Raw genomic sequence first — 60,948 nt, forward strand, 5'->3', positions numbered from 1 at the left:
CTGTTCCCCCATTCCCTTTCCCTGTTCCCCCATTCCCTTTCCCTGTCCTCTATTCCCTTTCCCTGTTCCCCCATTCCCTTTCCCTGTCCCCTATTCCCCTTTCCCTGTCCCCTATTCCCCTTTCCCTGTTCCCCCATTCCCTTTCCCTGTCCCCCATTCCCTTTCCCTGTCCCCCATTCCCTTTCCCTGTTCCCCTATTCCCATTCCCCTATTCCCATTCCCCATTCCCTTTCCCTGTTCCCCCTTTCCCTGTTCCCCCATTCCCTTTCCCTGTCCCCCATTCCCTTTCCCTGTTCCCCTATTCCCACTCCCTGTCCCCTATTCCCTTTCCCTGTCCCCTATTCCCTTTCCCTGTTCCCCTATTCCCACTCCCTGTCCCCTATTCCCTTTCCCTGTCCCCCATTCCCTTTCCCTGTTCCCCTATTCCCACTCCCTGTCCCTATTCCCCTTTCCCTGTTCCCTGTCCTCGCTCTCCCCTTCCCATCCCTCCCCACTCCGATGAATTTAAGCAGCATTTCTATCCCGAAGCCCACGTTTACTGTTTCTAACGGAGTTCCAATTACGAGCTGGGAAAGCCGCTGGAATTGAGCCTGTCTCCAGAATTTATGGGCAGCGCAATCCCAACCCAACGGATCCCTCTCGGGAAGAACGGGAGCGTTTGTCTCCGGAGCTCCGGCAGCAATTCCTGCTGCTAATGGAGTCTGTGCTCCAAGGGAAATGATCCCGCCCAGGACAGCAGCGCCCCGGGGCATCCCGAGGGCTGGAGCAGAAGGCAACAGGCTGCGAAAAGCTCTGGGATACACCAGGACTGGAGGGGAGGAGGAGCAGGGACATCCCACCAGGAGAATGGGGAAATTCCCTGTCCCTCCCGTGCTGACAGAGCCCTCCTCCTCCCGTGTGTGCAGGGAACAGCTGAATTTAGGGATTACTTCATGCCCCTGTGCCATCCCGGTTTTCTCCAGGCGGTTTCTCCAGGAAGAACCAGCCCAGCAGGGACTCGGACACGGGGCCTTGTGGCTTTTAGGACACCCAAAATTCAGATCCCACCCGGCTGCCCCTTCCCGGCTGGATGAGCCCAGGTCTCGCAGCTCCTCCTGCAGAGTCCCAGGACAGGAATTCCAGAGCCAGCAGATCTCAGGCACATTTTGGGAGTAGAAACCCTGTCCTGGTGTGTCCCGGCACAAACCAATCCATGGAATTCCTCTGAGCATTCCCAGGTTGAAGGGAGTCCTGAATCATCCCAGAATTCTGGAATGGTTTGGAAAGGACCTCAAAGCCCACCCAGTGCCACCCCTGCCCTGGGCAGGGACACCTCCCACTGCCCCAGGCTGCTCCAAACTCTGCCCAACCCTGAACAATTCCAGGGATCCAGGGGCAGCCCCAGCTGCTCTGGGCACCCTGTGCCGCCCTCCCAGCCAGGAATTCCTTCCCCAAATCCCATCTCACCCCTCTGTGTCTCAATTTGAAGGGTGTAATTTGTATTAAAAATCCATTTTTGGCCCAGTAGGGCCCACGAGGAGCGAGATTCCCAAACAAACCCTCCCCACTCTCCTCCAGTCTCTCCCTGCAGGGCTGTGCCAGGCCGTGAGGAGCAGCAGTCCTGGGACATCATCTCCATCTCCATCTCCGTGACCTTGATTTTGCGTGACAAGCTGCACATTAATTAATTAATTACTTAAAGAACAGCCCCAGCGTTCCCTGGGAAAGGCCATTCCTTTAATCCTGACAGGCAATTACAGCAGCAGCGATGATAAATCTCCCCGAGAGCTGTTTGTCTTTAGGAGAGGCTTTTGTCCCAGAGGTTTTCAGGCTGGAGGGAGCTGGGGATGTGTCCGGGATGAAGGAAGGCTCAAGACCACCCGGAATGGGACTCCCTGATCCAGCCCCATCCCTACCTTTCTCCCAATCCGTGCGAGGAATGCTCTGCTGAAGGAAGCGGGAGGGATGGGAACAGGCAAATAAAATCCACCGGAGGAATTCCCAGCAGCAGGACAGACCTCTGGAAGTCATTGCCATCGTCTGACCCCTGGCAGGGTCTGAGGAGGGATCTCCCTTTTACGGGGATGATGGCAAAATCCGGATTTACAGGGAAGAGGGAAAAAGAAAACCGAGATATTCTGTGAGGAGTGGAAATCACAGCCTGGTTCCTCCTGCACTGCTCTGCTCAGCCCCTTCAAATATCCCACAGGAATTCCAGCTGCTCCCGGTGTCCTCCAGAGGGAGAGGAAACCTCCAGCTCGCTCCAGACTTGCTCCAGTCACCACCAAAGTCTTGGACAAGGCAGGAATTTGGGGCTCTCTTTATCCAGCCAAGAACTCCACAAAGCTGGAGGATGTCCACCAGCCCAGCAGGATCTCCACCAGCTGTGGATGGGCTCCAGGCCCTGCTGTCCTTGCCTCCCACATCCCACGGGATCCCAAAATCCCAGGTGATTTTTTAAGCTGCCATGGCCAAGTCCTTCCTTGCTTATCCCATCCCCTGCCCAGCGCTGAGAGGGGATTCACTCCGGGAGGTGACAAATCCAAGTCACCAAAGCCCAGCATCAGCCAGGAAAGGGCTTTGGCTCTGAGCTGGCCTGAGAAGAGCAGCTCCGATGGGTCCAGGTGGGCTCCTGGTGAGGAGCCAGAGCAGCCCCAACATGGGCTGGAAGGGTCCAGTTAAAGGCTCCCTGGCACCTTCTGAGGAATATTTACCTGCCCCATCCCTGGCAGGGCCCAGGGCCAGGCTGGTCAGGGCTTGGAGCGCCCTGGGACAGTGGGAGGTGTCCCTGGGGGTGGCTCTGGATGGGCTTTAAGTTCCCTTCCAACCCAAACCATTCCATGGCTCCAGAACTTGTTGAGCGCTGCCCCTTCCTGAAAAATATGAAATCCACGGAGATCCAATTCCCTCTCGTTTTCTCTTCCATTTTGCAATGATCACACAGCAGAAAATGGGATCATCCCTCCATGTGCTGCTCCAGGGAGCTTCCCTGTGCCAGGACTCGCCGGAATTCCAAGCCCACGGGAAGAGCCCACCACGTATCCAGCCAGGAGGTGCCGCAGGATGGAGCGGGAGCCGGTGGGATGCAGGAACAGCCCCTGGCAAACAGCAGCCCAGGAGACGACGCCATCCCGATGTTGCTCCCATTCCCGACCTTTCGGCTCCAAGCATTCCCTGCCTGGCAGTCGGGATGAGCCAGGGCAGCCGGGACATGCGGAGGAGTCATTAGCGGGGCAATTAGCGCTCATTAACAGCAATCAATCAATCAATCAGAGCTGAAGGACACCAAAGCCAGGCCTCCCGCGGCGGGAGGTGACAGCGGGGACACCCCGCCGTGGGGCCAGCCCTGGTTTTTCCAATTTAAAACTGGGATTAAACACCGGGATAGAGGAGCCGGCGATCAGCCCGTGCCAGAGCCCCGAGCGCTCCGGGCAGTGCTGGCGCAGGGATCAGCATCCAGCAGCTTCCCAGCTCCATCTGCGCTGGCGGGAGGGTTTATCTCATCCCTGGAAAAGCGGGATTCGGCTGCGGGAAAAGCCAGCTTTTGCAGGCTGACAGCGCATGGAATCGCAGAGTGTGGAATGGTTTGGTTGGAAGGGTCCCTAAGGATCACCCAGGTCCATGGGCGGGGAACTTCCAGGGATCCAGGGAGATCCAGGCTGGTGGAGGGGGCTCAGATCCTTCAGAGACCCTTCCCGGAGCTGTGCTCAGCCCCGCTGGGGATTCCTGCAGCTCCATTCCCGTGGAGTGCTTTTCCCTGGTTACAAATCCTGGATCCCGATTCCTGCTGGATCCCGATTCCTGCTGGATCCCGAGCTCCCCATCCATCCCCTCCACGTGCTCCGTGGCAGTGCAGGATCCCTCCCTTTTCTCGCCGTAATTTCCAGACACAGCACTGAGACGTCCCAGGAAAATCCCAAATTCCCTGCAAACCAGCGGGAGGGGTCCCACACGGTCCAGCTGAGCCCATCCCGACGCTCCCCTGGGGCCGCCGTGTCCTGCCCTCGGATATTGTCCCACCCCCGGCTGTGCCGAGGGAAGCATCCCTGGATACTTCCCTGAGCCAAAATCCCCCTGGAGCCACTTCAGCGCTCTGGGAACAGAAACAAAGGATAAATCCAAGTTCTGAACCCTCTCAGTCCCTCCCTGCCCCGAGCGCAGCGACGAGGGATGAGGTGCCACCATCCAGGGTGACATCCCTGCGAAACCCAACCGCAGCTGAGCCAGGCACGAGCCACCAGCCCTGGCCACCCCTGCCCTGGGCCTTGGTCCCCAGCCTGGGCGACCACACCAAGATTTGAGGCTTCTAGGGGTTTTTGGCAGCCGCTTCGCTCGGGGCTTCCATGCCGAGGGGGAGGGGACAGCAGCGCTCCCGTGCAGGGACATTCCAGGGGTGACAGCGCTGGAGCCTGGAGCTGGGGAGACAATGCCATGGAAACACGGGAACGGGAGCAGCGGAGCAGCCCCGGGGGAGAGGTGGAGGGAGCAGAGAGGGGCAGAAGAACGGGGGAGATGCTCCAACCTTGGCCAGGCGGGAGGAGGAGGGAGGAAAACCGGGAGGAGAGGAAGCAGAGGAGATGGGAGGCGGAGGGACACGGGGCCACCGGCAGCTCCTGCGTGACCTCATGGCCGGGAAAGCCACCAGGGGCCGTCCCTTAAGGAGGTGACGTCCCCACGCTCATCTCCTGCAGAGCACTTCCCACCAGCCGGCAGCGTGCCCGGGGAAGGATGGATTGAGGTCCAGGAGGATCAGCCTTGTCCCTGCTGCGAGGACAATCACACCAGGCAGGCACATCCCATGGATTTGAAGTCTCCTGGTCCCCACCTTTCTCCTCATCCCGGGGATGTTCAACCTCGAGACCTTCCCGGCACCACTCCTGTAAATCCTGTGGGAACGAAGCGGCTCCCAAAGCATCCGGGCTCCGCAGGAAATCCCAACTCTTCCTTCAGATGTGCTGAACCTCCCCCTGCTGGAATCACCTCATTCCTCCCCCCGTTCCCTCCCTCCTTGCTCCTTATTCCTCTGGATGTTCAGCTCTCCCAGGGATGCACCTACCGGAATAAAAACACTTCCCAGTCTTCTGTTCGAGGAGCTGAACAGCACAAACTCTTTCTTCCCCCATCAGATCCTTTCTCCTTTCCCCTCATCCCTAAAAAGAGAAAATAAAGGGATTTATTCTCCTTTCCAAACACTGATCCTTCCGAGGTGGTTTTTTCTCCTCACCTGCACCAAAATTGCTCCCACAGGTGTTTGACGGCTCGGAGAAGCAACAATTCCATCATTTAGGCATTGAAGGACTTCAAATCCCTCAATTATCCCCAATTCCGAGTGGATTGAAGGAGCCAGGGAGCAGCACCTCCATAACAATCAACACAAAAGCAGCTTCCAAGTGTCTCTTTCATGTGGTTTCATCCATGATCGTGGCAGGGACATAAATTCCCGAATTTATTTCCTCTAATCCAGGCAGGCAGCAATTGATGGGTTTTTAGGAGGGTGAAAACGGCCGTGGGATGTTCCAATGTTTATGGGCCACTAAATTTGATTTATAGGGAATTATCAGCGCTGCCACTGGGAAGGGTCCAGGGAGTTTAATATGATTTGCATTGATGGGATTAACATCAATTAACAGCTGCCAGGTTTGTGGAGCGCAGCCCAGGCCTGATTCCCACTGGATCCAACCCCTGATTCCCACTGGATCCAACCCCTGATTCCCACCTGCTCCAGCTGCTGATTCCCACTGGATCCAATCCCTGATTCCCACTGGATCCAACCCCTGATTCCCATCGGCTCCAGCCTCTGATTCCCATCGGCTCCAGCCTCTGATTCCCACTGGATCCAACCCCTGATTCCCATCGGCTCCAGCTCCTGATTCCCACTGGATCCCACCCCTGATTCCCACCGGCTCCAGCCCTGGCAGGTAAAGGGGATTTTGCTCTGCAGCTGTCTGACCTCAAACCCCACAAATCCTGAGGGGTTTCGTTGTTTTTTCCGGCCCCAGCCCCAGAAATCGCAGCTCTGCCCGTGCTCCCCGCACTGAAGGGGCCGTAATTCCAGGGAAGGGCCCGGGATGGGCGCGGATTCCATGGGGTGGGGCAGGAGCAGTCTCGGGATGTGCCCGCTCCGCTCCCAGCCCGGAGGAAGGGGCAGGAGGGACTCGGCGGCTCCCGATGCCCGCGGTGCTCAGTGCCCTCTGGTGCCCGAACTGACGGAGGGGCTGAGCCCGGGATGCGTCTCCTCGGTGGTTTTGGGAAGAGGGAGGAAGTTCTTCCATTGGGATCAACCCCCTCAGCGTGATCCTGAACCCCCCGAAGGGATAAAACCCCACAAAAGTTGGGTTTAATGCTCCAAACCCCGGGAGCGCTGGGCACGAGGGGTCCCGCGTGGCTTGGGGTGACTCCCGGTGACAGTCGGGGCGTGGGAGGAAGCAGCGGGGCTGGAATTGATACCAGGGATGCGCCAGGAGACGCAGCTTCCCTGGCAGGGTGGGTGCAGCTTCCCGGTACGGGGGATCCAGGATTTGGGGCAGGAGATTTCAGGTTCTGCTGCTGCTGCTTTTCCTTTCAAAACCTCCTGGCTCGGCTGGAAAATCCATCCCAGTTCTGCTCCAGGGCACCAAACGTCACCCGGCCTTTGTCCCCTGACCCAGGGGATGGAGGGGACAGGGAGGGGCTGTGCCCAGGGAACGCAGCCCATCCCGAGCCCAGCACACACGGATGGAGCTTGGGAGGCTCCCGGTGCCAAGGACAGCCCTGTGGGGAGAGGACGAACACAAAGGGGTTCAGGAGAGGAATTCCCAACGTCCCTTTGGCTCTTCCTGACAGGAAAACCTTCCCTGCCCAGGGGAATCATTTCAAACCGGAGCTCTCAGGGTGATAACGCAAAGTTTTATCACGTGCCTGATGCGAGAGCCATGTCCCAGCTTGGACCAGCTGCAGCTGGGATAGGCTGGGATAGACTGGGATAGACTGGGATAGGCAAAGGCTCGTGGCTGGATGGAGATTGTGCAGCAGCCAGGCTGGGGATGGATGAAAAGCAGGGAATTCCCTCGTTCTCCCAGATGAGGAGCACACCTGCCCAGGGGACGGCAGTGATGTGCTCTGAGTTTGGAATCTGCTCCACCCCACCGGGAGCATGGAATGGGTTGGGCTGGGAGAGCTTAAATCCCACCCAGTGCCAGCCCTGCCCTGGCAGGGACACTTCCCACTGCCCCAGGCTGCTCCCAGCCCCAATGTCCAGCCTGGCCTGGGCACTGCCAGGGATCCAGGGGCAGCCCCAGCTGCTCTGGGCACCCTGTGCCAGGGCCTGCCCACCCTCCCAGGGAACAATTCCTTCCCAGTATCCCATCCAGCCCCGCCCTCTGGCACTGGGATCCATTCCCTGTGTCCTGTCCCTCCATCCCCTGTCCCCAGTCCCTCTCCAGGTTTCAGCTCAAGCTGTGGAGCCCTGAAATGTCAATGGGCACCACAAAGCCACTTGTCCCACTGGGAGGGGACATCATCCCTGGAGGTGTCACCCCTCCCGAAGGAAAATCCAGGGCTTTGTCCGTGGATTCACGGAACTGTCCTGGAAGCACCGGGGTGATGGGTGGCCAAGATCTCAGTGTGGAATGTCTCTCCCACCCAAACTTCTCCACTGCTCAAGGACCCAGAGCCATCCCCAGCCCATTATCCCCCAAAACCTACTTCTAGTGCTTTCCTGGGAGCCATGGGATCCTGGGAAGGGGCTTAACTCATGGAGCGGCATCCAAGGCGTGCATCCATCCCGCTGCTCCAAGAAATAAAACCTGACATGGAATCTGCAAGGCCCAGGCTGTGCTGGTGGCTCCGTGTGGCTCCCTCAATCCTCCCTGTGGAGCACAGCTTGGTCTGGAATCTCTGCAGCTGCCCGGGCTCCGGGCCTTTCCTCGGCAGGATCAAACAATCCTGATCCTGCTGCTTTCCTCCTCCACCACCTGGGAGAGTTTTCCAGCCCTAGGAGGGTTTTTGTGGAATATCCCCAAGTGGCCACGGGCATGGATTTGGAATGACCTCAAAAAGGGAGATTTAAATGAAAATGATGCCCAGGATGCTCCCGGTTTCCCATCCAGAGGGGAAGATTGCCTGGTCCCTGCAGACAGCCAGGAACAAGCACCGACAGGGAAGCACTGAGCCTCACCTGTGCTGATTAACAGGGTCTGGTTAATTGATTTCAATCACAGAGCAGGCAGCAGAGTAAGCGCCACAGAAAGGATCCTTTAATCAGCAGCCTCGGGGTTTGCCCTGAGCTGGCACCTGCTGGGACGCTGGAAACGTTCCCCATCTCCAGAGGAATTCCAGCAAAGCCGTTCATTGCTGGCGTCTGCACATCCTGGGAAACGCCCCGGGAGGAGGAGAGTGGCACCAGCACCCGAGGAAGGGGAGAGGATGGAGCCGGGAGCTGCAGGGAGGGAAAACGGGAAGGAGGCTTTTCCCAAAGTGCCTGATGCCCCCTGGAAGGGCAGTGGGGCACGGAGGTGCCGCGGGCCACACAGCAGCTGCAAATCCTGCTGAGGACCTGGGAGACTCCCAGAGGGGTTTTCCTGCCGGGAAAATGGAGCTGTGGCTCTTCGGGAATTTTTGCCCCAGGCACGGGAATCTCCTGTTGCAGCAGCACTTTGGGATGGAGCTTCTCCCAGTCCAGCAGGGAGGGGGAAAACTCAGGAGAGGGGGAAAGAAGCAACGTCCTGAAGGTCGCTCAGCAGAGAGGGATGGGAGGAGGCCCCGGGGTGTCCCCAAGCCCTGGGACTCTCCATGGGCTCAGGGAAAACAGCAATGACAACAGCGCTGGAAAGGCAACAAAACCCTAATCCGAATCACAATCACTGCCTGGTTTTCCTGGAATCCCATCCCTTCTGCATCCCAGGATGGCTGGGACCTGCCTGGAAAGAAATCAGGCTCAGCTCCAGCCTTGTCCAGTTTATTTTGCTTTGGAAGCGCTGCTTCCATTTCAGGAAAAGCAAAAATTCTACAAGGAGAGGCTTCCCTGGTTCAGGGCTTTTTCCTACCTAGGAGTGGGAAAAGGAGCTCTGGATCCTGGAGAATGGTTTTCCTGTGGGGAAGGAAAGCAGCACCCAGCACAGCCCTCTCTGAAGGAAGCAGGAAAATCATCTCAGTGAGCGAAGAGCAGAGCCCTGTGTGTCCCCCAGGGAACAAACTCTTGTCCCCACGGAGCCACCAGGAATGAGACTGGGACAAACCCCACTGAGGACGTGAGCCCCGTGAGGGAAAGGAGCCTTTTCCAAGCTTGAATCCGCAGGAATTCTGCTCAGGGGAAGGTCCTCGGTGACACCCACGGTGTGAGGAGGCTCAGCTGCCACCGCAGCTGGGCTTTGCCTGGGGTGCTGTGGTGAAGCCACCGGAGGGGAACGTCATCGTCCCTTTTCCTGCCCATCCCGATGCCTTCATTGGACAGACAGGGACTATACAGGACACAGACTGCCCCAAAATCCTGGAAACCTCCCCAGAACCATGGGAAAATCTGCTGGGATGAGAGACAGCAGCTACACCTGCAGTGAGGGTGTGATGCCAGCCCGGGGATGGACTCAGCAGCTGAGGAATTCCCGGATACGGAGTGGGCCCTGAGCATCTCTGAGTGTCCAGAAATTCCAGTCTTTCCCTGGATTTCACTGAGGGTTACCAGCGGCTCAAATCGCCTCGGGACGGGTTTTTGCTGCCTTTATTGAGGTGTCAGCGCTTCCGAAGGGTTTCAGTGATGGTTCCAGCCCGCTGTGGGAGCGCCCAGGTGCGGCTGCAGAGCCGGAGGGTTTGCAAACACACCCCTAAACCCTCATTCCATGCGGGCCCGGAGCGTTCCCCGCCAGGACTGAGGAATTTAAGGGGAATTTGGGGGATTTCGGGGCTTTCGCGCCATCCCGAGCGCGGAGCGCGGCCCTGCAGCGCCCCCTGGCGGCCGCGCCGCGGGACAGCCGCGACCCCCGGGGCTAACGGGACAGCCGGGGCTACCAGGGCTAATGGGACAGCCGGGGCTAACGGGACAGCTGGGGCTAACGGGGCTAACGGCGCTAACGGGGCCAACGGGACAGCCGGGGCTAACGGGACAGCCGGGGCTAGCGGGGCTAACGGGACAGCCGGGGCTAACGGGACAGCCGGGGCTAGCGGGGCTAACGGGACAGCCGGGGCTAACGGGGCTAACGGGACAGCCGGGGCTAACGGGACAGCCGGGGCTAACGGGACAGCTGGGGCTAACGGCGCTAACGGGGCCAACGGGACAGCCGGGGCTAACGGGACAGCCGGGGCTAGCGGGGCTAACGGGACAGCCGGGCCTAACGGGACAGCCGGGCCTAACGGGGCTAACGGGACAGTCGGGGCTAACGGGGCCAACGGGACAGCCGGGGCTAACGGGGCCAACGGGGCTACCAGGGCTAACAGGACAGCCGGGGCTAACGGGGCTACCAGGGCTAACGGGACAGCCGGGGCTAACGGGGCCAACGGGACCCCCGAGAGCCTCGGGACCCCTGAGAGCCCCGCGATCACCGAGACTCCAGGGTCCCCCGGATCCTCGCCACCCCCAGGACCACTGAGACCTCTGGGAATCCCGGGATTCCCAGGACTACCGGGACCCCCGAGACTCCCGCAGCCGCCCCCACCCGTGTCTGTGACCCACACCCGAGGGTGCCCATCCCCCCGTGCCCCACACCCGCACACGCGTGTGTGCAAACACTTGAGGTGTGAACACACGAGCCCTCACCCCAGCAGGTGTGCAAACACCCCCGCACACCCGAGGCACTCGCACGTGTCAGTGCACACGCACACGCCTCCGCACAGGGGCACACCTGCACACACACAGCCACAGAGCCCTATGAACACACACCGTGCACACACGCACACACACCCCGCACACACACACCCCGCACACACGCACACCCCGCACACACACCCCGCACACACACACCCGCACACACCCGCACACACACACACCCGCACACGCACACACACCCGCACACACACACACACCCCGCACACACACACCCCGCACACACACACACACACCCGCACACACACACCCCGCACACACGCACACACACCCGCACACACACACACACCCCGCACACACACACACCCCGCACACACGCACACACACCCGCACACACACACACCCGCACACACACACACACCCGCACACACACACACACCCCCCGCACACACACACACCCGCACACACGCACACACACCCGCACACACACACACACCCCGCACACACACACACCCCGCACACACGCACACACACCCGCACACACACACACCCGCACACACACACACACCCGCACACACACACACACCCCCCGCACACACACACACCCGCACACACACACACCCGCACACCCGCACACACACACACCCACACACACACACACACCCACACACACACACACACCCGCACACCCGCACACACCGTGCAAACACACACCGTGCACACAGCCACGCACGCACGCACACACCCCCGTGCACACGCACACCCGCACAGGTGTCCACACACCCGCGTTCACGTGCACGCCCTTGCACACGCACCTGCACGTTACCGACGTCACCTACATCACACGTTGACGTCACCCACGCTACGTCACACGCGCGCGCGGGGGGCGGAGCCTCTGCCGGGCTGGGCGGAGCTCCCGGGTGTGCGGGGGGCGGGGCCTGAGGAAGGGCGGACCGGGAGGGCGGGGCTGTACCGGGGCGGGGCTGTACCGGGGCGGGGCTGTACCGGGGCGGGGCCCTTCGGGGGCGGGGCTGTACCGGAACGGGGCCCTTCGGGGGGCGGGGCTGTACCGGGGGCGGGGCTGTACCGGGGGCGGGGCTGTACCGGGGGCGGGGCTGTGCCCGGGGCGGGGCCCTTCGGGGGGCGGGGCTGTACCGGGGGCGGGGCTGTACCCGGGGCGGGGCCCTTCGGGGGGCGGGGCTGTACCGGGGGCGGGGCTGTGTCCCGGGGCGGGGCTGTGTCCCGGGGCGGGGCTGTGTCCCGGGGCGGGGCTGTGTCCCGGGGCGGGGCTGTGTCCCGGGGCGGGGCTGTGTCCCGGGGCGGGGCTGTGTCCCGGGGCGGGGCTGTGTCCCGGGGCGGGGCTGTGTCCCGGGGCGGGGCTGTGTCCCGGGGCGGGGCCTGAGGCGGCGCGCGCGGAGCCGTTCCCGTTCCTGTTCCCGGCGCCGCCGCCGCCGCTCGGAGCCGCTGCCGGGGCCTCTCCGCCCCGTCCCGTCCGCTGCGGCCCTGCCATGGCCGGGCGCGGCGCCTTCCCGCTCAGCCCGCTGCCCCCCGCCGCCGCCCCGCCGGCCCCGGGGCCCGGCACCGCCCTGCTGCGCGGCCCCAGCCCCGCGCCCGCCGCCGCCCCGGGCTACCGCGCCATGGGCCCGGCCGCCGCGCAGTACCAGGTGAGGCGCCCCGGGGCGGCGGGAGGGGCCCGGAGAGCACCCAGGGTCCCGGGCCGGGGTTGGGGGACCGGCGGGGCCTTCCCGGGGCAGCGCGGCCGGGCCTGGCCGGCATCGCCCGGAGCGGGCCCGGGACCCCCGGCCGGCCCCCCGATGGGGCCGTTCTGCTGCCCTTTTTACTCGGGACACCTGCCTCTTCCCCTGCTCTCACTTTGCACCCTCAAAGCCCGGTAAAAGTTCGGCCGGGCCCGTCCCCTCCCGCAGCGGCTGAGCCGAGCCCGGGCCTGGGCCGGGGCCGCTCCGGTGGGGCCGAGAGCCCGATCCGCCTCCGCAGCCACCCCGTCCTTCCCATCCCATCCTATCCCGTCCTTCCCATCCCCCGGCACAGACCCGCCTGGAACACGTTTGCGTCCTTGGCAAAGGCGGAGGTAACGCGTGGTGTGCAGGTGTGGGCTCGGTGTATCCTCGGAGTATTCTCGGTGTATCCTCCGCAAGAACAAGGGCTTGCTTAGTGGTGGGAGAGGGGAGCAGGCACTCGGTAATGTTGGGGAAAGTAAATCAAAACAACGAGCAGCCCTCAAAAAGCACAAGAAATCGCTCGTTTTTCAGCCTGGTGTCTTTTACAAGTAAATTCAGGAAGTAAGAGCTGTGTTTACAAGGGCCTGGAGGGGCAGGACACAGGGAATGGATCCCAGTGCCAGAGGGCAGGGATGAATGGGATACGGGGAAGGAATTGTTCCCTGGGAGGGTGGGCAGGCCCTGGCACAGGGTGCCCAGAGCAGCTGGGGCTGCCCCTGGATCCCTGGCAGTGTCCCAGGCCAGGCTGGACATTGGGGCTGGGAGCAGCCTGGGACAGTGGGAGGTGTCCCTGCCAGGGCAGGGGTGGCACTGGAGGGGCTTTGAGGTCCCTCCCAACCCAACCCATTCCAGGATTCTGTGAGATTCCAGCAGTGAGAAGTACATCCTGACACGTGTTCCTGCTCCCGCTTGCACACCCGGCTTCTCAGTTCGCTCCCAAGCTCGTGCTGATTATTTTGGGAATGAGTTTTCGGGTGTAAAGCTCAGTTTTCCAGGCAGGCTGGAAATGGAGGAGCCCAGTTGTGCAACACCTTCTCCTGGGCCGCCTCCTCCGGAGCTGTGCCTGATTTGCATGATTTAAAACTCAGGAAATAAACCAAGCTCAGGGAGGTTCTGGCTCCTTAACACAGGAGAAGGAAACAACTTCCTCCTGCAGCCTTAAAAACGGCAGAAAATGCTGTTGGAAGCTGAGCTGGCCGAGCGTGAGGCGCCGGTAACTCGAGGCGGGGGCACTGCCTGACCTTGCATGTGCAGGGTGCAAAATCCAGCTGGGAAGCTGGAGCCAGCCGGGTAAACAGGCTGGCAGATGCTGCTTGCCCGCTGCTGGGGTGGCAGCAGGTGTCGGGAGCAGGGGGTGATGTCCCCGCCGTGATGTCCCCGCCGTGATGTCCCCCCGGGATCCAGCGGGATCCAGCCCCGGGGCTGGCGCTGAGCAGCCTCTCCCTGAGCCTGGGAAAGGAGAGCATCCAGAGGGTCTGCCCTTTGTTTTGCAATTCCCAGGCTGGGGAAAACAGCCCCTCCCATCGCTGCCATCCCCCCGGGGCTTGCTTCTGTCCCAGTTTAAGGAAGAGCTGCGTTGTTTGGGCACCAGGAGACACAAGGGGCCCTGGCCAGGCTAACGAGGGCTTAGGGGCTCTAATCTCGGGATTATTAAACATATGCTCGTCCTTTGGACATCCTCGTGTGCCTGCTGGGGATCTCCTGGCAGCCCCGGCAGGGAATCCGAGGGCATCACTCCCTCTGGGGGCAGCTGATGTTTCCAGAGCAGCCAGGGGCCGGTGCCGTGCCTGGAGCAGGAAGGAGAGGCCTTTTCCCAGGAGCAGGAGGATCAGGCTGTGTGTGGGGGGTGTGGGCACATCCCCCACCCTGATCCCTGTCCCTGGAGCAGCAGGGATTACAGGCTGAGCCCCAGCATCCAGGTTGTGCTGTTCCATGGAAGGTCAGCCAGAAGGAGCCTTCCTGTTTTTTCAGGTGGTTGTTCCAGGTTTAGGAGAGTTTTTCCCGAGTTTTGGGGTTGGCACTGTGGCCTGGAGCAGCGTGGATCCGTGTAGGATGAGGCCTTGGAATGCAGCACTCAGGCCCTGCAGTTACCCCCAGCCGATGCTTCCCTGGTGCAGAATTAGGTCCCCATTAAAGGGGTTTTACTGGCACATGTTGGGAAGACAGAGCCTGGATTCCCTGGGACAGGAGGCTGCTGCAGTCCCAGAACTGCCAAGCCTGGAAGCAGCTCGGTGATCCCGTCCCTGGGCAGATGGCAGTGGGAAGGAAAGTCGTGCTTCATGGAGAAATCCACGGGGGCAGCGGGACGGAGGAACCGAGGAAGTGTGGAATGTTGTGCCAGGTGAAACTGGGGAGGCCTGGACATGTTGGAGAGGGTGCAGTGCAGGGGAAATCCACCCCTTTGGGGGCAGGGAGAGCAGGGCTGCTGCTCATGGAGCGCTTAGGATGGGCTTGGAGGGGGCCAGGGGACAACAGCCAGGGCTGGAGCTGCTCCAGAAAGCTGCTTGTGCTGGATAACCCCACCCTTCCCGAGGGAGAGGCTTTCCAGGGCAGGTTTCATCAGAGCCCGAGCCTGGAGCTGCTTCCAGCGCTGATCCAAAGCAGATGGACACTGTCCCTTGGAGCAGGGGGAGGAGGGCAGCGGCAGAGCCCAGGCACGCTCTGCTCTGCTGCTCCTGGGGACGTGACAGTGGAGGGGGAGCAGCAGCACCTCCAGGGCTTTGCTCCCTCTGCTTCCACAGGGCCTTCCCGGGAGCCCCCGGGGCCGTTCCCGGAGAGTTTGGCGCTGCAGGAACACCACGGGCAGGGTTTGTGCCAGGCCCAGCTCTGCTCCTCCCCAGAGCCTCCTGCAGCTCCCAGGAGGAGCCAACCCTTTGTTCCTTGTTCCTGCTGCTGCCCCTGTGGGATCTGAATCCCTGAGACCTCTCCTTTCCCTGCCCTGGGAGGTGCAGGGCTTGGGCTGTGGGGCTGTGGACAGGCAGGTTTGTCCAGCCCACACAGCTCTGCTGCTGCTGGAGGCATTCCAGGACGTGTCCTGGCTCTGCTGGGGGCTGTGCCTGCGCTGTGCCCTTCTCCCGTTGATTTACCACTTCCTCCTGTCCGGTTTTCAGCTGAGATCTGCCTCCTGGAGCTCCTCGTGTCTCACACACTGAGGTTTTCCGAGCGTGGGGGATTTGGGAGCTTGCAGGGAGCTGCAGCAGAGTTTGCAGCAGCATCTCGATCCCAGCAGCACCTCCCAGCTCGAGGTCTGTGCCAGCAGCAGCCCAGGCTCTCCCTGGCACCCTCCCAAGAGGGATTTGCTCACAGATAAGGAGGAACAAAGGGGAAAAATCACCCATTTGGGGTGTGCTGGGGGTTCAGTTGATCCCAGTCCATGCAAAGCCCTGGGCATCCGAGCTCTCCTTGAGCCCAGCCCAGTGTGGAGCTTGAACAGGGGTGGTTTCCATATCCCCATGGGAAGTGCTGCTGCCCGGGCACGAGGGGAGGATCTCGCAGAAGAGCTCCTGGTGCTGGGCCAGGCTCTGCTCCCAGAGCCCCGGGCGAGGATGGATGTGGGCTCTGGCTCCCTGGTTCCCTGTCGGTGTGCACGGAGCTGGATCCTGGGGTGACTGTGGGGAGGAGCCTTCCCCCTGGCTGGGGAGGTGCAGGGAAGAGCCAGGATCCTGGAAGAGGCTCTGGAGCTGTTTGCACAATTCCTGCTTTGCCTCAAGTTCTCTCTCCAGCCCAGCTTCTTCCTGCAGATCCATCCTGAGATTTATTGCTTCTCCTTTCTGTGACCAGCCCCCGACTTCTGGGCTGCGCTTCCTCAAGAAGGGGCCTTTGGCAGGCTCGGAGGCTCCTGCCATGCCAGCAAACATCCCTCGGGAATCCTTCCAGCCTGCCGCTGGATTCAGCCGGGGCCGGTTCCGAGCAGAGCTGCCCCGGGGCCCGTGGCCTGCACGGTGACCTGGGATGAACCCCCAGCGCAGCCCCATCCCTCGGCCGGCCCTGGCAGGGACAGACACGAGCTGTTTGCTGTCCTGCTTCCAGAGGCTCCGCAGGGAAGGCTGGCCGGGATCCAGGCTGTTCCTCGCGCTGAGCTTGCAGGGTTTGCCCTTTGTCCGCCCCTCTGAGGGGAGGGGACGGGGCGGCCCCGGGGGTGGCATGGGGACAGGGGGTGCTGGGCAGGAACGAGCTCCTGCTTGGAGCTGGTTTAATCAAATTTCCTGAGTTTAAGCCCTCTGCATCCTGGGAATTGCCAGGCTTTCCGAAAGGGGCTGGGGACAGCCTTCACCCCGCGCTCTGGTGCTGCTGCCTGGCTTGGCTGCAGGTTTTAAGCTGGGCTTGTGTCAGAAGGGTCTGAGAGCCTTTGGGGGCAAGTCTGGTTGAGCCAAGAGGTTTCTCTGTTGCAAATGTGAAAATCCTGAGGGTAAAGTGAGGGGAAAAATCCATGTGGAGCGTTCTGCTGTCCCCTTACTGCTCATCCGGGCGATCCAGCGCGGGTCCCTGTGGGCTGGAAGTCGCTGCCCGGGCAGCTGAGCTGTGCCTGATGGTTCTCAGATGCTTTGGGAGGTGATGGGGACGTTAAGATGAGACAAATCCGTGTGTCCTTGTGCTGAACCTCTCCCTGCCCATGGAATTGTCCCAGTGGAGCCCTGGAAGGAGCAGCTGCACACGCCAGAGACCTGCCCCAAGGACGTGGAGCTGTCAAAGACTCCCGGAAGCCTCCAAACCTCTCATTTCAGGGGTAGATCCAAAACGTGCTCCACGGAGTGGCAGAAGGAGGGAGGAGAGGCCTCAGGTCTGCCCTGGCTGAAGGACAGGAGCTGGACACGGCTGGGTCAGCTCCAGGCAAGCTCCTGACAGCATTCCCAGGACAGGGAATGTCTCTGTAGCCGTGGGACCTCCCTGGCCCTCCAGGCACTGAAAACTACACGGGGCAGGGTTTCCCGGTGGCTCCAGGGAATGCAGGCTCTGCTTCCAGCCTGGCCTCTGCACTGAGCTGCTCCTGAGGCCCAGGAATTCCAAATCAAAAGTTTCCCAGCTCCTTCTGGGGATTTCTGTGCTCTCCAGAAGCCCTGGCAGGTGTCAGCACAGGTTTGGGTCACACAGGGGTTACCCAGCTGTGCCGGAGCTGATCCTTCTCCTCTGGGATCTCCCCCTGGCACGGGCACCAGGGGCAGCTCAGACCCTTGGCTCCGTGTTTAGCAGCTTCTCACAGAGGTGAGGGTGGTTTTAGGGTTTTTGAGGCTGCAGCACCATCAAACCAACCCCTGCTGCAGCTCTGGGCTGTGGAAGAACAGTATTTACTGTGTTTGTCCTGTTACACAGGGTGTGGGTCCTCCCGGCCCTGCCACAACGGATTTCTCGATAAACCCACAGAAACTGGGTCCTGGCCTTGTGGTTTTGGCACAGAAAGGTGCTGCTGGCCCTGCTCGCCCTCACTGCTGCTGCCAGAGTCACGAGGCCTTGCGCAAAGGGGGCTGAGCGGAAGGAGAGGAACATCTGGGAGCTGGGAGGAGGAAAAAGGAGCCTCCTGCCCTGGGGCAAGGGCAGCTCAGAGCCCGGGCTCTGGGGCTGCTGCTGCAGAGGCTCTGGAGCGAGTGTGGGGTTGTGTTTGTTGTGTAACGGGCTCAGCCTGCGCCTGGCGGGCTTTGAGCTTCCTCGAGCAGCGCTAATCCTGGGGCCTTGCTGTGCCCTGCTCCCGGCTGGAACACAGCGCTCCTCTGGGATCTCCCTCTGGCACGGGCACCTGGGGCAGCTCAGACCCTTGGGTTCGTGTTTAGCAGCTGCTCACGGAGGTGGGGGTGGTTTTTAGGGTTTTTGAGGCTGCAGGACCATCAAACCAACCCCTGCTGCAGCTCTGGGCTGTGGAGGACAGGCTGGCTGCACCCCGTGTTCCCAACCCTGCTGCATCCCGGGTTTACTCCCAGGTGAATCCCTGTGTGCAGGGAGTGAGCTGTTCCCTTGGCTGCCTGCCCTGCCGGGCTGTGGGGATGTCCTGGCACGTCAGGGGCCCGGGGCAGGGCAGAAATGCTGCTCTGCTGGCTCGGTGGCTCTCGAAACCTCCCACCTTGGCAGGGGGAGCCGAAGATCAAAGGATCCCGGGAAGCTGCTGGAGGAGGAGGAGGAGCGGGGGCTGGTGGGGGCTGGGACCGGCTGTCCCCAGTGGGGACAACCCAGTGGCACCCGAGGCACCAGTGGGTGCTGCTGGTCAGCGCTCCGGGGGTGCAGAGGGGCTGCCAGGGCTGGGACCCCTCGGGGTTGTGCCGTGGCTCCCGAATTCCCGGTGTGTGTCCCTGGAGGGGAAGGACAGGAGCTGGCTGCTCCATCCCTCCCTTCCTTCCTGCCTGTGGGAGGAGCTGGGATTGCCCCGCTCCCCCTCCGGTGCTGCTTTCCAGAGGGGAACCCGCGAGCTGCCCGGTGTGGGGACGTTGCTGGCAGTGTCCTCTTGCAGCTGTGGGGTGGTGGCACGGGGCCACCAGCGGGGCTTGGCCTCCACTGCTGCCAGGCCGGGCTTCCCTGCGCCCCATGGCTTCTCCTCTGTCTGCTGTCATTCCCTGCCCCAGGATTCACCCTCGGCTGGGTGGCACCTGGTGGGTGGCACCGTGTCAGGGCCCTGTTTAACCCCCGTGTCCCTGTTTTCCAGCAGCGCCCCGGGATGCCCCCCGGGAGCAGGATGCCCATGGCCGGGCTGCAGGTGGGACCCCCGGGAGCCCCCCCCTACGGAGCAGCGACCCCGCTGAGGCCCGGCCTGCCCCAGGCCATGATGGATCCCTTCAGGAAGCGCCTGCTGACCCCTCAGGCACAGCCACCCATGGCCACCCCCAGGAGAGGGTAAGGGCTGGGATGTCCCCTCCAGGGGGGATTCCCTTGGGATGGGGGGAGTCCTGCATGTCATAAAATCATGGAGTGGTTGGGGTGCAAGGAGCTTAAACCCATCCAGTGCCACCCCACCGTGGGCAGGGCACCTTCCACCAGCCCAGGGTGCTCCAAGCCCTGTCCTTGAACGTTCCCAGGGCTGCCACGCTCATCTGTGCTGATGGGAGGCGGCGTCCCTGCTTCCCAACGAATCCAGGGTGTTTCAGCTCATGTTCTCCATCCAGGAGCTGCTTTGTTCGAGCCAGGCACAAGAATTCAGTCCCAACAGGATTTTCTGCTGGGAAAATCCCCCAGAGCACAGGAGAGCCCTGTTCTGGGAATATCCATATAACTGTAAATAATATCTAATGTAAGTGTAGGGGTAAACAAGCTCTCAGTGCAGGTACAGAGCTGTAAAAACATGGATGTGATTCCATCCGGGACAGGGATCCCAGGGCCGTGTCCAGTCAGCATTTGACTCTCTTTAAGACCCCAGAGCCTCTCCAGGTCCCCACTCGAGTGTGTCACAAGTGTCCCACCGTGCAGAGTGCCACAGCTCCTGTCCTGCTGCAGGGGGGACCAGCAGGGCTTTCCTCCAGCCCGGCACCTGTGGGGCTCAGGAATGTTTCGGGATGGGGGCAGAGATCCCTCAGTCTGCAGCTTCCCCTCGCTCTGATGTCCACACCAGGAGCCAAAGAGCCTCGTGGTGTCCCCAGCAGCAGCTCCTGGGGGTCTTCCTCGTGCTCCCAGGGGTCCCTGGTGGCTCTGGCGGGCACAGATGTGGCTGGAAGGGCGGGATGGGGCTGGTGGGTTTTAGGGAAGGGCGGGATGGGGCTGGTGGGTTTTAAGGAAGGGCGGGATGGGGCTGGTGGGTTTTAGGGAAGGGCGAGATGGGGCTGGTGGGTTTTAGGGATGCCTCCTGGAGCTGCAGGCAGGGCAGGGCTCTCTGTTTGGGCTCTGCCAGGAGCTCCTCACGAGTTCACAGCCCTGCTGATCACTCCCCATGAGGGTTTCCTGACTCCGGGAGTCTCCAGGCAGGATCCCTTGGTGCTCATGGATGCTCAGCTCCCTTTCCCTTCCCTGGAGCTCCAGTGCTCCCTCCCGGAGCATCCCGGCAGCTGCACAGCCGGAGCCAGCTGGGATCAGGGAGCAGCCTGGCAGCCACAGGGACATCAGAGCCACCCTGGGCTGGGCACTGGGATCTGGGATCAGCCAGGCTCAGCTGGCTGGCATTCCCTGCTCCCAGCCAGCAGATCAGGGGAGCTGCCAGCTGCTCTGGGGTATCCAGACCTTGCAGGCAGGAGGGGTCGGATGGGGCAGGAATTGCTCCAGAGAGGGACTCTGAGCTGTCCTTGAGAGTCCTTCTGGAGCATCCAGTGCTCCCTGGATCCCTCCTGTGTGTCCCTGGACCCCTCCTGTGTGTCCCTGGACCCCTCCTGTGCCACCCTGGATCCCTCCTGTGTGATCCTGGACCCCTCCTGTGTGACCCAGGACCCCTCCTGTGTGTCCCTGGACCCCTCCTGTGTGATCCTGCTGCTCCACGTGCAGCTGGAGAGCTGGGACTCCCCAGTTCCCTGGCCCCATGGTGCTCCTGGCCCCGTGTCCCGTGCAGGGAAGCAGGAGCAGGGCATTCCCTGCTGTGCCCAGGCTCTGCAGGAGCTCGGCGGGCGCTGGGATGGGCTCGGGATGGTGGGAATCTGCACTGGGCAGGATCGGGCCCAGCTGAGCTGGGTTTTCCCAGGATTTCAGCCCCACCACAGCAGGGTTTGGTTTGAGCTGGGTTTAAGGGAGTTCCTGGCAGTGGCTTTGGTTGGCAGCACTGGGAGAATGGGATGGCTGCTTCCAGAGGGGAAATTTGGGAATTCTGTCCTGCAGGCCCTGGCTTTGCCTTGTATCACTTCCCCTTGCTCCAGGATTTCCTGGATTTCCTTCCCTGGTGTTGGGCTCTAACGTCTAACACCTTCCCCCTGGAATATCCTGGGCTGGAAGGGACCCCGGGATCAGCCAGTCCCAGCCTGGCCCTGCACAGACCCCCCAACAACCCCACCCTGGGCATCCCTGGCAGCGCTGTCCCAGCGCTCCTGCAGCTCTGGCAGCCTCGGGGCCGGGACCATTCCCTGGGGAGCCTGGGCAGTGCCCAGCACCCTCTGGGGAAGAGCCTTTCCCAGTACCCATCCCCCCACGGGCAGGAGCGGCTGTCCCGTGGGAGCTGTGACTGTTCCCTGTTTCCCAGGGTGAAGAGGAGGAAGATGGCTGACAAGGTGCTGCCACAGAGGGTGAGTGTCCCCTCATGCCAGGGTGGGGGGGATCTCCCCGAGTTCCCTTGTGCCCGCTGGGAATTTCTGCTCAATCCCAAAGCACCCTGGGATGTTTCTGTCTCTCCCTTGGTGTTGCAGGGGAGGGTTGGGGTGGGTTAAGTTGGACTCTGAGCAAGCGAGGAGCAGGAATGGGGTGGGGTGGAGATCTCAGGAGGTCCCTCCGAGTCCTCCTTGGGATTCCAGGGTTCCATTCCATGCTGGGACACCAGGAATGCTGCTGGGAACAGCGACAGGCTCCACACTGGTTTGGGCAGAGCTTTGCCGGGCTCCAGGCTGGGTTTAAAATAAGAGCTGGGTGCTGGACTGGTCACCTGGTGTCCCCCTGGCTGCTGGGGCTGTGGGGGGGATCCAGCCCATCCCAGCACACCGGGATTGACCATTCCTGTGTCCAGATCCGGGAGCTGGTCCCAGAATCCCAGGCCTACATGGACCTCCTGGCCTTCGAGCGCAAGCTGGACCAAACCATTGCTCGGAAGAGGATGGAGATCCAGGAGGCCATCAAGAAACCCCTGACGGTGAGTGGGGGGCTGGGAATCGTGGATTCATGGAATCACGGGATCCTTAAGGTTGGAAAAACCCTGTAAGGTCATCAAGTCCAACCGTGACACTAAGCCATGGCCCCAGGTGGGATATCCAGGAGTTTCCTGGATGCTTCCAGCGCTGGGGGATTCCAGCTCTGCCCAGGGCAGCCCATTCCAATGTTTCACAGCCCTTCCCGGGGATGAATTTTCCCTGATATCCCATCTAAACGTGCCCTGAGGCCATTCCTCTCACCCTGACCCGGCAGTGGGTGCTGCAGTGGCCCTCACTCCGCTCCTGCCTTGCTCTGTTCCCATTCCACAGCAAAAGCGGAAGCTCCGGATTTACATCTCCAACACCTTCACCCCGGCCAAGGAGGAAGGAGAGGGCGGGGAGCGCGTGGCCTCCTGGGAGCTCCGTGTGGAGGGGAAGCTGCTGGAGGATGTGAGGACCAGCAGGGATGGAGGGATGGGGCAGGAGCTCTGGTCCATGGGGATCCCGGACGGATGGAGGGTGGTGAAGGGAGGAGCTCTGCTCCGTGAGAATGATCCAGGAGGGATGGAGTGATGGTGGGAGGAGGAGCTGGTCCATCAGGACCATCCAGGAGGGATGAGGAGGTGCTGGGAGCTCTGGTGCTGTGCTGAGAGCTCAGCTGGGGCGGCCCCTGCTCCACTCCGGGGTCTGGGGCTGGATTTGGGATCCGGCTTCTCTGCTGCCCTGTCTGCAGCCCAGCAAACAGAAGAGGAAGTTCTCCTCCTTCTTCAAGAGCCTCGTGATCGAGCTGGACAAGGAGCTCTACGGGCCGGACAATCACCTGGTGGAGGTGAGGTGGGCAGGGTCCCGCTGGGAAATGGGGACGTGGCCCTGCTGCTCCCTCGGGATGCTCAGCCCCAGCCCAGGGCCTGCCCTGCTGGGTTTTTGGGGCTAGGGGTGGTGGGGGCTGGGCTCTCCAGCTTCCCCAGCCCAAGTTTAGGGATGCATTTTCTCCCCTGGCACAGCTCAGCTCAGCGGGGCTGGAGCTGTGGGGTGCGAGGGGCAGGGACGCGGCTCCAGAGGCGGCTCCCCCCAGCCTGGCGCAGATCCCACAGGGGCTCGTCCCGGTGCCATGTGGCAAGAAGGATTTGCCCTCTGCCTGCCCCTGAGCTGGAGGGTCCCTGGGGGGGTTAAGCAGTGCCTTGGAGAGGGATCAGAGCTTTGCTGGGTGCTCCCAGCTCGTGCTTTTGCCCCAGGAGATGCTGTGGAGAGGCTGAATCCCATTCCAGGGGGGATTGGGAGCAGCTCTGATGCCCCTTCCCTGCAGGGTTGATGGGAAGCTGTGGGAGCCCTGGACACCAGGGCTGGAGCTGCCCCAGTCCATCCCAGTGCTGCTCCATCCTGGTGCTGGAGCACATCCTGGGCTGGGCTGGGCTGGGCTGGGAGGGCTCTGAGCTGACCCCACTGGGATCAGGGGGTGCCCCAGGCTGTGGGGCTGTGCCAGAGGCTGCCCAGAGCCCCAGCCCAGCTCTGCTGGCACAGCCCCCGCTGGCAGGTGGCCGCCATGGCCTTGGCCCGAGCAGTGTCCCCGTTGTCCCTCGCAGTGGCACCGGATGCCCACGACCCAGGAGACCGACGGCTTCCAGGTGAAGCGTCCCGGGGATGTCAATGTGAAGTGCACCCTGCTGCTCATGCTGGACCACCAGGTACGGCCTGGGGCCACCTGGGGGCAGCCAGGGGTGGGGATGGGCTGGGCCAGGGCCTTGGATGAGGGATTGGGGGTGCAGGGAGTGAAAGGAGCAGGGGGAGCTCTGGGCAGGGACCCGCAGTGACACCGGGGCTGTGGGGGACGCTGCAGAGGGCCAGACAGACACAGACACTCCCCCTGCTTTGGGCTTCAGGAGGAATTTCTCCATGGAAAGAGAGTTAAAAACTGGGACAGGGCCTCGGATGAGGGTGGGGGGATGCAGGGATTGGAAGGAGCACGGGGAGCTCTGGGCATGGGCACAGGGGCTGTGTGGGTCACTCCGAGCGCCTCTTCCTCAGGCTGCAGGAGGAGTTTCTCCATGGAAAGGGGGCTAAAATCTGGGACAGGCTGCCCAGGGAGGGCTGGGGTCCCCATCCCTTCTGTCCCAGGACCCACGGGGTTCCCGGTGCTCCGGGCTGGCTGTCGGGGTGGGGGTGGGGCAGAGGCTGGGCTCTGCTCTGGCAGCCCTGGCCGGCTCCGCGGCTGAGCCCGCCTGTCCCCGCAGCCCCCCCAGTACAAGCTGGACCCGCGGCTGGCGCGGCTGCTGGGCGTGCACACCCAGACCAGGGCCAGCATCATGCAGGCCCTGTGGCTCTACATCAAACACAACAAACTGCAGGACAGCCACGAGAAGGAGTTCATCAACTGCAACCGCTACTTCCGCCAGGTACCAGCGCGTTCCCGCCTCCCACAGCCCCTCCAAGCTCTGCTTGTGCCCCTTCCCCGGGCTCTGGCTTGCAGCACCAGCTTGGGGATGCCCCACCTGGTGCACAGGTGAGGTTGCCAGAGGCTCTGCTCTGCCCCCCAGATCTTCAACTGTGTCCGAATGCGCTTCTCCGAGATCCCCATGAAGCTGGCGGGGCTCCTGCAGCACCCGGACCCCATCATCATCAACCACACCATCAGGTGGGGGCACGGCGTGGGCACTGCCCCTGGGGGCTCTGCGGGGTGGGCACTGGGCTGGGCACTGCCCCTGGGGGCTCTGCGGGGTGGGCACTGGGCTGGGCAGTGTCTCCACAACTGGGGGTGCCCCATAGGGTGGGCAGTGGGCTTGGGCAGTGTCCCCAGGACTGGGGGTGCCCCGTGGGTGGGCACTGGGCTGGGCAGTGTCCTGGGGTGCCCCGTGGGTGGGCACTGGGCTGGGCAGTGTCCCCGGGACTTGGGGGGCCTCCATGGGCTGGGCGGGCAGGAGGCTTTGAGGAGCCTGAAGGACCAGCACAAGTCACCTGGGAGGGGGAAGAACCACCAAATCTGGGGCTTCTTGGGGCCCTGTGTTGCTGTCAGGGCTCCATCCGGCCTCAGCAGCTCAGCAGGTGCCCCCAACCCCGTTCCCTCAGTGTGGACCCCAACGACCAGAAGAAGACGGCCTGCTACGACATCGACGTGGAGGTGGACGATCCCCTCAAAGCCCAGATGAGCAATTTCCTGGCCTCCACCACCAACCAGCAGGAAATCGCCTCCCTGGATGCCAAGGTGGGAGGGGACAGCGGCAGGGGACAGCCCTGCGGGCTGGGGTGGCCGTGTCCTGTGGGGACACAGCTCCTCTGACCCCATCACCTCCCCAGATCCACGAGACCATTGAGTCCATCAACCAGCTGAAGACACAGAGGGATTTCATGCTGAGCTTTAGCAACAACCCCCAGGATTTCATCCAGGAATGGATCAAATCCCAGAGGAGGGACCTCAAGGTAAAGGGGAGCAATTGCGAGGGAGGTTTGGGTTGGATATTGAGAAAAATTTCTTCATGGAAGGGGTGTCCAGCCCTGGCACAGCTGCCCAGGGCAGGGGTGGAGTCCCCATCCCTGGAGGGGATCAAAGCCATGGATGTGGCACTTGGGGACAGGGGCAGGGGTGAACATGGTGGTGGTGTTGGAGTAAGGCTTGAAGGTCTTTTCCAACCCTAAGAATTCCATGATTCTGAAGCCCTGGGGCTGGGCAGAGTGAGGGGCTGGGAGGGCTCTGGGTCCATCTTGGAGCTCAGAGAGGGCTCTGGGTCCATGCTGGGGCTCAGGGAGGTGTTTGGATTCCTCATGGGGCTGAGGGAGGGGTCTGGGTCCATGCCGGAGCCCAGGGAGGGGCTGGCAGGGGTCTGGGTCTGTCCCTGGAGCTCAGAGAGGGGCCTGGGTCCATCGTGGAGTCCTGGGAGGGGCTGGGTCTGTCCCTGGAGCCCAGGGAGGGGCTGGATCCGCCGTGGAGCTCATTCCCGGTGCTCCTGTCAGATCATCACGGACGTGATCGGGAACCCCGAGGAGGAGCGGCGGGCCGAGTTCTACCAACAGCCCTGGGCGCAGGAGGCCGTGGGCAGGCACATCTTTGCCAAGGTGAGCGGGGGGCTGGGCACGGCGCTGGGCCGGCAGTGACCCCTCCGTGGGCCAGCGTCCCCCGTGCCCCCCTGACGGCCGCGCTGTCCCCAGGTCCAGCAGCGCCGGCAGGAACTGGAACAAGTGCTCGGGATCCGCCTCACCTAAGGCGGGGGGCCCGGGGCCGCCCCCGCGCCGCTGCCCGAGCCGCACGGTACCGACTGGAAGCCTCAGCACTTGCATAGACCCGACGTGCCTGGAGGGGGGTGGGAGCCCCCCGGCCCCCTGGACCCCCGGGCCGAGCACAGCGGGGTCCCCGCTCCCCCCGCAGCGCCTCCTCCGCTTTGCATCGCGCCCCTCCCCGCGCAGCCCCCGCGGGATTCCCGCTCCTCTGGCGCTCCCAAAAATCCTCCGGGAGCCGGGAAGCGCTGCCCGTGCCCGGGGGAGGAGCTGCCAGCCCCACGCCGAGCCCAGCAGGCCCCGCCCTGCCCTCTCAACCAAAGTTCGTCATTCCAAACGCCAGCTCCCCCGACGTTTTGCACTATTTTTGTGAACAGGTTTTATATAAAAAAAACAAAAACAAACGAAAAACAAAAAAAAAAAAAAGAAAAAGGCAGCGTTTTGTACAGAGGGTTTGTATTTGATGAGCTAATTAATATATATTGATTGAGTTCCTCTTCCTGCACTAGGCTCTGCAGGGGCTCGAGGGGGCTCCCAGGGCTGCTCTGGGCACACAGAACCGGGGATTGGGGTTCAGTTTGTGACAATCACTTTATTCCTTCCCCCCCTCCCGCTGTTTGACGTAATTCCATCATGAACCACTTGTCTGGACGAGGTCTGGGGGGCAGAGGGGGTGGCTGTGCCCCAGGAGCCTGCGGGCAGTGGGGGCACCAGGAACTGGAGATACTGGGGAGGAGGGAGGGGACCACAGGCACGGTGCCACCACAGGCACGGTGCCACCAGTGCCACCAGTGCCACCAGTGCCACTGCCGCTCAAGTGCCTTGGCCCCCCTGCAGGCTCCCGAGGTGGGGGGGCGTTTACAGATTCCCAGGGTCGGGCTCAGGGGTGCCTGCTCTGCCTCTTGTGTAACCAGTTTTTGTCTATTTTGGATCTTTTCTAATAAAAGCAGTTAGCAGCAGCTCTGTGGGGTGTGTGCTGTGTCCTGCAGCTCTGGGGGGGGTGCAGTGTCCTGCAGCCTCCACCCCGTCCCCAATCAGTCCCCAGTCAGCGCCCAGGCCTGGCCACAGCAGCTCTTTATTGACGGCACAGCGGGAGCAGCCCCGGCCTCACCGTTACTTCCAGAGCTTCTTGATGGACATGTTCTTCTCACTGTCCTTCTGCATCACCTGGGGGAGGGGACAGGGCCGGGTCCAACATTGAGCACCCAAACTGGGTGTTAATTACCCCAAAAACGCCTCCAAGGCCACGTTTTAGCCCTGCACAGCGAGGGCTCAGCAGCCCCTCCCCTGTCACTCACATGGTGACAACCCCCTCGTCTGTCCCCCTGCAGCTCCCAGCTCCTGGCAAACACTGCCCAGGACACTTTGTGCCCCCGTCATCCCCAGTGCCACCGAGCCCCTGGCACCCACCTTGGCCACGGCCATCTCGAAGTCCTCCTGTGTGACGTGCACCCTCCTCTCCCTCAGCGCGTACATCCCGGCCTCTGTGCACACACCCTGAGGGGACGGCACAGGGACGTCAGCCATGCCCCCCGTGCCAGCCCCGCTGTCCCCAGGCTCCCCAGCTCACCTTCACCTCAGCCCCCGAGGCCCCCGGCATCAGCTCCGCGATTTTCCGCAGGTTGATGCCCCGGGTCAGGTTCATCTTCCGGGAGTGGATCTTGAGGATGTCCAGGCGGGCCTGGAGCAGGGCACAGGGAGGGTTGGAGCCCCAGAATGGCTCCCAGGGATGGGGGGGGACAGCAGGGACAGGGCCAGCTGGGGTGGCTCTGGTACCTCCTCGTTGGGAGGGGGGAACTCGATTTTCCTGTCGATGCGGCCGGGGCGCAGCAGGGCTGAATCCAGGATGTCGATCCTGTTGGTGGCCATGATCACCTGCCCGGGAGGCACAGCTGTCAGCACCCCAGGCACCGTGGGGCTGCCAGGGCCCCAGGCAGGGCTGGCCCCTCTACCTTGATGTTCTTGGTGGCCTCGAAGCCGTCGAGCTGGTTGAGGAGCTCGAGCATGGTGCGCTGCACCTCGCTGTCGCCGCCCGAGCCGCCCTCCAGGCGGGACGAGCCAATGGAGTCGATCTCGTCCATGAAGATGATGGAGGGCGCGTGCTCCCGGGCCATCACGAACAGCTCCCGCACCATGCGGGCCCCTGGGGGCCACGGGGCTCAGCCTGGCCCCGGGGCCACCCAGCCCCGAGGTGCCCCAGAGCCACCCCCCGCCCCCGTTACCTTCCCCGATGAACTTCTGCACGAGCTCGGAGCCGGACACGCGGATGAAGGTGCAGTCGGTGTGATGGGCCACGGCCCTGGCCAGCAGCGTCTTCCCCGTGCCGGGGGGGCCGTAGAGCAGCACCCCCTGCAACAGCCCCGTAGCACCTCAGAGCCTGGCTGGGGGCGCAGGGACAGCCCAGGGACCCCCCCAGGGCAGTACTTGCCTTGGGCTGGGCGATGCCCAGCGCCTCAAAGAGCTCCGGGTGCTTCACGGGCAGCTCGATGACCTCCTTGATCTCCTTGATCTGCTTGTCCAGGCCCCCGATCATCTCGTAGGTGGAGTCCGGGACCTTCTCCACCATCATGAGGGACACGAGCGGGTCCACCTTGTTGGGCAGGATCTTGTGCAGGGTGTAGCTGTCGTTGCGCAGGGCCACGCGGCAGTTGGGGGTCACCTGTGGGGACACGCGGGGGGCTGGGTGTCCCTGCCAGCCCTGGGCACCCCCCGCAGCCCCGGGCACTCACGTCATTGATGTCGATGTTCTTGTCCACGTCCACCACGAACTTCCCCTCTGGGTGCACCTGCAAAGGAGCAAACACCCCTGGGAGTGGTTTCCCTGGGGGTTCCCTGCCGAGGGACACCCACAGGGCCTGGCAGCAGCCCCAGGCCCAGCAGAGCTGGCCCATCCCCCTGGGGACGCTGGGAGGTCCCACAGCCCTGGCACCCTCAGGGCAGCTCGGCCTCGTACCTTGACCAGCACCTTCTTCTTGTCCATGGCTCTCACCACCTCTCCCACGTAGGATCCCTGCTCCTGCAGCAGCTGCAGCTCCTCCCGCAGCAACCGCACTGGGGACGGCAACGGGACAGCTCAGCACGGGCCCCAGGGGATGGAGCACCCCAAAGCCCAGCTCAGAGCCCCCCAAAGCCCAGCTCAGAGTCCCCAGCTCAGAGCCCCCCAAAGCCCAGCTCAAAGACCCCAGCTCAGAGCCCCCCAAAGCCCAGCTCAGAGCCCCCCAAAGCCCAGCTCAGAGGCCCCCAAAGCCCAGCCCAGAGCCCCCAGCCCAGCCCAGAGCCCCCAGCCCAGCCCAGAGCCCCCAGCCCATGCCCCAGGTGAGCAGAGGCGGCTCCAGGCCCTACCCTTGGCGTTGAGCTCGTTCCTCTGCGCCTGCAGCCGCCGCAGGTTCTGGCTCTTCTCGTTCACGATGAGCTGGAGGGAAAAGGCTTTGCTGAGGGGGCTGTGCTGGGCTCACCCACACCCAGCACCACGGCTTTTAGCACAGAACCACGGAGTGCTTTGGGTTGGAAGGGACCTTAAAGCTCATCCCAACCCAGCCCTGCCCTGGCAGGGACACCTCCCACTGCCCCAGGCTGCTCCCAGCCCCAATGTCCAGCCTGGCCTTAGGCACTGCCAGGGATCCAGGGGCAGCCCCAGCTGCTCTGGGCACCCTGTGCCAGGGCCTGCCCACCCTCCCAGGGAACAATTCCTTCCCAATCTCCCATCCAGCCCTGCCCTCTGGCACTGGGACAGGGACCTGGCCGGGGACAGCCCCTCAGGCAGGGCAGCAGCGCTCCCAGCTCCGAGCACAGCCCCAGCTCCTGCCCGCCGACACCCCTGGGACAGCTCAGGGACAGGGCCGCGCCCCGCGGGCTGTGAGTGCCGTGCCTCGGTGCCGTGCAGCGCAGCTCACCTGCAGCTCCTCGATCTTGGACAGGTAATACTGCCGGAGCCCCGAGCCGCCCTTGCCATCGTCCATCTCCATCTGCAACAACGCAGCTCAGCACCCCCCACAGAGCCCCAACTCGCCCATCATCAGCCCCGACCCTCCCATCCTCTGTCCCCAGGCCCCAATTCCCCGCCCCGGGTCCCCAGGGGCCCCTTCCCCCCCCTCACTCCCTTCCCGACGCCCCCAAGCCCAGTCCTGGGTCCCCCCTTTTCATCCCTCCCAGCAGCGCCCACAGCAGCTCCCGGTCCCGATCCTGATCCCGACCCCGATCCCGGCCCGCCCCTCAGGCCCCGCCGCCCTCCCGGGGCCGCCGAGGCGAGACCCGCCGAGTCACGGCGCTGCCAGACCCCGAGCAGCCCCGGCCGCAGCAGAGCCGGGGCAGCACGGAGCGCTCCGATCCCTGCCCGAGCCCCGCCGGTTCAGCCCCAGCGCGGCCCCAGCGCGGTCCTGGCCCGTCCGCACCTGCTCGGGCCCATCCAGCGCCATCTTCTCCGCCGGCATCGGGCCCCAACAAAGATGGCGGCCGCCGCCTTCCGCTGCCCGGCCCCTGCGCACCCGCCGTGATGGCGTCACTTCCTCTCCGAAACACGCCCCGCCGGGGTGGGCACAGTGCGCGTGCGCAATGGCCGGTCACTCCTGTCGGGACTGCGCCGCCATCTTGGAACGGTCAAAGGTGATTCCTCCGTGTAGTAAAGCACGGCAGGGGAAGGAAAGGGCGGTGAACGCGGCACCGAGCGGACCCGTTATTATTTCCCAAACCTTCGAGGTGCCCCGTTATCCTTCCCCTTCTTCCACCCGCTGGCTGCGGAGGGGGGGGGTGCGCCACTCCTAAAATGGCGGCTTCAGCAGGAGGAAGCGGAAGCTGGGTGGTTCGCGCGGAGCACGCCGGGAAAGCGGCGCGGGCACGCGGAGGGACCGGGAGCAGGACCTCGATCAGGGTCTGGATCGGGAGCGGATCAGGGTCTGGATCGGGATCAGGGTCGGGGTCGGGACCGGGATCGGGATCCGAGTCTTCACCGGGATCAGGGTCTGGATCGGGATCAGGGTCGGGAGCGAGATCGGGAGCAGGGTCTGGATCGGGAACGGGATCAGCATCTGGATCGGGATCGGGGTCTGGATCGGGAGCGGGATCGGGGTCTGGATCGGGACCGGGGTCTGGATCGGGACCGGCTCGGTGTCCAGGGGCGGCGGCTCGGGCTGGGGAAGGCGGCACGGCGCTGTCGGGGCTGGGGGACCTGGAGCCGAGGTGGCTCAGAGGCTTCAGCGGGGTGCGGGTGGGCCTGGGGGGCAATGACGGGAGCCACGAAGGCGGCACCGGGGGGCATCGGGGGGACACCGAGGGAGGAACTGGGGGGCACTGCGGGGAGGGGCACTGAGAGAGCTGAGGAGACTCAGCGGGCACTGGAGGGGACCCTGAGAGGACCCTGAGGGGCACCGGGGCTCTCCTGCAGAGCCTCGGGGACCCCAGGCCGCCCCTCAGCCCTGTTCCCCCCCGCAGGCCCGAGCCCTCGGCTGACGGCACATCCCAGCCCCCCCTCGGGGCCGCCCCGCCGCCGCCATGGGCAAGAAAAGCAAACTGGGCAAGAGCCGGCGGGACAAGTTCTACCACCTGGCCAAGGAGACGGGTGAGGGCCCTGCCCGCAGCGGGGGACGGGGGGGCTGCCGGCCCTGGGACCCCAATAACCCCCTGCTGCCCCCCAGGCTTCCGCTCCCGCTCCTCCTTCAAGCTGCTGCAGCTCAACCGCAAGTTCCAGTTCCTGCAGAAGGCGCGGGCGCTGCTGGACCTGTGTGCGGCCCCCGGCGGGTGGTGAGTGGGGATGGGCCCCTCAGTGCCCCCGGCTGCCCCAGGGTGTCCCGGGTGCTCCTTGTGGTGTCCCTGTCCTCGGCCCCACCCCTGGGAGCGCAGCCCAGCGCCGAGGGCTCTCCTGGGGTGCTGCTGCAGCTTCGCTCCTCTCTGTTCTGCCCAGGCTCCAGGTCGCTTCCAAGTTCATGCCGGTGTCCAGCCTCATCATCGGTGAGTGCTGGGCTTTGGCCAGAGCTGCGGGCAGGGACGTCCAGCCCAGCCGCTGGATGTGACAGGGGAAGGGGATCCTGGGAGGAAGAGGAGGAGGGTGGGGAAGCCATGTGGGAGCCTCTTTTGAGGGGGTTTTGGTGTCTCTCCTCAACCAGGGGTGGATCTGGTGCCCATCAAGCCCATTCCCAACGTGGTGACGCTGCAGGAGGACATCACCACCGAGAAGTGCCGCCAGGTACCGCCCCAGGTGTCCCCCGCTGGCCTGGGGCTGCGCGGGTCCCTGTGGGGGCAGGGGAGGCGCAGCAGGTGGGGTGGGGCTCTGGGTGAGGGACAGACGGGTGTCCCCATCCCACAGGCCCTGCGCAAGGAGCTGCAGACGTGGAAGGTGGACGTGGTGCTGAACGATGGAGCGCCCAACGTGGGAGCCAGCTGGGTGCACGATGCCTACTCGCAGGGTGGGGCTGCGTGGGGACCCGGGGGGACGGGGACATCGCAGTGCTCTCTGAGAATTCCACCCTGGCTGGGGTTGGGAAGGACCTTAAAGCCCCTCCAGTGCCACCCCTGCCCTGGCAGGGACACCTCCCACTGTCCCAGGCTGCTCCCAGCCCCAATGTCCAGCCTGGCCTGGGGCACTGCCAGGGATCCAGGGGCAGCCCCAGCTGCTCTGGGAATCCATCCCAGCCTTCCCCACCCTCCCAGGGAAGGGTCATTCCCTCACTCTCTCTTCTCTCCTGTTGCAGCCAACCTGACCCTCATGGCCCTGAAGTTGGCCTGTGAGTTCCTGTGCAAGGGTGGCTGGTTCATCACCAAGGTTTTCCGTTCCCGGGACTACCAGCCCCTGCTCTGGATCTTCCAGCAGTTCTTCCAGAAGGTCCAGGCCACCAAACCCCAGGCCTCCCGCAACGAGTCTGCCGAGATCTTTGTGGTGTGCCAGGGTGAGCACCCTTGGGGACCTGGAGCTGCTGGGATGGGGCTGGGAAAACCTGCTGGTGGCTCTGAGCCCTCCATCTCAGGAGGAATGGCTCTGACCCCTCCATCCCGGGAGGAATGGCTCTGATGGCTCTGGTTCCTCCATTCTGGGGGGCTCTGATCTCTCCCCCCCAGGAGGAATGGCTCCAATTTCTCCATCCCGGGAGGAATGGTTCTGATGGCTCTGATCCCTCCATCCCATGAGGAATGGTTTCCACAGCTCAGATTCCTCCTGGGATGGAGAAATGGCTCTGACCCCTCCATCCCAGGAGGAATGGCTCTGATTCCTCCATCCCAGAGGAATGGCTATGGTTCCTCCATCCCAGGAGGGACGGCTCTCACGGCTCTGATTCTCCATTCTGGGTGCCTCTGATCCCTCTATCCCCAAGGAACGTCTCTCACAGCCCTGACCCCTCCATCCCAGGTTATCAGGCTCCAGACAAAATCGACAGCAAGTTCTTTGACCCCAAATACGCCTTCAAGGACGTGGAGGTTCCCACCAAGTCCGTCAGCGAGCTGGTCAGCAAAAAGAAGCCCAAGGTAGGAGCAAGGCCAGAGACACACTGGACTGGGCCTCAGGAGGTTGTGATAATGGGAACTGGTCAGGAAAATGAAAGGTTTTGGGGTGGGCAGTGTTGGAAGAGCCAGTCTGGGGGAGGTTTGGAGCCTGAAGTGGGGATTGTGAGGCTGGGGCTGGGTCAGTTCAACCCTGCATGGGTTGGGCACAGGGTTTGTGTCTCCGGGGTGGCTTTAGGACAGTGAATCTGTGTCAGGCGGCCTCAGCTGAGCACGGAGCTGGCACAAACCTGTCATTGCCAGCTCCTGTGTCTGAGCTGGAGCTGGGAGCTGCTGCTGGCCTGGGGCTGGTGACTCGTCCTAGCTCAGGCTCAGGCTGGGAACGATTCCTGAAGTCCTCAAGTACAAGCCACAGACACGTTCAGGTGGCCACTGCAGCAAGACACGAGCTAGGCGACCCCATCCGCCCTTGGGGGCTGGTGGCAGCTGCCTGGCTGTCCCCTGCCCTGGCCGCCACAGCCCCTTTTCCCCCCAGGCCGAGGGCTACGCTGAGGGTGACACCACCCTCTACCACCGCTTCACCCTTATGGACTTCCTCAAGGCTCCCAACCCCGTGGACTTCCTCTCCAAGGCCAACGAGGTGTGTGCCTGTCCCTGTCCTTGTCCCTGTCCTGTGGAGGGGAGGCTGGGATTGAAATCCCTTTCCCTGTGCCAGATCACGCTGGGGGACGGGGAGCTGGAGAACCACAGCTCCACCACGGAGGAGCTGCGCCAGTGCTGCAGGGACATCCGAGTGCTGGGCCGCAAGGAGCTCAGGTGCTGGGGACACTGGGCCAGCCACACGACCCCGCTGGGCCTGGGGGACAGCCACACCCCCCAGCTGGGGCTGCTGGCTGTCCCTAACAGCTGCCACCCCGCCCAGGGCCCTGCTGAACTGGAGGACGAAGCTGCGGCGGTTCCTGGCCAAGAAGCTGAAGGAGCAGGCGAAGGAGTTGGATATCAAGTAGGACCAGGGCTGTCCCCAGGCTGGGGTGGGGCTGTGCCCAGCACAGCTCCTCTGAGCTCCTTCCTTTTGGCAGCCTGAGCTCCGGTGAGGAGGAGGAGGGCAGGGAGGAGGAGAAGAAGGAGAAGATGGAGGCGAAAGCTGCAGCTGCTGAGGAGGCGAAGGAGGAAGAGGAGGTGGAGCTGGCCCTGGCAGAGATGAAGGCTGAGGAGCTGGCAGAGCTGAAGAGGTAGAAAGAGGAGAGATGGGGACAGCGGGTGGCAGTGCCAGAGCCTGTCTCTGACAGGGGGGCTTTGTGGGTTGGGGCTCCTCCAAGCAGCTGTTCCCGGCTGTCCCAGCACCGGGGCTGGCAGTGCTGTGGCTGTGGCTGAGCCTCTGGGATGTTTGTGTGGGGAGGGGACAGTGTGGCCTCATCCCTTTGGCTCCCCCAGGAAGAAGAAGAAGATCCTGAAGGAGCAGCGGAAGCAGCGGGAGCGGGTGGAGCTGAAGATGGACCTGCCCGGGGTGTCCATCGCCGACGATGGTGACACCAGCATGTTCTCCCTGCGCAGCATCCACAGGACCCCGGTGCGTGGGGACAGCTCCCGGGGACATCGGGGTGGGGCAGGGCCTGGCGTGTGACCTGTGTCACTGTGCCAGTGTGTCACTGTGCCAGTGTGTCACTGTGCCAGCGTGTCACTGTGTGTGCCAGTGTGTAACTGTGTCACTGTGTAACTGTGTAACTGTGTCACTCGTGTCACTGTGCCAGTGTGTCACTGTGTAACTGTGTAACTGTGTCACTGTCAGTCGTGTCACTCTGTCACTCGTGTCACTGTGTCACTCTGTCACTCATGTCACCGTGTCATTCATGTCACCGTGTCACTGTCACTGTGTCACTCGTGTCACTGTCACTGTGTCACTCATGTCACTGTGTCACTCTCTGTCACTCTGTCACTCATGTCACTGTGTCACCGTGTCATTCATGTCACCGTGTCACTGTCACTGTGTCACTGTGTCAGTGTGTAACTGTGTCACTCATGTCACTCGTGTCACTGTGTCACTCGTGTCACTGTCACTGTGTCAGTGTCACTGTCACTGTGTCACTGTGTCACTGTGTCACTGTCACTGTCACTGTGTCATGTGTCACTCGTGCTGCAGCTGCTGGATGAGCTGTCCCGGGGGGACATGGCCTCTGCTGACGCCCTGCTGGAGATCGGCCCTGGTGACGATGACATTTACGTGTCGGATCACGACGAAGGCGACGATGTGTCCCTGGCCAGCGACCTGGACCCGGAGGAGCTGCTGGAGATCGAGGCCCGGCAGCGGAAGCTGGAGCGGGAGCGGGGTGGGAAGAGGTGAGAGGGGAGAGGCGTCCTGGGGCAGGGGCTGCCCTGGGAGCAGCTCCAGGAGACACTGATCCTGCTGCTCCGTGTCACAGGGCGAAGGTTAAGCAGAAGGAAGAGCAGGAGGAGGAGGAAGAGCAGGAAGTGGAGAATCCTCTGCTGGTGCCCCTGGAGGAGAAGTCGGTGCTGGAGGAGCGACAGACCAGCCTGTGGTTTGGGAAGGTGGGTCCCACCTGTGGGGCAGGAATGATGGAGCAGCCTCGGCCCCAGCAGCTTCCCAGGACTGTCCTGGGGCTGACCCCCATTCCCTGGGGCTGACCCCCATTCCCTGGGGCTGAACCCCCATTCCCTGGGGCTGACCCCCATTCCCTGGGGCTGACCCCCACTCCCTGGGGCTGAACCCCCATTCCCTGGGGCTGACCCCCACTCCCTGGGGCTGACCCCCATTCCCTGGGGCTGAACCCCCACTCCCTGGGGCTGACCCCCATTCCCTGGGGCTGACCCCCACTCCCTGGGGCTGAACCCCCATTCCCTGGGGCTGACCCCCACTCCCTGGGGCTGACCCCCCTTCCCTGGGGCTGAACCCCCATTCCCTGGGGCTGACCCCCATTCCCTGGGGCTGACCCCCATTCTCCGGGGCTGAACCCCATTTCCTGGGGCTGACCCCCATTCCCCGGGGCTGAACCCCCATCCCCTGGGGCTGACCCCCATTCCCCGGGGCTGACCCCCCCGTTCCCCATCCCAGGACGCCTTCGCCGGCATCGAGGATGACGCGGATGAGGAGCTAGAGTTGGGGCAGGCCCAGATGTTGGCTGAGAGGCAGCGCGAGGCTCAGAGAGGTGAGGGGACGCAGAGGGACGGTCCCACAGCCCTGGGGCACCGGGTCCTGAGCAGCAGCGTGGAAGGGTTTGGGTTGGAAGGGAGCTTGAGGAGCATCCAGTTCCAGCCCATGCCATGGGCAGGGACAGCTCCCACAAGACGAGCGGCTGTTCCCAGCCTGTGTCGTTAACGAGTGCAGTGTTAATGAGCAAGATCTCTGGAGGAGTCTGCGGCAGGGTGTGCCTTGGCTCTGTCTCACCCAGTGGCTCCCGTTCCCAGACAAAACAACACAAAAAGGGCAGAAGAAGAAGAAGAGGGTAGCTGAGGAGGCGGCTGCAGCTGAGCCTAGCCCTGCAGCAGCCACGGTCCCTGATGCCAGCACAGCTCAGGAGGAGCAGAGCAGTGACGATGACAGCAGCAGTGAAGACGAGAGGTGAGGCTCAGGGGGGTCTGGGTGTCCTCTCCAGCTCCACAGTCCCGGAGAGCTGAGGGACCCCAGCCCTGCCCGCTCCTCTCCACAGGCCACTGGCACCGGTGGGGAGGAAGCGGGGCCGTGTGGAGCCCTGTGGCTTCGAGGTGGTGCCCATTGAGAACCCAGGTGAGTGGAGGGGACATGGGGGTCCCTTGGGAGGGATGGGAGGTGGGGACACACCTGGGGGTCCCTTGGGAGGGATGGGAGGCAGGGACAGACCTGGAGGTCCCTTGGGAGGGATGGGAGGCAGGGACAGACCTGAGGGTCCCTCGGGAGGGACAGGAGATGGGCAGGGGGCAGACCATGCTCCCCAGAGCTGCTCCCCAGTTCCTGGGCTGCAGCCAGGCTGAGCTTTTTCGTGTCCCACAGTGAAAAGAGCCCTGGATGCAGAGGGCCTGGCCCTCGGCTCTGTCATCGTCACCTCCAAAAAGGCCCGGCGGGACCTCATCGACGACTCCTTCAACAGGTACCTGGGGGCTGCAGGGGCTGTTCCCCAGCGGGGCAGGGGAGGTGGGGCCCCCACGTCCTGCTCACAGCTCACCTGAGCCCCCCAGGTACTCCTACAACGAGGAGGAGGGGGAGCTGCCCGAGTGGTTCACGGAGGAGGAGCGGCAGCACCGGTGCCGGCAGCTGCCCGTGGACAAGCAGACGGTCGAGGCCTATCGGCAGCGCTGGCGGGAGATCAATGCCCGCCCCATCAAGAAGGTGGCGGAGGCCAAGGCCCGCAAGAAGCGGAGGGTGAGTGCGGGGTGGGCTCCCAGGGGTGCTCTGAGTCCTCTCCCAGGGCCTCAGTCCTTCCTCTGAACCCCCTGTCCCTCCTCCGATCCCCCTGTCCCATCTCTGATGCCTCATCCTGTTCTGACCCCCCTGTCCTCCCTCTGATCCCCCATCCCTCCTCCAACCTCCATCCCTCTGCTGCCTCCCCTGTTCCTCCTCCAACCCCCTGTCCCACCTCCAACCCCTCTGTGCCCCCTGTGACCCCCTGTCCCCCTGGCTGTCCCCCAGATGCTGAAGAAGCTGGAGCAAATGAAGAAGAAGGCCGAGGCCGTGGTGAGCACCGTGGACATCTCGGAGCGGGAGAAGGTGGCCCAGCTGCGCCGGTGAGTGGCCGAGCCAGGATCCAGCTCCTCCCTTTGGGGCTGGGCTGACTGCTGGGGCCATGTCCCTGCAGCCACAGGGACAGCTCTGTGTCCCCAGCCAGGCTGATGCGGGGCTGGCAGAGCCCAGAGCAGGGCTGGGAGCCGATGTTGTCCCCACACTGGCTGGGGTTTGGTTGTTGTCCCACCCAGACTCACCCTGACCTTCGTCCTTCTCCTGCAGCATCTACAAGAAGGCCGGGCTAGCCAAGGAGAAGCGCCAGGTCACCTACCTGGTGGCCAAGAAGGGCGTGGGACCCCGGGTGCGGCGTCCCCCGGGCGTCAAGGGCCAGTTCAAGGTGGTGGACAGCCGCCTCAAGAAGGACGTGAGGGCTCAGAAGCGCAAAGAGCAGAAGAAAAAGCGCCACAAGTGAGGTGGGAGCGGCTCCATCCCCAGCAAGGGACTCAGCTCGGGGCACAGGGCTGGCTCCTGTCCCCCACTGCCACCTCAGGAGCCCTGGGGACAGGGCTGGGGCTCAGCCACACCTTGCTCAGTCCGTGCCTTGCTGTGGCAGTGCCTCGTGCCCTGTTCTGGGGCAGGGAGGGGTCATTTGGCCCCAGCGCTGCGGCCCCGGCCCCCTGCCCATGGCCACAGCTCCAGGTGTCACCAGGCTGGCTCTGCTGGCTGAGATCACAGGAGCATCCACGCCAGCCCCAGCTGTCCCCAGGGACACTGTGCCTCTGGGGGACGTCCCTGGGCTGGATTTGTCGCTCAGGTGGCAGGACAGGGGTGCCTCTGCCCAGAGCGGCTGCTCGAGGACGGCAGCGTTTAACCGCAGTCGGAGCCTGCCCGGGGCTGTGTCCTGTGCCTGAGGGAGCTGAGGGAGCCCTGCTGGCACTGCCACGGCCCCTTGTGCCGGGTGACAGGCGGAGAGGGCGCTGCTGGCTGGCTCTGTGCATCTGCTCGTGCCAAGGGAGCCCAGCCCCTCAGCCACCCTGGCCCCTCTGTCCCCACCCCCGCCTGGGGTGGGACCCCCACACACAAAGACCAAGAGTAAAGAAGTGCTTGACTAAATGTCTTTATTTAGACCCAGGCCAGGGTCTGGGGTGCACCAGGCCCTGGCTTCTCTCCACGAGGCTGCTGAGTGCTTTGTGCTGGGCTTGCAGTGTCCCCAAGGCCCTCGTGGTGACACGGGCACCGTGGCAGTGCTGGGGACGGGGCTGGGGTGGCACTGTGGCTCCCAGGGAGGCTGAGGGGTGGTGGGGACCTGCCGGGGATGTCCTGGCAGGAGGGAGGAGCTCTGGGTCCCCTTGAGGTGCTGTGGGGAGGGGAGAGGCCAGAGCTGGCCCCCCAGAGTCCCCGTGCAGGGGTGGCAGGAGGTGGCCCCGGCTGTCCCTGTGCAGTTCCCGCTGTGGCTGCTCAGCCGAGTCCGGCACGTGGTGGGGCCGGAGGAGCCGTGCGTGTCCTTGGGCCTGGGGGAGGGAGCTGTGGCTCCATCCAGAGGGGTCCTGCTGGGGGCCAGTGGTGCTGGGCCACCTCGTGGCCCCGTGGAGGGTCGGGGCCATGGCCAGGGTGGGAGCAGAGAGCCTCAGCCACTGCTGTCCTTGGCGGCTGCAGGAGCTGGGGCAGGGATGGGCTGGCAGGCTCCAGGCTGGGTTAGACGTTGTCCTCCTCTTCAAAATGGAATATGGGGTCCTGTGAGAGGAGAGTCCCCAGAGCCCCCCGCCACCCCCCTTGGTTGCCCCAGAGCCTCTGGCTGAGCCTCATCCCCTGTGTGACCCCAAACCCCGGCGTGGGGAGCTCCAGGGGGTGGCTGGAGGAAGGCCAGGGCTGATGGGGGCTGGGGCCCCTCAGAGAGGCACAGCACCTCTCTGCAGCCCCAGCCTGGACACCTGGGCCCTCCCTGGCCTCTGCCCCCAGCTCTGGCCAGCAAACCCCCAACAATCAGTGCGGGACTCCAGGATGGGCTCCCCCATCCCCCGGGGCTCAGCACAGCCCAGGGTGGCCATCCAGGGTGGGTGGGTCCCCATCAGGGCCCGAGGGTGGGGTGACCCCTGGCCTGGCAGGCTCAGCCCCTACCTGAGCTGGGGGGTGCAGTGTAGGCCACGTCCACACGGTCACCTGCAAGGGAGGGGTGGTGACCATGGGGTGGGAGGAGCTGCTCCCTGAACGAGCCAAAGCTCATCAGGGTGAGCTGGGAGCTCAGCCAGACCCCACTGAGCCACGGGGGCCGCCGGGGTGGCAGCAGGGCCAGGGGACACGGCCCCGCAGGGCTCACCTGTCTCGTAGTAGTCGTACAGGGACACAGTGGCCGGCTGGAGGTTGCTCACTGGGAAGTCCTGCTGGGCTCGGAAGGAAAAGGTCTCCTCCTGCTTGCTCAGCTGTGGAAACAGCGCAGGGGGGAGGTGCAGCCACCCACCCTGGGGCAATCCCCCTGGTCCCAGGGCTCCTGCTCCTGCCCCCCTCTCACCTGCTCCACGTAAATGGTCACCTGGTCGGGCTGCACCTCCACTTTCTTCACCAGGCTGTGCATCTTCAGCTGCAGGGACACGGCTCAGGAAGGGCCACAGCTGCTCCCTGGGTGGGTCCCTCCCTGTCCCACAGCCCCCGAGGGGCAGGCACCTGTGGGATGGGGTATCTCTCCCCTGACCACCCTGGCGGGCTCCTCACCTCCACCACGGATTTCTTGTCCGGGCTGTAGCCCGATGGCAGCTTGGCCTCGATGACGACCATGTTGGTGACAGGACGCTCCCCGCTGTACCTGCAAGGGCAGAGCCCCGGGGTGGGCTTGGGGCTTCCCTCCCTCCCTGGCTGCTCCTGTCCCCCCCAAACCCGGGACAGCCCCGTCCCTACCGTGCCCAGAGCCGGAGGAGGAACTGGGGGTTCTGTGTGCTGGGCAGCGGCTCCGTCTGCACCCGCAGCTCAAACGCCCCCGTGCTGGGAGGGGGGGGCACGTTGTAGCGCAGGGTCACCTGGGGGACAGCACCGGGTGAGGCCAGCCAGGGGCCAGGGCCGGGGCCGGGGAGCCCAGGCTGTACCCACCTGCACCAGGGCACAGCCCTGCCCGCGGGCTCGCAGCCCGTAGGTGCCCGGCAGCTCGGGCAGGGCCGCCCGCTGCAGCACCAGCCGGTTGCTGCTGTCCAGCACGAAGTCCTGCGCTGTCCCCTTGGGCGCTGTCACCGTCACCGTGAAGTCCCCGTTGCTGCCGTAGGTCAGGGCGGCGTATTTGGCCAGGGCTTGCAGGGCCACCACGGTGTCCTGGGCACGGGGACAGCGCCGGGCTCAGCCCTGAGCGCGGCTCCCAGGAGGGGCCGGTTCGGAGCCCAGGGCCGGTACCTGCGTGGACGCGAAGCCCCCGTAGGGGTTCTGCTGCTTGCAGAGCCAGCGGACGATGCGGGCCGCCGTGCCCAGGTCAGCCGGGGACACGGAGGGCTGCGACAGGTAGGCCAGCAGGACATAGGCCGTCATCTCCACCTCGGCCGGCGCGGCCGCGGCCCAGGACGGCTCCGGGGACTTCTGAGCCTGCCCCTTCCTGCGCCAGGAGAGCTGCCCGTCTGCGGGACAAGGGCCCGGCCGGGCTGGGCTGAGCGGGGCTGGGCCGGGCCGGGCCGGGCCGAGCCGGGCTGGGCTGAGCTGAGCTGAGCTGAGCTGGGCTGAGCTGAGCTGAGCTGAGCTGAGCTGAGCTGAGCTGAGCTGAGCTGGGCTGGGCTGAGCTGGGCTAGGCTAGGCTGGGCTGGTCTGAGCGGAGCTGAGCTGATCTGGGCTGGGCTGATCTGAGCCGGACCAGGCCGGGCTGGGCTGGGCAGATCTGGGCCGGGCCGGGCTGGGTTGATCTGGGTCGGGCCGGGCTGGGCTGGACTGATTTGGGCCGATCTGGGCCGGACTGATCTGGGTTGATCTGGGCCGGGCCGATCTGGGCCGAACCGGGCTGGGCTGATCTAGGTTGATCTGGGCCGATCTGGGCCGGGCTGATCTGGGCTGATCTGAGCCGGGCCGGGCTGGGCTGATCTGGGCTGGGCCCCGCTGGGCTGATCTGGACTGGGCTGATCTGGGCTGGGTTGATCTGGGCCGGGCCGCGCGGGGCTGATCTAGGCCGGGCTGGGCTGGGCTTGGCTGGGCTGGGCTGATCTGGGCCGATCTGGGCCGATCCGGGCTGGGCTGATCTGGGCCGATCCGGGCCGGGCCGGGCCGGGCGGGGCTCGCTCGCAGAGGCCGTGGCGGTACCTGCGCTGACGCTGTGCTGGGCCAGGCGCTGCAGCTGCGCCCGCTGCTGCTCCCGCAGCCCCGCCAGCCCGAACACGTAGGCGAGCAGGGCTTGCGTGTAGGGGTTGTCCGTGGGAGAGGCCTCCAGGCACTTCAGCGCTGAGCTCAACGCCGGCTCCTGGCGTGACAGCGGAGTCAGGAGCCGGCCCAGGACATGGGGCTCGCTCAGAGACCCCGGTGCTGCCCAGCGAGACCAGCTGTGCCCAGTTCGGGCTGCGAGGTGGCCTGGAACGGCCAACCCCCTGTCCCAGCAGCCGTCCCCACCCCCCCAGCCCCTGTGGGGACACTGGGCCCGTGCTCACCAGCGTGGGCAGCCCCAGCTCCAGCATCGCTGCCGCCACGTACGCCGAGAGCGAGAGCTCGTCCGAGACCCCGCCCTGCAGGGGGACAGCGGGACGCGGGTCCGGCCGGGCTGTGGCACCAGCACGGGGACCCCCCCCGTGCCCAGACCACACTCCGGGTCCCCAGCCCAGCCCCTGCCCCACCTGCAGGGCGTTGTTGAAGAGTTTGCCCACGCTGCGGAAGCAGCCGCTCTCCCTCTGGTGCCGCTGCAGCCACCGCAGCGCGTCCGTGATGTGCCGCTCCTCGATGGCCACGTAGGCGCGGGCCTGCCCGAAGGACTTGAGGACAAACGCGGTCAGCCTGGAGCCAGGGACACATCACAGGGCCGGGGGTCAGCGCGGGGGTGCCCTGGGGGGCAGGAGGAGCCCCGGGTGCAGCTGCAGAGCCCTCACCAGGTGTTGCCCTCGCGATCGCTCTTCCCGAAGGCGCTGTAGGAGCCGTCGTCGTGTTTGTAGAGCAGCTCCCGCTGGTACCCTGCGGCAGGACACGCGGACAGGGCATTCTTCCCGTGCCCAGGGGAGCCACGTGCAGTGGGGAGGGGGCTGTGTGTCCCTCCCGGCGGGGGGTCAGGGTGCCACTGACCGCTCTGCAGGAAGCCCTGTGCCTTGGCGCGGATGTCCGGCAGCAGCTGCCCGGTCTTCTCCAGGTACTGCTGGATGTAGATGTTGGGGGCAAAGCGAACCATGTTCTGCTCCCCACAGCCATAGGGCATGGCCAGGAGACTGTCCAGGTTCTGCAGGGCGTTGCCCAGGATGTCACCTGTCCCAGGGGGTCATGCCATCAGCTGTGCCCCTGCCAGCAGCGCTCCTGTCCCCTTCCGTGTCAGCTCCGGCTGGTGCCACGGAGGTCCTGCTGAGCGGGGGGAGCTCCGCACCCACCCTGTCCCCGCGGTCCCCAGGCCCCCCGGCCTGTCCCTTACCCATCACGGTGACGTGGGCTCTCTGGGAGCCCTCCAGGATGTTTGCAGGAATCTCCAAGGAGACTTCCTCAGCACCTGTGGGGACACAGGGCCGTGACAGTGGGAATGCCCAGCTGCTCCCGGCCTGCCCCGTGGCAGCCTCACCCAGCCCCTTCCCGCCCAGGCACCCTGGCCCTTGGTTCCTCTGGGCTGGTGGCCCTTGTGACCAGTGGCCAAACACCCCTGTCCACATCCCCCGGTGCTGCTGGACACCCCTGGCCGGTCCTACCTTCCTGGCAGAGCAGGGAGCTGTGAGCCTTCTCCACCAGGATTCCCCCGGGCTGTGAGGAAGCAGCACCAGAGTCAGTCAGGAGGAGGGACCTGCCTGTCCCCCTGTCCCTTGGGTCACCCTGGCTTCACGTCTGGGTGCTCTCCCACTGCCCCCCAAGGGCTGCTTGCATCCTGCTCCCAAATCCATCCCATTTTCCTCCTCCACAACGCTCTGACCTGCACCAGCAGGGGCTTTATCACGGTGTCCACGCGGCCCTGGGCCGGCACCAGGGGCAGCTCGTTGCCACAGGGCTCGGTGGAGCTGAGGGCCTCGGTGCTCACGGTGATGTTCACCTGCCCTGCAGGTGCAGATGCAGCCCTCAGTCCCCAGGGAACCCCAAACCTGAGCGTAGCCCCTGGGCTTGGCCTGGGGCGGGCTGGACTGGGCTGGGGGTGCCCGGAAGGGTGGGAGTGGAGCGAGGGAGAACTCCCCAGGTGCCGTGGGGTTTGTTCCTGCCCTCCCCACCCCTGAGCGGGTCCCCGGGCAGCAGGGCAGGGTGGTGGTAGCTCTGTACCCAGGCTGGTGGCTCTCACACCCCACTGGAAGGTCTTGGCTTCGTCTGCACAGACACAGCTGCTGTAGCTGTCCCCTGTGCCTGGTGACACCTCCAGCTCTGCCGACTCCGCCAGTGTCACCTGAACCTGCGGGGCACAGCCACGGCTCCATCAGCCCCTGCCAGCCCCCAGAGCCAGGCTCACCTGCCCAGCCCTCACCTGAACCTGTGGGGCATGGCCACGGCTCCAGCAGCCCCTGCCAGCCCCCAGGCTCCCCTGCCCGTCCCCGCTCACCCTCAGGCACTGGCGCAGGTAGTTGAAGACGCTGGCCCTGAGGGTGAAGGTCTCGTGGCGCACCACGGCGTAGGGCAGCGCCAGCTCCACGAAGAACGGCTGGAAGGCTGTGAGGGTGACAGCAGGGGACAGCCCCAGGCCCTGCGGGGCCGTGCAGAACATCCCAGCCTCCCACTCCGTGATGGCGTCGGGCACTGTCACCGTCACCTCGGCAGAGCCGCCCTCCCTGCGGCACGGAGAACATCATGAGGCCACCCCACCACGGCCGGTGGCATTGCCAGAGTGGCACTGCTGCGACACTGCTGGTGCCATCCCGCAGGGACAAGGAGTCCTGAGGTCCCCAACTCCCTTCCCTTGGGAGCTGTCCTCTCTCACCCCACAGGGACCAGGTCCCACAGCCACGTCTCTGGGAAGTACGTCCGGGGGGCTGGGGGCTCTTCCCTGTCCTGGATGACCTGGATGTCTGGGCTGGGCATGCTCATGAATACTGAGACATCTTCGCTTTCTGCCGTGAAACGGGGCAGTAGCACCTCTCCTGGAAAAGGCAGAGCAGAACTTGAGGGCCTCAGGTCTCAGCTGGACCTGACCTGCAGCCAGCACAAAGGTGACCAAAATCCTCTTCCATCCTCTTTGATGCCGAGGGTATTTTCTGGATGGCTCCAAGTCTCCCTGAGGACACGGCAGCCAGGACTGGCCACCAGCTCTTTGCTCTTTTCGGCACAAGGGCTGTGCTCACCTCTAGGACCAGGGACTCCATACATTATCAACCTTGGCAAGCAATCTCCCCTGGTCTTGGCATTGGTGAAGAGCTTCAGGGCTGCATCCTGTGGAAAAGCAGAGGTTGGGCACCTCCCCCAGCCAGCAGGAGGAATATCCCCATTCCAGCAGTGAGCAGTCAGTCCCAGGGCTACAGAAAACTCGTGGAGAAGGAGCCTGAGCTTGGCAGGAAAGGGAAGGTCCTTTGCCACAGGTGTGGCTTTCCCCGCACTTGGGCAAAGCGCGGGCGCCTCCGGGGTGGGGAGGAACCGGGCGGGCAGGGCTTCACCTGGAATAACTCGTAGGTTTCCATCTTGGAGTCGTCCCAGTAGAAGTGACAGGGTGATTCATCCTGGATGCTGGGGGGGTAGCTGAATCCGGGCAGTGCTTTGTAGACCTGGGAATGAACACGTGCAAAATCCTCAATTTCGGAGCGCAGAGCTCTGCCCGGGAGCCACCGCGGCACCGGGTCCCTGCGAGGGACACCTGAGCCAGTGGCACCCCACCCCCAGCCAGGCTGCTCCTGGGGCTGCACCGGGACCCCAGGCAGGGCCAGCACTCACGGCCTCGGCGTTGAGCTCAGCCTCGGGCTTCAGGAGCAGCACACTGCGATCCACGGCTCGCACGGCGCACAGCGAGCCCGGGGCCGCCCCCAGCTGCAGCCTCAGCGCCGCCCCAGGCAGGGCCCTGGCCTCTGAAAACGCCATCGTCACCTGCGCAGGGACAGCAGGGGACGGGGCAGAGGGCGGTCACCTCCCGTGGAGGGGCAGGACCGAGCCACGGGAGAGCTCTTCTTGGAGGGTTTGGGGACCAGGGAATGGGTTGAGAGACCGCGGCATTGTGATGCACCGGCAGCGGGATGGATCCCGAAGCAGCAGCCATGGACAGCCCAGCTCCTCTCACCTGGTTGGGGAGGCACTTGGCCACGTAGAGCTCGGTGCTGTCAGCCACCATCTCGCCGTTGGGCAGCACCACGTAGACCAGAAACCTGGCCATGGGCGCCAGCTCCAGCCCGATGGGCAGCTCCAGGGAGATGGAGACCCTCTGTCCTGGAGCATGGAAAGGGGGCAGATGTTACCCAGGGAAGCTGCGGCTGCTCCAGCCCTGGAAGCATCCGAGGCCGGGTTGGACAGAGCTTGGAGCACCTGGGAGAGCGTAAGGTGTCCCTGCCCACGGCAGGGGGGGGATGGGATGGGCTTGGAGGCCTCTTCTAACCCAAACCATTCCGTGGTTCTGTGAGGAGCAAGCACAGGGAGCAGAGCCCTGCGCAGCCCCTCCGTGCCGTGGGACCTACCAGGCTCTGCAGAGACCTCTTTCTTGAAGATGGTGGTGATGGTCCCCTTGGCCAGGACCTGCAGAGGAGGGAGTGAGAACAAAACTGGTGCTGAGTGTGGAATCAAAGTGCCCTGATGGCGGACGGACCCACCATGGACGTTCTGGGATGATTTCTGACCATGCCCAATCTCCAGCCCCCCAACACCTCCCATGGGGGTGCAGGCCCAACAGTGGCAGCAGCCACCGCCTCCGACAGGTCCCTCAGGCTCTCCAGGACTGGTTGCTCATTGTCCTGTCCCCGGGGACACCACCACGAACGTGTGTGGAGATGTGGCCCTTCCCACACAACTGCGCTGATTCCTGCTGCCCTCCCTCCCCAAGCCGGGGCTCACCATGAAAACCAGATCCAGGTTCTTCAGCCCACTGCCTAAAGCCTCCTTGCTGAAGATGGAATCCACGTGGAACAGCTGGGGACGGCCGCAGGGCAGCTCCCCCTCCGGGCTGCGGATGTGCAGGAAGCTCCCACTCTTCGATGAGTAGGGCATGACTGACAGAAAGGCATCCTCGTGGACGACTCCTGAGTGCTCATCCTGGCTCTGAGCTGTCCTGCTGACTTGAGCCTGAGGTGGGAATCCGGGGCTGAATCCATTCAGCAGCCCCCGAGGTGTTGCTGGTGCAGCTCCAAGGCCCCACCGCGCTGCAGGAGGCAGCTCAGGGACCCCCGAGGGGGGGACGCGAGTGGGGGCCTTACCCGCAAGGAGACCCTGCCACTCCAGCCAGAGGCATCCAGCTGGAAGGAGGCTCTCCCGGAGCTGTCTGTCAGGAAGCTTTGGGTCTTCTCTTGTCCCTGGTTCCAGACAAAGAGCAGGACCTGCCTCTGGGGCAGCCCGGAGCCGTCGGCGCTCTTCAGCCGGATCTGTGCGGGAGGGAAGGGGAGATGCCACGGTTTGGGGCTGCAGCCGTGGCAGAACGGGGCTGGGGGTGGGCAGGGGCAGGTGAGCCCCGCAGGGAGAGGGAGCTCCCGTTACCATCCCGGTGTAGGGGAGGCCGCGCTTGTAGACGTGATCGGGTTTCTCAAAGGTGACCGTGATCTTCTCGGATAGAACCTCGCAGCTCTTGGTGCTCTTCATCTCCAGCCCTGCAGGGAGCGAGGGGGAGCTCAGGGTGCTGAGGGACACGGCTTAGCTCCAGCCAGTGCCCCTGTTCCCACGCAGAAAGGGTGCCTGGATATTTGGGCTTCCCTCCTGCAGCTCCCAGCACGGTTTGCATCTCCTACAGGAGCAGCAGAAGCCCTGTGGAATATTTCAGACCTGGTCCAGGGTGCAGCTGGGGGCAGACACTTCCCACCATCGTGAGGGGCCACCCCGGGCTGATGGGCACAGGGACAAGCCCTGCTCTCCTTTGTCTCCAGCCAAGCCAGGCACTCCCAGTGTGAGGAGGTGGCGAGCGAGGGATGAGCTTGGAGAGGAAGCCGCCCCACCAGCTTGGGTGAACCCAACCACTCTGCACTGCCAGGACTCAGCGTCCTGCACTGGCAGAGCTGCTGGACCTTGGAAAGGCTTTTCTCCTCTGCTTGGAATTCCAAGTCTTGCCAGGCTGACCTGACTCGCATCCCCACCCAAACCCCATCCCTGCGTGTGCACCCCTAAATCCCAGCAGTGCTTTTGGGTGTTCCTGGAGAAGACCGATCCCGTGGGAGCGCGTGGGGGTGGCCACACCCCGTCCCCACCTGTGCCATCCTCCACCAGCGATGCCTTGACTTCCAGTTTCTCCTCCGTCTCCAAGGTGGTCATGTTGTAGGCAGCCAACGAAACCTCTGTGGAAAAGCAGCCATTCTTCCCTGTCTGGAGGGAGAATCAACCCCGTCAGCAGCATTCCCAGGAAGGAGCCGTCCCAGTGGCACCCCCAGCACCTCAGTGGCACCCCCAGCATCCCAGTGGCACCCCCAGCGTCCCAGTGGCACCCCCAGCATCCCAGTGGCACCCCCAGCGTCCCAGTGGCACCCCCAGTGTCCCAGTGGCACCCCCAGTCCCGCCACGCTCACCTGCCCAGTAACCTGGGTGCAGGTCTTCCTGTAGAGAGGCCAGACCCTCTGGCTGAGGCACAGGTCAGCCTGGACCTTCCCCTGGACGGGCTTCCCGTAGGTGTAGCTGTGTGGGGACAGTGCAGAGGCTGTGCTGGGGTGGCCACACCCTGCTGGACACCCTGATCCCTCCCCGTTCCCTGTTCCCAGCTCACCGCCCGCAGATCTCCACCGGGATCTTCTTGTCCTTCGTCCGCAGCGCGCTGGGGAGATGGATGGTCACCTCAAACTTGGGCAGCACTGGTGGACAGGCACAAGGACAGAGGGTGGTCACTCTGAGGACAGTGCCAACACTGCCTGGGTGGCTGGAGGGGGTCAAGACCTGCTGCCCACGGTGGGATCCCACCTCCCAGTCCCCATGTACCGTATTCCTCCACGCTGAAGGAATGGCTCTTCCCTTCCACGCTGATGGTGTAGGTGCCCAGGGCCGGCTCCGAGGCCAGCGGGAGGGACAAATCCACGATTCCCTGCCGAGGGGTCACCTCCCGCCACTGCGCGATGCGATTCCCGCTGGGATCCTGCGCCGGGACACGCGGGATCAGCGCCCAGGGAGGCCAGCAAACAGCCCCTGTCTGCGTCCTGTGTCCCCTCTCCCAGCCCTCCCGAGCCCACCCCACCCCCGGGTGTCCCAAACTGACCTCCAGGAACACCAGGGGCAGCTGGAAGGCAAAGAGAGGATGGTCAGAGGAGCAATTCCATCCCTTGGGGTCTCACCGGGGTGGGCACAGCCGTGGATGGGGTAGAGAGAGGGTTTTCTGTGGGATGCTGTGAACTTCCCAGCCCTCAAGATGCTTTGGGGTGGATTTTGAGCCTGGCTGTGGCTGGGATGAGCCCGAGGGCAGTGCCAGCATGGCACGGACAGGTGGCATCTCCCAGCGCGTTAGGAAGAGTCCAGAACCCCTTTAATCTGGGAAGATCCTGCACTTGCAGAGACCCCAGGGGTGCCAGAGGCTGAGCCTGCCGGTGCTCCTGGTGTCTGATGCCTTGATGGATATCAGCAGCGCATTCCCTGCTTCCCACTCACCAGGGCTGCATCCCTGGCTGGGAGCTGGCGTGGGCACATTCCCGTGTCACACGTGCCCTCTGCTTTCTCCTTCCCGACCCTGCTGCGCCCCTGAGCAGCACAGGGCATCCCTGCCCCGGGGGCAGCTCCCCAGGCAGGGCTGGCCGGGGCAGCATTCCCGAGGGGAAAGGTGACTCCCACACCTCTCCCACGGCTGGCTGGGACAGTGCAGGGAGCCCTCGGCACCTCCCCATGTCCCAGCCCTGCTCTCACCTTCTGGTTGCTGGGGGTCAGGTCTTTGTCCAAAGAGACAACTCGGAACTTCACTGGGAAAGGAAGCGGAGATGGAGGAGCGGCTTCACCCATGGGAAGGTGGATGGAAATCCTCCCTGAGCCCTGCACTGGCCCTCACACAGCAGGGCCTCCGGCAAGCCCTGGGACATCCCAGGATGATCCCTCCCATTTCCAGGCAGTGCAGGAGCAAGGCTGGGCCTCCTCACCCCTCTCCCCAACCAGGGGGGTCCCCCAGAGCTGGGTGGTTCCTTCTGCCGCCCTCACCTTCCTGCCCAGGCTTGTAGACAGCCTTGTCTGTCTGGATGAAGATCCCGGGCTCCCGGGCTCTCAGCATCACCTTCTTCGACTCGGAGACATTCAGGGAATCTCCCTGGATTGAGACGTGCAGCTCCACGATTTCCTCCTTCCCTGTGGCGGGGGCTGGAGCCTGCAGGGGAGCAGCAGGCTCGGGGTGGGGACAAGGACGGTGCCCGGGCTCCCTCAGGGTGACCCAGAGCACTCCCCACCCCTTCCACGAGCCAGGGGCTGGGAAGAAACATCCCCCCAGCGCCCTGCGCGTCTGCAAACGGGATCGTTCCAGCCACGGGATGACTGGGCTGAGCCTGGAGTTCTGTCAGGGTGAGGGGTGAGACTCTGCCAAAAGACGGGGAAGTCACAGGGGAGCCACATCCGCTCCCAGCCCTGTGTGGAGCCGATGGAAACGGCCTGGAGACCACCCAGGGCCCCCTCCCTGCTGCCGGCTGGTTTGGGGTGGCACTGGGGTGACACTCACGGGGAAGGTGATGTTCAGGTGCAGATGAGGCTCCAGGACCTCTCTCCTCAGCAGGGTGGTGGCCGGGGTCCCACTACTCCCCTGCAGCTGGACACGGACCTGGACGGGCCCCTGGAGGTCACTGAGGTGCACCCAGAGCGTGGCAGGGTGGGGGTGGTACAGCACAGCCGGGGACACCACCACGAAACTCCTGGCGAGGACAAGTGACAGGAGAGAGCCCTGGGGGTGAGGCGCGTCCAGCACGGCCCCACAGAGACCTGGAAAAGCCCCTGGGAGCACAGGAACCCCCCGAGCCTCCCCTCTCTGCCTCTGGGCTGCCCTTGGCTCCTCAGCTCAGCTCTGCAGGTGAGGGGACAACCACCCCTCAGAGCCACCAGGGCCACCAGGGCCACGTCCTCGGTGGTGCTGGGCAGGGACAACCCCCCAGGCCGAGCAGCAATCAGGGCATGGGAAGGATTGAATCCCACCCGGAGCTGCTGAGGAGCCGAGGTTAAACCACCCCAGCAGGCACAGACGGACGGGGGGGGACTTACGGTGCTGCAGAGGCCCCGGCTGAGAGGAGCAGGATGAGGAGGAGGATGGGAAGGGCTGGAGACCTCATGTCTCCAGCTGGATGTGGATGCTGGGAGCAGCCACAGCCTCCTCCTGCAGGTCTGGGATCGCTCTGGATCCGCCTCTGCCCCGCTGCAGGCTCGGGAATGGGATCTTTGTGTCCCGTGCAGGGAGGAAATGGGGGCTGGCAGAGGAACCCCAGGCACCTGCAGATAAAGTCCAGGCAATGTTTGCCCTCTGCCCACGGTCTCCAGGGGTCAAGGATCCCAGGGAATTTTGCAAATATTGGGAAAGGTCCCTGGAGGTTCAGCGTGGGGCAGGAGCCACCTCCGCATGGATTTGCTGGGAAATGATGTCAGGAGGCAGCGGGAACAAATGGAAAACAAAAACAGGGAGCACAACACAAGGAGAGGCTGGGAGCTGGGTGGACTTATCAGAAATGGAAAATGTACAGGTATTTCAAAGTGAACTGAATTTGGGCTGATCCCGTGTCCCAGGCTGGCTTTTTGCCTGGTTTTCTCCAGTTTTACCCAATCTGGACAGAGGAACAGGGCAGTGTTGGGATGTGGCATCGCTCCCTCTGCTCCCATTCCACACATGGCAGCTGGACACCTGCCAGGGCAGGGCCGAGCTGCTTCCCTCTGTCCTGGTGGGAATTTGGGACAGTTGAGGAGCTCCACGACAGCCCCACGGTGTCCTGAGCGCATCCCCTGCTCCAGAGCCTTGCAGTTCCCTTCCCTTGGAGGGTGCTGGATCCGTGAAATCCTGGAATGGTTAGGGTTGGGAGGGACCTTAAAGCTCATCCACTTCCACCCCCTGCCCTGGGCAGTGCCTTCCCACTGTCCCAGGCTGCTCCCAGCCTCAATGTCCAGCCTGGCCTGGGCACTGCCAGGGATCCAGGGGCAGCCACAGCTGCTCTGGGCACCCTGTGCCAGGGCCTCACAGGAAGCCATGGATGGGCCTGGCCTTTCCCATGGGATCTCAGGTGATCACAGCTCTGTCCCCACACCTGCCCAGCTCAGGCTTTGCTGGACATGGCCCCGTGCCCACCTCCCTGCCCTTTGGAACAGCCCCACAGGCTGTGGGTGGCCAGAGGAGGCTGGAGCTGCCACCCCCAAGGACACGAGGCAGCAGCAGGGGCCCCGAGTCCCTGGGGTCAGTGCCCTGCCAGACATCCTGGGATGGTTGGATGGGATGAGGAGCTCACGGCTCCCCCAGCACTGCCAAGGCCACCACTGACCCCTGTCCCCAAGTGCCACATGTGAAATCCCTCACAGGATGGGGCCCAGCCCTGCCCCGGGCAGCTGTGCCAGGGCTGGGGCCCAAAGCAGCCGAGCAGGGCAGGCCGTGGAGGAGCAGGAAAAGCAAGTTGTTCCCAGAGCCCCTGCTCCGAGGTTTTTCCTTCTCCTCAAGCTTTCACTCCCACTGATAGTGGAAAACCCAGCGAGGGCTCTGGCTGGGCCCCAGCCCCCCAGGCAGGACAAGGTTTTGTCCAGAGCAGCTGGGGCTGCCCCTGGATCCCTGGCAGTGCCCAGGCCAGGCTGGACATTGGGGCTGGGAGCAGCCTGGGACAGTGGGAGGTGTCCCTGCCATGGCAGAACTGGGTGGGCTTTAAGGTTCTTCCCACCCAAACCACTCCATGAATCCATTGATCCTTAACCCTCCAAACCCAAACTTTGGGCAGCCAAACCACCCCCGAGGTGGTGGGGGTGTGGTGGGACCCCCAGGCTGCTCAGAGCTGACAGACGATGCCGCATGTTGGGAATCCTGGGAAGCAGGAAAGGATTAAAGGGGTTTTCTGGGACACGGGACCTTCCTGTGCCCTTGGCCATGTCCGTGTGACAGCTCCCAATCCCGTGGGCTGTTCCTCTTTGCTGCTTGGTGTCAGATGATTGCAACAGATTTGAAGGATTTCCTCCGTAATCCAGCGGCTCCTGAGAGCAGGAACGATCCCAAACAGGAGCTCTATGCCCGTGCCTCGCACATTTCATCCCGGGCTGGAGGGGAAGCGTTGCCCACCCTGCTCCCAGCAAGGGCACAGCCACGCCCTGCCCCGTCCCTGCCCCGTCCCTGCCCCGCTGCCTCCCTGGGCTGCTGGCACAGGAGCTGCGCAGCTGGGAAGGAGCCAGGGGATCCCAAATCCCTGCCTGGCTGCAGGGAACCATCCAGCTGGCAGACGTGTCGTGGTCCAGAGGCCATGGAGGTGGGACTGTGTCCAGGTGGGCACAGTCCAGGCATTGCTGGGATTTTGGGGCTTTAACAGACGCTCTTCCTGTGCAGGTACTGAGGCAGGGAGAGCTCTGCCTCAGGGGCACAGCCAGACCTGTGCAACCCTCACCCTGCCACGTGCTCCTCACACCATCCCTGGAGGAGCTGTGGAGGAGCCTGCAGGGATGCTCCGTGTGCAGGGATGCTCCCCGTGCAGGGATGCTCCCCGTGCAGGGATGCTCCGTGTGGTTCCCCGTGCAGGGATGAAGCCTCCCTGAGGTGATGGATCCCCCCCTCAGCCCCCTCAGCACAGCCAGGACACGGTGCCAGCTCCAGACTCTTTAATCTGCCAGCCCTGGCTCACAGCTCAGCATCGGGGACGCTCTCCCCACCCGGCAACACCCCCTGGGCCTCGTGTCCCCCCCAGGCCACACACTCCGGGCCCCTCCCCAGCTCTGGCTGCCCCCAAACAGCATTTCCAGCCTGTAGGAGCCTCTGGAAGGAGAATCCATGGGGGAACCCAACAATCAGGGGTGGAAAATGGGGCTGGGACCCCCAGCCCTGCCTGGAGCATCCCTGCCCCGCCCAGCGAGCAGGCAGGGGCCATCCCAGGGGACAGCCCCGGCCCCAGGTCTGGCAGAGGGACAGCCAGGGGACGCACAGTCACAGCGAGGGGTTTGGGGGGCACCTTGCTCTGTTCTGGGGGTGCTGCCTGGTCCCTTCCCCGCCCTGCTCTGCTCCCTTAGAGCCCCGTCCTGCCGGGGCAGTGGCAGGGCTGCAGGACACCTCCTCAGGGGACAAGGGACACCTCCCTGCTGTCCCCGAGGGACTCGCTCCCTCTGCCTAATTGCTGCTCCCGGCTGTGTCCCCCTGGCCCCGGGGGCTGCCCCTGTCCCCACCAGCCCCCGGCCCCAGCAGAGGCTGCTCCTTGTCCTGGTCCCTGTGGTCACTCGTGGACATCTCGGCCAGGGCCTCAGCCATGGCCTGGCGGACACTCTCGGTCAGTTCGGGGACATCCTTTGGGCTCAGGCCCCGCGTGTCCACGCTGGGGAGGATTCGGATGGTGCAGGTCCCTGGGAGAGGAGGGAGAAGCCAGGGATGCTGTTAGAGGGTCCTGGCAGGACCTGGGTATTCCCCCGAGCATCTCCACCCCCAGCTGCCTCCCCACACCTCAGCGTCCCACGGACACCCCGCAGGGCCTGACCCCCCTCCAGCCCTGCCCTCTGCCACGGGAACTCCTGCCCGGCCCTTACCGGAGGTGAACCTCTTCTCCTTAGGGCTGAAGAAGTCCCAGTACGGGGAGATCACGATGGGGACAATGGGGACCTGCAGGACACGGAGGGTCAGGGGCGTCCCCCAAGCAGAGCCCTGCCCAGGTGGGACCCCAGCTCCTGCCTGTCCCTCCCTGGTCCTGCACAGCACCATGTCCAACCCTGGGCACCAAAACCCCATCCCTGAGGGCCAAACCCCCTCATCCCTGAGGGCAAATCTCCCCCAATCCCTGGGCACCAAACCCCCCCCAATCCCTGGGCACCAAACCCCCCTCCCTCAGCCCCAGGGTTCACCCCACCCCACTCCATCCAGGCTGAGCCAAAGGGAAGGAATCATTTTGGAAAAGGCCTCCAAGGCCATTGAGAGCAACCTTTGACTGAGCACAAGGACGCTCTTACCTGGGCCTGCACGGCCAGGTGGAAAGCGCCCCGCTTGAAGGGCAGCATGGATCTGCCCGGGTTCCTGGTGCCCTCCGGGAAAACCCACACTCGGAGCTGCAGGGACAGGGACGGAGGTGACCCCGGACCTCAGCCAGCTCCGTCCTGCCCCCATACCCTCACCCTGCAGGTATTTCCCCACCCCAAGCCCAGTTTTCCTCACGTTCCCCCACCCCAAGCCCAGTTTTCCTCACGTTCCCCTGCCCCAAGCCCAGTTTTCCTCACGTTCCCCTGCCCCAAGCCCAGTTTTCCTCACGTTCTCCCGCCGCATGGTGCTGGCAGTGTGGGAGACAACCTCGATGGCCGCGTCCCTGCGGTGGCGGTCGATGAAGATGATGCCACTGAGCCAACAGGCCCAGCCCACGGTGCCCAGGTAGAGCAGCTCCCGCTTGGCGATGGGCACACAGCGCTCAGGAATGATCTCCACCATTCCTGGGGATGGATGACGTCCATTAACAACATCTTCCCAACCCCGTGGGACTGCCAGCAGAAAAATCACCTTGGAAAACTGCTGGGAGGTGGAAGTCCTCAGCTGGTCAAAGCAGCTGGATATCAGAAATAAGTTTTGCAACAGAAAAATCTGCGTGGAAAATTATTTAGTGCTTGGAATTAAACTTCCCGGGTTGGACAAACCAGCTGGATATCAATAATACATTTTGAAGCAGAAAAATCAGCTCAGAAAATTATTGACTGCTTGGAAGCTGAATCCCCAGGCTGGACAAACCAGCTGAGCACCAGGAATAAGTTTTGCAGTTCAGCCAGACCCAAGAGGTGATGACTGCAGGGAGGAACTCTGTGGAGAGGCCAAATGACATCAGTGCACAGATTAATTAATCACTCACACCCTAATATAGGAGCAGGTTGGGTGTTTTTAGTCTTGATTCAGAGGACTTTAGGCTGTCCCCACGCCAAGAACCACCCGTGGCATCCCCTCCCGTTGTCCCAGTCCTCTCCCTGCGGCACAGCCCCGTCCCTAAAGCTCTCCTGGTCCACTCCCACCACACATCCCTGCCCATATCCCGGTGCTGACTCCCCAAAGCGATCCTGGCGCACCCCTGGAGCCCCCCGAGGTGCCGAGGGGCCGCCCCTGCCCTGCCCCTCACGCACCCATGAGGTCGAGGGAAGCCTGGTGGTTGCAGACGATCACGAAGGGCCCGGGCAGTCGGAGCCGCTCGGAGCCGCTCACCCGCATCCTGATGCCGTAGAAGCGCTTGAGGGGCAGGAGCGCGGCGCGCAGGATCCTGCCAGAGATAAGGGACGAGATAAGGCGGAGGGACACGTGTGGGGAGCAGATCTGCAGCGGCCTGGGGGAGCGGGCTGGGCCAGGCTGGAGCCGGGCTCGGGCTCAGGGAGGCTCGGATTTCTCACACATTGGCAGCTGCTCCCACCTGAGCCGAGCCCGGCTCCTGGCTCAGAGCACAGGGAGCTGCTGGGGACGGAGAGTGACCAGCACGAGGTGGCGGGAGGGAAAAAACGGGATTTTGATGTCCAGGGATGATGGGAAAGCAAAAAGAAAAGGGGTGGGATGGGATGGGGATGGGATGGGGGTGGGGGTGGGGATGGGGATGGGGGTGGGGATGGGATCTTCACATCCCTGCGAGGACAAACTGCCTCTGCCCAGAGGAGCCTCCCCAGGTGCTCATCTGGATCCGTGTGTGGGACGGAAATCAGATCCCAGAGTCCCAAAGCCAGAGGCGGATCCCAGCGCACGGGAGCTGAGCTGGGATGGATGAGCACTGGGGAGGGGTGACAGAGGGACAGGCAGATCCCCAGGGATGCGGGTGACTCCAGGGACTGCCCCTGCAGAGCTTGGTGCTGCGGGGAGAAGGGAAGGAGCGGGGAAGGGAAAACCAGCCCGGCTACATTCCTTGGGGGAATCACAAACCGCTCCAGGGGACCTGCGGGAAGTGCCGGGAAGAGCTGGATGTGGGCGGAAAAGGGGTGTCACACCCCGGCAGGGCTGGACAGGAAGGGGAATATCGGGATGGCAGCGACAGGTGACACTCGCTCAGTGTGGGAATAATGAGAGGAACGGAGGGAGCAGGGAGCACCAGGGATTCCGGAGATAAAATCCCAGGACGCGCCGGTGTTGGAATGGGACACCCACAGAGGGTCTGTGCCAGGGTCCCCACATGTGGGGACAGGGCAGGGGACAAGGAAGGGCTCAGCGCCAGGCGGGGTGAGAAGGGAGAAGGAAGCGCCGGGTCCGTGGTATCGCCCATCCCTCGGGAGCCGCGGGTTCGGGGATCCCTGGGGATCCGAGGAGAAGCGGTGCCCCAAAGCCAGGACTAATGACAGGGAAGCGCTGCAAGCCGCAGGCTTTGGGATTAGGAGGAGAGGGAGCTGGGCGTGCTGCGCCGGGCACCGAGGTGTCGGTGGGACAAGATAAGGCAGCGCTGATAAGGCAGGGGAGTCACCTCTGCCTCCCTCGGGGATTTCCACTGAGCCGGAAGCGTTGGAGCTGCCCTGGGTGCTGGGAGCGCGCAGCATTCCTGCGGGAACGGCCCGGGAGAGGCTGCGCCGAACCTCCGCTGATAGCACCGACCCTCTGACTGATAGCACCGAACCTCCGCTGATAGCACCGAACCTCTGACTGATAGCACCGAACCTCCGCTGATAGCACCGAACCTCCTCTGATAACACCGAACCTCCGCTGATAACACCGAACCTCCGCTGATAACACCGAACCTCCGCTGATAACACCGAACCTCTGACCACGCTCCTGCCGAGGGCCGGGATCCACCGGGATCCATCCGCACAAACCCTCAGTAAATTCCCCGAGCTGGGATATTTTCCCTGTGCCATAATTGCATCCCTCACCCATCCTCCTGGCTCATCCCGCCAGGAATCCAGCAACGGGATTGCGACACCCTGAGAGCACCCAGACCTTCCTCTGGTGTTGCACAGCGATTTCATCTCAGTGATGTTATCTCCCTGCTTCCGCCCCCGGGAGCGAGCACGAGTCGGGACATGGCTGTGATCAGGACATGGCTGTGATGAGGACATGCTGTGACAGGGACATGGGTGGGATCGGGACAGCTGACAGCACCAAGACATCCCAAAATCATAAAACCATGGAATAGTTTGGGTTGGGAGGGGCTTTAAAGCCCCTCCAGTGCCACCTCTGCCCTGGCAGGGACACCTCCCACTGTCCCAGGCTGCTCCCAGCCCCAATGTCCAGCCTGGCCTGGGCACTGCCAGGGATCCAGGGGCAGCCATGGAATAACGTGCCAGGGCCTCTCCACTCTCAATCCCTCTGCCAAAGTGCTGTTCCCGGGTCTCCCATGGGCAAAACCAGTGCCAGGCTCACAGCACTGGGTGTGTGTTTGCCCCCTGCCCTGATGGCACCTCCAAACTCCCCTGTCACCCACCCCAGTGATGACCCCAACATTGCCATGGCCAGGAACGATCCCTTTTATGTCATCTCACCCCTCAGGGACCACAAATCCCAACTCCATCGTGGCCTGACCCTCCCGGGGCACCGCCAGCACCTCTCACACCACAGGGTGCACCTTCGCTGCCACAGGACGTGACCACAGCCCTCGCCGTGGCCCCGGGGCGGTGCCACCAGCTGTGACCCAGCTGTGGGTCACACATCCAGGGCAGGACAGAGCCCGTGGCCACAAACCACGGGATTTCCTCCAGCTGAGCCAAGCCCCAGCCAGCTCCCCCATCCCCAGCCCACACTCACTTCATGTTCTCCACGGAGCGGCCCCGGAAGGCGGCGAAGGGGGACAGCAGGGTGGCCATGGCCACGATCCAGCAGTTGAAAAAGGCCACCTTGAGGAGGTACTGGAAGGGGGGGCTGCACCTGTAGAGCAGCAGCGCTGCCAGGGGCAGGAGCAGCAGCCCGTGGAGCAGCAGCGCGTCCATGGTGCCGCCCGGAGCTCAGCCACGGCCCGGGAGGGGATCGGGCGAGTGGCCGCGGCTGCCGGGAGCGTGGCAGGTGAATCAGGAGCATCCTGCGTGGGCGGCTGGGGCTGGCCCAGGGGAAGGCTCAGCGTGGATCTCATCCCGGGGATGGAGCGGCTCAGGTGGAAGCAGGACACCCCCCCCCAAGGGCGGAGAGTGGCCCTGAGCCACACCGGGACCCTGAGTCACCCGAGATGTCACCGCCGGGCTGTTGGGAGCCATGGCAGTGACTCCAGATTGACGAGATCAGATCTGCTGCTCACAAGTGCCCCTGTCCTGGGAACCTCTCCTGGCCACGGGGATGCCAGCCCTGGGAAAGGGAGTGCCAGCTGCTGGGGCCAGCAGGAGCTGCTCCTGCTCCGTGGCCATCACCCCAGCCAGGCTGGCCACAGCCGCCCAAACCTCCCCCTGCACAGCATCGCATTCTTGGCAGGCATCTCCCACCCGGAGCGGCAGCGGGAGAGCAGCACCAGCGCTCCCAGCCCCGCTCAGTCCGGGCAGCAGGAGCCCCTCTGCCCTCCCCTCCCAGGGCCCAGCGTCTGTCCCCAAGGTCCCCACAGCGCCTGGGGGCCGAGCTGTGCCAGCCCCCGCTGCTAGCCCTTGGCCCAGTTGGCAGCCAGGGGCTGTGTGCAGGAGGTGTTTTCGCAGTGCAATTAGCACAGGCTGTAATTAACCTCTCCTCCTGCTCCGGTGCCTCGCACTGCACACACAGGATCCAGGCCGGCCCCCTGAAATCTCCGGCCTTGCTTTTGGACACCAAGTTCTCATCCCAGCAGGGACACCGGGCTGGTGCCAGCCCCCAGCAGCCTCTCCCAGCCCCACTGGTCCATGGCCCAAATCAGGGAATCACAGAATTCCAGGATGGTTTGGGTGGGAAGGACCTCAAAGCCCCTCCAGTGCCACCCCTGCCCTGGCAGGGACACCTCCCACTGTCCCAGGCTGCTCCCAGTCCCAGTGTCCAGCCTGGCCTGGGCACTGCCAGGGCTGGGGAAGGAGGGACATCCCTGTGCTGCTGCCCGGAGCCATCAGGTCAGTCCTGACCCCAGTCAGGAGCTGGGAGCAGCGAGATCCCCTCGTGCCTCCCCAAAACAGCCCCAGTGGGGGCTCCGGGGGTCTCCAGTCCCCCCTGGCCGCTCCTGGGGAGGTGTCACATCCCCTGGGACATCCCAGCCCTCCTGCCCCCCACCCCCCCAGCAGGACCTGCCCTCAGCCCAGCCATTGCTGGCCCCGCTGTGCCCGGCTGCTCTTCCCACCCACGCCTTCCCCGGCCCCTGCAGGTGACAGAGATGTCCCCAGGCTCTGGCCATGCTGGAG

General features: G+C 63.9%; 5 protein-coding genes across 8 annotated transcripts; 2 read left to right on the plus strand and 3 right to left on the minus strand.

Moving 5' to 3' along the window:
• Window positions 1-12,139: 12,139 nt before the first annotated feature.
• SMARCD2 (SWI/SNF related BAF chromatin remodeling complex subunit D2) lies at window positions 12,140-26,602 on the plus strand. 3 transcript variants are annotated; one of them, XM_082297145.1, is made up of 13 exons: window positions 12,140-12,375; window positions 19,079-19,266; window positions 21,524-21,566; window positions 22,001-22,123; window positions 22,452-22,571; window positions 22,855-22,950; window positions 23,705-23,806; window positions 24,353-24,514; window positions 24,656-24,753; window positions 25,185-25,320; window positions 25,413-25,535; window positions 26,067-26,168; window positions 26,262-26,602. In XM_082297145.1, the coding sequence occupies exons 1-13, from the start codon at window positions 12,220-12,222 to the stop codon at window positions 26,313-26,315; spliced, it is 1,503 nt and encodes a 500-aa protein (XP_082153271.1). In that variant the 5' UTR covers window positions 12,140-12,219; the 3' UTR covers window positions 26,316-26,602. The 3 variants fall into 3 exon arrangements, with proteins under 3 accessions (XP_082153271.1, XP_082153273.1, XP_082153272.1); XM_082297147.1 differs by having other exon boundaries at window positions 24,467-24,514; XM_082297146.1 differs by having other exon boundaries at window positions 19,082-19,266.
• Window positions 26,603-26,787: 185 nt separating this feature from the next.
• PSMC5 (proteasome 26S subunit, ATPase 5) lies at window positions 26,788-30,801 on the minus strand. Its single transcript, XM_082297148.1, has 12 exons — window positions 30,719-30,801; window positions 30,221-30,292; window positions 29,670-29,739; window positions 29,281-29,378; window positions 29,057-29,113; window positions 28,756-28,986; window positions 28,550-28,676; window positions 28,280-28,470; window positions 28,104-28,202; window positions 27,898-28,008; window positions 27,738-27,824; window positions 26,788-27,494 (listed from the first exon to the last, which is right to left on the minus strand). Exons 1-12 carry the CDS (start codon window positions 30,755-30,757, stop codon window positions 27,441-27,443), a joined length of 1,236 nt encoding a protein of 411 aa, XP_082153274.1. The 5' UTR covers window positions 30,758-30,801; the 3' UTR covers window positions 26,788-27,440.
• Window positions 30,802-31,102: 301 nt separating this feature from the next.
• FTSJ3 (FtsJ RNA 2'-O-methyltransferase 3) lies at window positions 31,103-39,488 on the plus strand. Of its 2 annotated transcripts, none has more exons than XM_082297188.1 (22): window positions 31,103-31,194; window positions 31,755-31,881; window positions 31,958-32,063; window positions 32,224-32,270; window positions 32,426-32,505; window positions 32,626-32,725; window positions 33,011-33,205; window positions 33,664-33,779; window positions 34,291-34,395; window positions 34,471-34,571; window positions 34,678-34,758; window positions 34,835-34,987; window positions 35,190-35,325; window positions 35,896-36,092; window positions 36,176-36,302; window positions 36,826-36,919; window positions 37,179-37,332; window positions 37,421-37,497; window positions 37,741-37,837; window positions 37,926-38,109; window positions 38,377-38,471; window positions 38,692-39,488. In XM_082297188.1, exons 2-22 carry the CDS (start codon window positions 31,815-31,817, stop codon window positions 38,879-38,881), a joined length of 2,502 nt encoding a protein of 833 aa, XP_082153314.1. In that variant the 5' UTR covers window positions 31,103-31,194; window positions 31,755-31,814; the 3' UTR covers window positions 38,882-39,488. The 2 variants fall into 2 exon arrangements, with proteins under 2 accessions (XP_082153314.1, XP_082153315.1); XM_082297189.1 differs by having other exon boundaries at window positions 31,156-31,217.
• Window positions 39,489-40,104: 616 nt separating this feature from the next.
• Window positions 40,105-51,854, minus strand: LOC309582186 (alpha-2-macroglobulin-like protein 1; the record flags this gene model as incomplete). Its single annotated transcript, XM_082297224.1, has 36 exons — window positions 40,105-40,143; window positions 40,528-40,613; window positions 40,727-40,829; window positions 40,919-40,987; window positions 41,119-41,209; window positions 41,302-41,420; window positions 41,491-41,706; window positions 41,785-42,002; window positions 42,673-42,829; window positions 43,014-43,088; window positions 43,197-43,353; window positions 43,446-43,527; window positions 43,636-43,812; window positions 43,973-44,047; window positions 44,241-44,292; window positions 44,459-44,580; window positions 44,797-44,923; window positions 45,071-45,296; window positions 45,446-45,605; window positions 45,807-45,894; window positions 46,059-46,223; window positions 46,390-46,539; window positions 46,730-46,875; window positions 47,121-47,178; window positions 47,494-47,721; window positions 47,853-48,017; window positions 48,130-48,239; window positions 48,831-48,945; window positions 49,146-49,251; window positions 49,340-49,424; window positions 49,549-49,702; window positions 49,823-49,843; window positions 50,461-50,513; window positions 50,746-50,908; window positions 51,254-51,443; window positions 51,787-51,854. 36 exons carry the CDS (start codon window positions 51,852-51,854, stop codon window positions 40,105-40,107), a joined length of 4,416 nt encoding a protein of 1,471 aa, XP_082153350.1.
• A 3,002-nt stretch (window positions 51,855-54,856) lies between these two features.
• On the minus strand, window positions 54,857-59,595 carry LOC309582187 (1-acyl-sn-glycerol-3-phosphate acyltransferase alpha-like; the record flags this gene model as incomplete). The annotated part of the gene is made up of 6 exons (XM_082297225.1): window positions 54,857-55,086; window positions 55,267-55,339; window positions 55,684-55,779; window positions 55,979-56,154; window positions 56,830-56,963; window positions 59,414-59,595. 6 exons carry the CDS (start codon window positions 59,593-59,595, stop codon window positions 54,857-54,859), a joined length of 891 nt encoding a protein of 296 aa, XP_082153351.1.
• Between the last annotated feature and the right edge of the window lie 1,353 nt (window positions 59,596-60,948).

The sequence above is a fragment of the Coloeus monedula genome (assembly GCF_965178545.1).
Source record: "Coloeus monedula genome assembly, chromosome: 26".
Taxonomy (NCBI): Eukaryota; Metazoa; Chordata; class Aves; order Passeriformes; family Corvidae; genus Coloeus; species Coloeus monedula.

Bases quoted from the DNA above. Each gene is read 5' to 3' on its own strand.
- FTSJ3 (XM_082297188.1), top strand. From the start codon at position 31,815: ATGGGCAAGAAAAGCAAACTGGGCAAGAGCCGGCGGGACAAGTTCTAC. The intron at 32,064-32,223 runs GTGAGTGGGGAT...TGTTCTGCCCAG, and splicing joins TGTGCGGCCCCCGGCGGGTG to GCTCCAGGTCGCTTCCAAGT. The intron at 34,988-35,189 runs GTAGAAAGAGGA...TGGCTCCCCCAG, and splicing joins GAGCTGGCAGAGCTGAAGAG to GAAGAAGAAGAAGATCCTGA.
- SMARCD2 (XM_082297145.1), top strand. From the start codon at position 12,220: ATGGCCGGGCGCGGCGCCTTCCCGCTCAGCCCGCTGCCCCCCGCCGCC. The intron at 22,951-23,704 runs GTGAGGTGGGCA...TGTCCCTCGCAG, and splicing joins CGGACAATCACCTGGTGGAG to TGGCACCGGATGCCCACGAC. The intron at 25,321-25,412 runs GTGGGAGGGGAC...TCACCTCCCCAG, and splicing joins TCGCCTCCCTGGATGCCAAG to ATCCACGAGACCATTGAGTC.
- PSMC5 (XM_082297148.1), bottom strand. From the start codon at position 30,757: ATGCCGGCGGAGAAGATGGCGCTGGATGGGCCCGAGCAG. The intron at 30,293-30,718 runs GTGCGGACGGGC...GCGTTGTTGCAG, and splicing joins CGCTGGATGGGCCCGAGCAG to ATGGAGATGGACGATGGCAA. The intron at 27,495-27,737 runs GTGGGTGCCAGG...CCCCTCCCCCAG, and splicing joins TCGAGATGGCCGTGGCCAAG to GTGATGCAGAAGGACAGTGA.